This window comes from Carcharodon carcharias, chromosome 19 (genome assembly GCF_017639515.1).
Source record: "Carcharodon carcharias isolate sCarCar2 chromosome 19, sCarCar2.pri, whole genome shotgun sequence".
Taxonomy (NCBI): Eukaryota; Metazoa; Chordata; class Chondrichthyes; order Lamniformes; family Lamnidae; genus Carcharodon; species Carcharodon carcharias.
Window position 1 is genome coordinate 111,152,763 of NC_054485.1, and position 71,870 is coordinate 111,224,632.

Consider the following 71,870-nt stretch of genomic DNA (forward strand, 5'->3'; position numbering starts at 1 on the left):
TTTTGTGTCTATCCGGGGATATAACAAATATAAATAAGATGTTATCAGTCTGACTCGTTGTCATTACTGTTAATGACGGTTTGAAACCGTTAACTCGTTCTTGGATTTGAAAATTCAAGCCACTCTCGGCCCAACGGCACCCGTTGCGGATATTTACATAAAACGGCTCAGCCCGGACTCGGCGGTAACCAATCAGAAGTTGGAATTTCGGCCAATGAGCTGACCCCCCCCCCCCCCCCCCTCAGGGAAAAACCAATCAGCTGTGGAAGTTTTAACCAATGAGCTGGCCTCAGGGATAACCAATCAAAAGCGGGCCTATAGACCAATGAGCTGGTCCCAGGATAACCAATCAGTGGTGGGAATTTTGACCAATGCGCTAACCTCAGAAGACCAATCAGATTTCGGAATTTTGACCAATCAGGGATCTGTTTTTCCCACCAATGAACGCGAAGCCGCCTGATTTCGCGCGGGTCTGAACAAGACACGTGTCGGGAGGGAGGGAAACCAGGGCTCATTAATGTAAGATAATCACAAGTAAAGCCTGATAAGGTTTCATTAAAAAATGTAAAGTATTCAACAAGAGCAAGCCCAGTATTTTAAACAATGGATTTGCATGTTCTCACACTGCTGTTATTATTAGTAGATCTTGTCATCCTCTTCCAGTGGAGGGACCACATTTCTATTTTTTTATCACTCAGGGGCCGCGAGCAAATTTCGGAAAGTTAAGGTTTGGCGCAACATTAAACATGAATTGCAATAAAATGTTGAGGTATGAGGAGAGGCGGCGGCGTAGTGGTCCTATCACTGGAGTGGTAACCCAGTGACCCGGGGTAATGCTCTGGGGACTCCAGTTCCAATCCCCATGGCGGAATTTGAATGGAATAAAATCTGGAATTCAGTCTAATGATGACCATGAACCATTGTCGATTGCGGTGAAAACCCATCAGGTTCACTTAATGTCCTTTAGGGAAGGAAATGTGCCATCCTTACCTGCCTACATGTGACTCCAGAACTGTAATAATGTGGCTGACTCTTAAATGCCCCCTGAACAAGGGGGATTAGGGATGGGCAATAAATACCTAACCAACAGATAAAAAAGATAAAAGCAAAATACTGCGGATGCTGGAAATCTGAAACAAAAATAGCTGGAAAATCTCAGCAGGTCTGACAGCATCTGCGGAGAGAAACACGGTGAACATTTCAAATCTGTAAAAAGCACTTTGCTGGGTGAAAATTACACAATGTCAGAGCAATAAATTGATCATTTTAAAGAATGTGTAATTAATAAAGATGACCATTTGAGTGTGAGAGGGTCAGGTTGTGTTTGTCCAGTTCACTCCCAGTCTCAGGTCGCTTGTTCACCCACCCTCACCACTGTGTGAGTTGGTACAAGTGTGTGAGGGTGGTGCAAACCCTGAGAGTGGGAGTGGGCCACACGCTCTCTCACACTCACTCACAATAAGCTCTCTCATGCGCTCACTCTACACACTCTCTCACTCACTTGCTGCATTTGCTGAATTCAGCGCCTGCATAATGACCAATTTTAACATGACATCATTTTCAAAATACCGCCCCAACCCCCACCTCGCCCACCCTGTGTTGATGCATTTTGTACTATTACATCTCACTCAGATACCAAAGCAGCCTCACTGAAGCAGCTGCTAAACCATTAAGCGGGTTCCAGTACACATACACAGGACATGAAATAACACCCGCATGTTCTTCTTATTATTATGTCCTGATTATTTATTTTTTTGTTAAACGTATGGACATAGACGTCCATGAAGAGAGATCCGACATTAGTTTGAAATGCTCTACACTTTCAATCCTGCACCAAATAAGCACCACTGAAACACACAGTTCTCCACAGAATCGCAGAACCTTGCAGGGCAGAAGGGAGCCATTCCACTCATCATGCCAGTGCTGGCTGTTTGAGAGAACTGTCAAATTAGCCTCGCCCTTTGCTCTTTTCCCCCAAAGTCCTTCAAACTTTCCTACTTCAAATATTTATCCAATTCTCTTTTGAAAGTTATTATTGAATCTGCTTACACCACTCTTTCAGGCAGTGCCTTCCAGATCACAGAAAAGTAGGCTGAATAGTGTTTAGTTTTACTTTATAGTCATTTGGTAGCACAGAACTTGAGTATTGCTGAAAACAGATACATGTTGCACCCAACAGGACACTCACAAGAATACCAATATAAGGGGAAAACAACAATTTATACTGTATGTGAAGAGAGTGATGATTGGTTGGCAAGTGGCATTGCTGTGGATAATGCAGCACGGATGGTGACTGACAGTTAACTGCCAAGCATTGTTTGAAATTTAAGCCAGGCGGCTTGACTAAAATGTTGCCCAGAGAAATGAGTCGGCGAATGGCTGTCGCTGATAAGAGAATATAATGTGGACCATTGCGCACATGCAGATGGGTATCAGTGGCCATCTTGCACAGCCCCATTGAGCTGGCAGGAAACACATGTTGTTAAAATTAGGGATGCCCAAGAGGCTGGCATTATGTGTCAATATATTTGCATAGCCAGTGTAGTGGGCACCTGTTGATCAGTGTTAAGTTGGTTCCTCCCTCAGATCAGGTTAGTCTGCTTCTCCAATTAGGACACTATTCAGATGTTAGCATCTTATATTGAACTAATACCCCTCTTGATTATTTTACGAACAAAAGAAACGGTTACTTTTAAGTGGTGTTTAACATGAGTTATGTCCACCTATAACATATTTGTTCTCAAAACACACGTGTAGAGATTGCAATTCTATTTGAGCTTTCAGGCGATACTTCCATATATTCCAGAGGAAGGGGCGAGGCCAAGGAGGGATTTGGAAACAAGGATGATGAATCTTAAAACTGAGGAAACTTGGAACTAATGTAGGCCCAAGAGCCCAGGAGTGATAGGTGAATGGGCCATGGTGTGAGTTAGGAGAGGGGCAGCAGAGCTTTGGGTAAGTTGCAGTTTATGGAGGGTAGAATATGTGAGGCCACCCAGGAGTGTGCTGGAATAGTCCATTCTGGAGATAATAAAGGCAACAATGAGGATTTCAGTAGCTGATGTTTTTTTTTTTGAAAAAATGCTTTATTCATAAAATATCTGGAAGAACATTACAAAACATTTCAAAATGGCCATCACGCAAAGTACAATCAGGTTCAACTTTTACACATGGATCATGACGTTCTTCAATAGAATTGTGAATATTACAGTCATTTCAATATGGTCATTACAGACAATCAGACAATGGGATTGGAGTTATCAACGTACATCCTGTTGCACTCTGAGGTGCTTCACTGCATTTATAATACAATTGGTATTCACTGCAGACATCCATTGCGAGCTGTACAGCCTGAGGGGTCTATACCTTTCCCAGCTCCTCGGCGCACTATGGCAGAAAGGTTTTAGACAGCGAGTTGAGACAGAGAAGGAATCAGGTGGTAGGAATCCTGAAATAGATGGTTTTTGTGATGTGCAGTTATGAGGCTGGGAGCTCCTCTCAAAGATGTTAGGTGTTTCATCCCTCACTTCCAGTCCCAGACAGGGGGAGTGATGGAGGTGCTGGTCAGCCTATGGCGTTTGATCCCCAAAATGTTTAATTGGAGGAAATTTCTGCACAATCCCATGCCGGATGTCAGAAAAGGAGTCTGATAATCTCACATAAAGTGACAGGTGGTGGTGAGGTGGAGCTGGGCGTCGTCACTGTACATATGGAAGCTGACCCTGTGCTTTCAGATTATGTCAATAAGAGGCAGCAGGGAGATGAGAAATTGGAGGGGACCAAGGATTGATCCTTCGGGGAACGCCAGAGGTAATGGTGCAGGACTTCCAAAGGCAAAAATGGGAGATGGACTCATATACGTATATTCTGATTCCACTCTCTGACTTTGAAATTATTAGAGTTCGTTCCATCAAAAATATGGCAATCATTTGAAAAGTAAAAGAAAGGAGTTGTATTTGAATCTCAGAACATGCCAGTGTTTTACAACCATTGATGTATCGTCACCTGTTGTGATGTGGGAAACACAAGCTTCAGCTTCTGTACCTCAAGCTCCCACAAACAGCAATGTGGTGCTGAGCAGATCTGTTTTTAGCGATGCTGTCTGAGTGCTAAACGTTGGCCAAGGCATTTGGAAGAAGAGCAGACCCCCATAGTATTGTGGGGTCAGTACTGCGCCCCCAACAGTTGCATAGTAAATGGTAGATTGGTGAGGACAACATCTAGTTTTTGTCTCTTGCTGTTTCTCTCACCACCTGCCGCAGACCCAGTTTGCCAGTTGGCATTTAGTACTCGGCCAGCTCGGTCAGATGTGGTGCTACTGAGCCACTCTTGTTGATGGACTTTGAAGTCCCCCACGCAAAGTACATTCTGCACCCTTGCTATTATAAGTGCTTCCACCAAGTGGCGTTCAACATGGAGAAGCACTTGTTCACCAGCTGAGGGGGTGGGGTGAGGGGGTGGTGCACAGTAGGTGGTAACCAGCCTGAGATTTCCTTGACCATGTTTGACCTGATGACATGAGTCTTCATGGGATCCGGAGTATATCCAGAATGGCATTGAGGTCGTTTTGTCATTTATAGAGGGTTCTATTGGATATTCTACATCCTACTCAAAAAATACCTGATCTAAACGACTGTATTTAAAGAGCAGAGATTTTCACCTCTCAAATTTTTGTACTTTTCTAATTTTTTGGGTGCAGTTCTATCTGTGCCTGTGGCCAGACTTACACAGGCCTCTTTTTAACACCTGTCATCCTGGCACCCAGGCCAGAGTTAAACAATGCCTGGCTGCAAAACCAGAGTCAGGTCAAAACTCTAGGGTAGAAACAACATTTGGAATAGTGAAGCTAAAGTCATCAGATGAACTTCGAGACTCGCCAAGCCACAGCAGAACTGGAAGCTTGTGAGCAGAGCTACGTTTAACTGGCTCCATTTGCATTCATGTAGAGCGTCTTGTGGTGCAGTTTGCCACTGAGCCACAAGTTCTGGGTTCAAGTCCCACCTCAGGACTGATAGCCACAGGGAGCATGTTCGTAACAACAGGCTGAAAGTCAATCTGAAAATTCTTCCAACACATGTCAATGACAGGCATTGAGAGCAGGAGAGATTCCTGGTGAGCTGTGTGATGGAAAGAATGTTGAAGTCCCTACCATCAATGCCCATAGCTCCAGGTTACAACAGGCATGTGAAAGTGAATGTTGTCACAGCAACTTGGACCCCCTGAAGGGACTGTAACACCGCCACTTTCATTCACATCCTGACAAAATGAAATTATGACAAGCTATGTGAACCATCACATGGTCTTACATGTTCTCTTATGAACGAGCATCAATTGATCAATCTTTTAGTGTCAAGTGGCTTTTTGTCATCGCAGAATGGTTCAGTGATGGCACTCTGAAAGGTTGTGGGAGTGACCACCGCACAGTCGTTGCGGAGACAGAGTCCCACCTTCCATCGTGTTGTGTGGCACTACCACCGTGCTAAATGGGATAGACTTCGAATAGATCGAGCAACTCAAGACTGGGCATCCATGAGGCTCTGTGGGCCATCAGCAGCAGCAGAATTGTACCTGAACACAATCTGTAACCTCATGGCCCAGAATATCCCTCACTCTACCATTACCATCAAGCCAGGGGATCAACCTCGGTTCAATAAGGAGTGGAGAAGAGCATGCCAGGAGCAGCACCAGGCATACCTAAAAATGAGGTGTCAACCTGGTGAAGCTATAACACAGGTTATAACACTTGTGTGCCAAACAGCATAAGCAGCAAGTGATAGACAGAGCTAAGTGATCCCAAAACCAACGGATCAGATCTAAGTCCTGCAGTCCTGCCACATCCAGTGATGATTGGTGGTGGACAATTAAACAACTCACTGGAGGAGGAGGCTCCACAAGTATCCCCATCCTCAATGATGGGGGAGCCCAGCACATCAGTGCAAAGGATAAGGCTGAAGCATTTACAACGACCTTCAGTAACAAGTGCCAAGTCAATGAACCATCTCGACTTCCTCTGGAGGTGCCCATCGTCACAGATGCCAATCTTCTGCCAATTTGATTCACCTCTTGCCCTACCCCCTTATCCTCTTACACTGCACTCCACGTGATATCAAGAAAAGGCTGAAGGCACTGGATGCTGCAATGGCTATTGACCCTGACAATATTCCAGCAATAGTACTGAAGACTTGTGCTCCAGAACTTGCCGCGCCCTTAGTCAAGCAGTTCCAGTACAGCTACAACACTGGCATCTACCCAGCTATGTGGAAAATTGCCCAGGTATGTCCTGTACACAAAGAGCAACCCAGCCAATTACTGCCGTAGTCTACTCTCAATCATCAGCAAAATAATGAAAGGGGTCATTAACAGTGATATCAAGCAGCACTTACTCAGCAAGTAACCTGCTCACTGGTGCTCAGTTTAGGTTCTGCCAGGGCCAATTGGCTCCTGACCTAATTACAGCCTTGGTTCAAACCTGGACAAAAGAGCTGAACTCCAGAACTGAGGTGAGAGTGACTCCCTTGACATCAAGGCAGCATTTGAGTGCGGCATCAAGGAGCCCCGGCAAAACTGGAGTCAATCATGGGGAAAACTCTCTGATGGTTGGAGTCACATTTATCACAAAGGAAAATGGTTGTGGTTCAAAAACAGAAAATGCTGGAAAAACTCAGCACATCTAACAGTATCTGTGGAGAGAAAAGAAACACAGAGTTAACGCTTCGAGTCCGTATGACTCTTCTTCAGGGCTCATGGCACAGATGTTGTTAGACCTGCTGAGTTTTTCCAGCATTTTCTGTTTTTGTTTCAGATTTCCAGCACTGCAAGTATTTGTTTTATCTTAATGGATGTAGTTGTTAAAGGTCAATCATCTCAGCTCCAGGACATCACTGCAGGAGTTCCTCAGGGTTGTGTCCTCGGCCCAACCATCTTCAGCTGCTTCATCAATGATCTTCCTTCCCTCATAATGTCAGAAGTGGGGATGTTCGCTGATGATTGCACAATGTTCAGCACCATTCACAACTCCTCAGATACTGAAGCAGTCCATGTCCAAACGCAGCAAGACCTGGACAATATCCAGGCTTGGGCTGGCAGGTGGTAATTAACATTCACACCACACAAGTGCCAGGAAATGACCATCTCCAACATCAGAGAATCTAACCATCGCCCCTTGACATTCAATGGTATTTCCATCACTGAATCCCCGACTATCAATATCCTGGGGATTACCATTGACCAGAAACTGAACTGGACCAGCCATATAAAATACTGTGGCTACAAGAGCAGGTCAGAGGCTGGGAATCCTGTGGTGAGTAACTCACCTCCTCTGTCCACCATCTACAAGGCACAAGTCAGGAGTGTGATGGAATACTCCCCACTTGCCTGGATAAGTGCAGCTCCAGCAACACAAGTAGTTTGATACCGTCCAGGACAAAGCAGCCCCATTTGATTGACACCCCATCAACAAACATTCACTCCCTCCATCACCGACGCACAGTGACAGCATTGTGTGTACCATCTACAAGATGCACTGCAGGAATTCACCAAGGGTCCTTCGACAGCACCTTCCAAACCCATGACCACTACCATCTAGAAGGACAAGGGCAGCAGACACATGGGAACACCACCACCTGGAAGTTCCCTCCAAGTCACTCATCATCCTGACTTGAAAATATATCACTGTTCCTTCACTGTCGCTGGGTCAAAATCCTGGAACTCCCTCCCTAACAGCACTGTGGGTGTACCTACACCACATGGACAAAATCCTGGAACTCCCTCCCTAACAGCACTGTGGGTGTACCTACACCACATGGACAAAATCCTGGAACTCCCTCCCTAACAGCACTGTGGGTGTACCTACAACACAGGGACAAAATCCTGGAACTCCCTCCCTAACAGCACTGTGGGTGTACCTACACCACATGGATAAAATCCCGGAACTCCCTCCCTAACAGCACTGTGGGTGTACCTACACCACATGGTCAAAATCCTGGAACTCCCTCCCTAACAGCACTGTGGGTGTACCTACACCACATGGACAAAATCCTGGAACTCCCTCCCTAACAGCACTGTGGGTGTACCTACACCACATGGACAAAATCCTGGAACTCCCTCCCTAACAGCACTGTGGGTGTACCTACACCACACGGACAAAATCCTGGAACTCCCTCCCTAACAGCACTGTGGGTGTACCTACACCACATGGACAAAATCCTGGAACTCCCTCCCTAACAGCACTGTGGGTGTACCTATGCCACATGGATTACAGCGGTTCAAGGAGGCAGCTCACCACTGACTTCCCAAGGGTGTCTAGGGATGGGCAGTAAATTCTGGCCTAGATTGCAGTGCCAACATCCTATAGAACCATAGAAAAGTTACAGCACAGAAGGAGGCCATTCAGCCCATCTGTCCATGGCAGCCCGAGGACACCCAGGTGCCTTTTCTAATCCCTCCTTCCTGCACCCGGCCCATAGCCCTGCAGCTTACAGCACTTAAGGTGCAGATCCAGGTACTTTTAAAAATAATTTAAAGTTTCTGCCTCTACCACCAACTTGGGCAACGAATTCCAGACACCCACTACCCTCTACATAAAAAGGTTCTTCCTCATGTCCCCCCTACACCTTCTGCCACTTATCTTGTATCTATGTCCATCAAAGTATTCTCTATCAAAGGAAACAATTTTATCCTGTCCACTCTATCTATTCCCCTTATAATTTTGTACACCTCAATCAAGTCACCTCTCAGCTTTCTTTGTTCTAAGGAAAATAACCCCAACCTATCCAATCTCTCCTCGTAGCTACACTTTTCTAACCCTGGCAACATTCTTGTAAACCTCCTCTGCACTCTCTCCAGAGCTATTACATCCTTCCTGTAATGTGGTGACCAGAACTGCACACAATACTCCAGTTGTGGCCTCACCAGTGTTTTATACAATTCCAACATTATATCCTTACCTTTATATTCTATACCTCTGTCAATGAAGGAAAGCATTCCATATGCCTTCTTTACAACCTTGTCTACTTGAATTGCCACATAAATACTTTGGCTTCCCGTGAAATAATTTTTTTCAAGTTCATGCTGGCAAATTCAAAGCAATTAATGTACTCAAAGCGGACAGTTAGACTTCCACCTGAAGTCAAAGGCAAGTCATGCGCAGTTTTATACATCTTTGAAGCAGGGCACTAAACCAAGTTTGAGTCTGACCTCTCGGTTAAATGTAAAAGAACACATGGTATTTTCCAAAGAAGATCAAAGATCAAATTTTCAAAGCGCTTACCCCGGTGTCGTGACCAACATTTATCCACAAGCCAACATCATGAAAGACAGATCAGTTGGTCATTTATTACATGGCTGCTTCTGGGATCTTGCTGTGCACAAATTGGCTGCATCATTCCCCGATATTGCAACAGTGACCACATCTCAAAAACACTGCCTAGGACATGAAGCCCTTGGGACACCCGACCTAGAGTCATGGAAGGTGCGTTTTAAATGTTAGCCATTTATTTAACCTGACCATTTAGCAAAGCAAGGTCACATGCATTTTGCAGGGTAAGTTTAAAGGCTTGGTGTCATGGATTTTTCTCGAGCCTGTGTTCGATCCCAGTGTTAGTTGAAATTAAATTAATTGCTGATTGAAGGGGAAACCACAGCAAATAAATGTGGTTCCCAAGAATGATTTGCATTCGTCTCAGGTAATGGCCGATTATTTAAAATAGCTTACTGTTACTGACGCAAACTAACTTGTTTTTACTTTAACTGTGGATATTAGTTCATAGATCGCCCGGAAAATATTAGGCACAAAGGGGTGTGATTCCCTTTATTGTGAAGCCGATTTTAAGCCACAGTCTAAGGCTGGTTTAAAATTGGCGGGCTTTGGAAGCCGAGTCACATGACGTTCACGGCTGAGCCGCCTGTCCCTGGGTTCTTCACCCAGGTCCGCCGGCACTGTATAAAAAGGGGCAGCAAACCGGCCTGTCCGTCAGTGGGTGTACGTCATGTCGGGCAGAGGGAAAGGTGGAAAGGGGTTGGGCAAAGGCGGAGCCAAGCGGCACCGCAAGGTCCTTCGCGATAACATCCAGGGCATCACCAAGCCGGCCATCCGGCGCCTGGCCCGCCGCGGGGGCGTCAAGCGCATCTCCGGCCTCATTTACGAGGAGGTCCGCGGAGTCCTGAAGGTTTTCTTGGAAAACGTGATCAGGGACTCGGTCACCTACACTGAACACGCCAAGCGCAAGACGGTGACGGCCATGGATGTGGTCTACGCCCTGAAGCGCCAGGGGCGGACCCTGTATGGCTTCGGTGGTTGAGGATAGCTTCAGAAAGAGAGTGACTTAGAAACCAAAGGTTCTTTTAAGAACCACCAAATGTCCTTGAAAAGGTTTATAACTGGGTGGATTTAGCAGCATAAATTCAACATATTTTGAAACGCCGAATAGATTCTTGATTCGCCCTCATGAAAAGCACTTTTCCTGCCTTCAGGCTCCAGGTTGGGTTTAGATCATAAACAATTTGGACGGCCGCCTTCCACATGTTGCATCTCCTGACACAGGTTCTTGTCCCTGATTTTGTCGTTTGAATCTCATTGTGTTCCACTGTATCCACGACTCTTCCTCCCGCACTTTCCAGTTGCTTGAAAACTGACCAGTCAAAAGCATCTTGCTAGTTCTGGCGAAAGGTCATTGACCTGAAATGTCAGCAGAGGCCGCCTGACCTGTGTTCCCCCACCTCCCTTTCAAAGGCAATTCTCCAGCTGAGATCTTAACCAGTGTTTTATACAAATCCAACACAACATTGCTCTGTACTCTATGCCCCTATTAATAAAGCCTAGGATACTGTATGATTCTTTTAGCCGCACTCCATCTGTTCTGTCATCTTCAATGGCTCACGAACACACCCAGGTCCCTCTGCTCCTGCACCCTCTTTAGAATTGTGCCCTTTACTTCATATTGTCTCTCCGTGTTCTTCCTCGCGTTTCTCCGCATTGAACTCCGTCTGTTTCGGTAGTTATTGCTGCGAAGTTATTACTGAGAAAGTGAAGATGCCGTACATGTAACAATTTGCATTCGTAGAACACGTCGCACGGTAACAGGTTGCAAGGTGCTACAAACGAGGTTTCAAACACAGTTTAATGGAGCACATACATGGCTTTTGGACAGATAACCAAATCTTCATCAAACAGCTAAATTTTAAGGAGCACCTGAAAAGGCGGAGAGGGGAAAGAGAGTCGAAGAGGTTTAGGGAGGAAGTTCCAAAAGTAAGTGCAAGTTCTTGTTTTGTCTGACTGAAGGCAGTGAAGAAGAAAGAGTCAGCATGGACTGAGTGAGTGAATGGTTTCCTTCTAGTACCTCCTGGGGAGGGTTTACTTACATGTGAGAGATGTGGCAACTAAGAGATAATACTGGAGAGGAGTACCAAGGTGCACAGAATACTGGGAGAGCCAAATAACACTAAAGTTGCAAATAGTAAGGCATTAGGTGGGTTCAGTGTAAGGGAGAAAGTAATAAAGTATTAGTTAGGGTTACTGTGCACGGAATATCATTAATAAAGATTGGTGAGTTACAAGCGCAGATTGCCATATGATGTTATGGCGATAACAGAGAACTGGCTTAAAGAAGGACAGGACTAGGTGTTAAACATCCCTAGGTAGAAGGTGGTCAGGAAAGGTGGGAAAAGAAAGGGTGGCGATATTGATTAAGGAGAGTGCTGCAGAGAGAAAGGATGGCCAGGTGGAGGTGGGGGGTCAAGGACAGATACTATCCGGGGCAAAGAAGCTCATTTGATCAGCACCTCATCCACCACCTTTTAACATTCTCTCCCTCCGCTACTGATGCACAGAGGCAGCAATGTGTACCATCTACAAGGTGCACCGCAGGAATTCACCAAGGATCCTTGACAGCACCTTCCAATCTCTTCTCATACACTTTTATTTGCTTATTTGAGATTGTGGTGGAGACAGTGTCAATGGAGTGGTTAGGATCTGGAATGCACTGTCTGAGAGTGTGGTGGAGACAGGGACAATCGAGTGGTTAGGATTTGGAATGCACTGTCTGAGAGTGTGGTGGAGACAGGGACAATCGAGTGGTTAGGATCTGGAATGCACTGTCTGAGAGTGTGGTGGAGACAGGGTCAATCGAGCGGTTAGGATCTGGAATGCACTGTCTGAGAGTGTGGTGGAGACAGGGTCAATCGAGCAGTTAGGATCTGGAATGCACTGTCTGAGAGTGTGGTGGAGACAGGGTCAATCGAGCGGTTAGGATCTGGAATGCACTGTCTGAGAGTGTGGTGGAGACAGATTAAAATGAGGCTTCCAAAGAAAATTGGATAATTATCTGAAAAAAAACCTTTCAGGGCTATAGGGAAACATAGGCATGTGGGACTTGGTGAGTTGCTTTTGCAGAGAGCCAGCATGGACAATATGGGCTGAATGGCCTACCTCTGTGCTGTAGGTCCAATGACTCTACTTCAACCTTACAATGGAGGGAACCATTTGGACCATCACCTCGAGGTTCTATTGTTAGACACCAAACATATAAGGCCAAATCAGTGGTGTAGTGGTAATATCACTGGACTAATAATCCAGAGACCCAGGCTTATCACCTGGAAGCAAGGGTTCAAATCCCCCCATAGCAGCTGGTGGAATTTAAGTTCAATTAATAACCTGGAGCAGGGAAAAAAATAAGTTAGTAGTCTCAGTAATGGTGACCATGAAAACATGGTAGATTGTTATAAAAACCCATCTGGTTCATTAATGTCCTTTAGGAAAGGAAATCTGGCCTCCATGAGACTCAGATCCATTCCTTACCAGCAACACACACAACCCATGAAATAATTTTTTTTAAATTCAGCCCATAAACCATGTCCTCATTGTGTTTCATTTTTCTTTACTGATTTTTTATTTAATTTCCCTCTTTCCCTTTCCTTTCAGATAACAGCTATACATGGTGCTGCCATTCACCCCTCCTCTGGCCACACCTTTTGTTCCTTCACTTGTTCCGTTACCACTTCCTTTGCACCGTGAAACCTTTAATTTAACCTCTCCTGCCCTCCGCTCTATCACAGAGCTTACCTTTTTTATTCCCTTCCTCTCCCCAGCCTTTGTAAATGTTTAAAACCTATTTGTATTTCTAATCTAATACAAAATTTTTAAAATATGACACTGAGCAGGAAAACAGGAAGTGCTGGCAATAATCAGTAGGTTGGGCAGCACATAATGGAGAGAAAGAGCTAAATGGTTCAAGCCAATGACCCATCACTAGACTTCCAACATCTGCTGTATTTTGTTTTTGTTATTAGTTCTTCAATGTTATATCTCCAGCTTTTCCCAGTTTTGATGAAAGATTATGTCCTGATTATACCAAGCTAGTTGGGAAAGTAAGCCATGCGGGGGACACAGAGAGGCTGCAAATAGATATAAACAGGTTAGGTGGGAAAGTAAGCTGCCTGGAGGACACAGAGAGGCTGCAAAGAGATATAAACAGTTTAAGTGGGAAAGTAAGTTGTGTGGAGGACACAGAGAGGCTGCAAAGAGATATAAACAGGTTAAGTGGGAAAGTAAGTTGTGTGGAGGACACAGAGAGGCTGCAAAGAGATATAAACAGGTTAAGTGGGAAAGTAAGTTGTGTGGAGGACACAGAGAGGCTGCAAAGAGATATAAACAGTTTAAGTGGGAAAGTAAGTTGTGTGGAGGACACAGAGAGGCTGCAAAGAGATATAAACAGGTTTAGTGGGAAAGTAAGTTGTGTGGAGGACACAGAGAGGCTGTAAAGAGATATAAACAGGTTAGGCGAGTGGGCAACAAGATGGAAGGTGGAATCTAATGTAGGGAAGTGTGAAGTTATTAATTTTGGTTGTAAAGATAGAAAAAAAGCAGAATATTCTTTTAAAAGATGAGAGAATTTGCAAGTGTTGATGTTCAAAGGGACTTGGGTGTGCTTGTACAAGTTAGCATGCAGGTGCAGCAAGCAATTAGGAACACAGGTGGCGTGTTGGCCTTTATTGCAAGGGGATGGAGTACAAGAATAAAGAAGTTTTGCTCCAGGGTTTTGGGGAGACCACATCTGGAGTACTTTCTGCAGTTTTGGTCTCCACATTTAAGGAAGGATAGACTTGCACTGGGGGCGGGACAGTGAAGATTCACTAGATTGGCCCCTGGGATGAGGGGCCTGTCCCGATGATGAGGGGCTGAGTAAATTGGGTTTATAATCTCTGGAGTTTAGAAGAATGAGAGACGATCTCATTGAAACCCACAAGATTCTGAAGGGGTTTGACGGGGTGGACGCTGAGAGATTGTTTCCCCTGGTCTGAGAATCTAAAACACGGGGGGGGTGGGGGTGGGGCTCAGTCTCAGGATAAGGGGCCGATCATTTAGGGCTGAGATGGGGAGAAATTACTGCACTCAAAAGGGTTTGTGAATCTTTGGAATTCTCCACCCCAGAGGGTTGTGGATTTCCCATCGCTGGATACATTTAAGGCCGGGGATGGGCAGATGTTCGGTCTGTCAGGGAGTGAAGGAACATGGGGAGTGGAAACCCAAGACCAGCCATGAGGGTGCAGCAGGGCTGGAGGGGCCGAATGGTCTCTCTCTCCGCAGAGGCTGCTGAATATTTGCAGCATTTTGGGGTTTTATTTCCCCCTCAGGACCCCCCACCCCCCCCCACCCCCACCCCATGATTTTAGCTGATTTTTTATGGCCATGTGAGTGGCTCTGAAAAGAGCCTTTGGTGTTTCAGATCTTTCTCCGCTCCTCGTGCCTCTACCTCCTCTTCCCCGCCGCCCGCTTACGCCCCACAGGCCTGCACGTTGCCGGCCGCTTAGCAGCTTTTCTCGGCCTGGCCGCCGTCCCCTTTCGGGGGCCCTTGGCCGCCGCTTTCTTGGCCCGTTTGGCCGCCGCTCTCTTCGGGGCCGCTCTCTTGGCCGTCGGCGCTTTCCTCTTGGCCCCTCCTTTGGTGCCGTCCTCGGCCTCTCCTTCCTCCGGTCCCCCTTCCTCCTCCTCCTCCTCCTTCTCCTGCTGCTGCTCCGGGTGGAGGGAGGCCGAGGAGGTGCCGGCCCCGCTCTCGGCCGGGGATCCCTTGTTGGCCACGGTGCTGAGCGGCGGGTTGGGCCGGGCGCCGCCGCCGCCCTTCTCCAGCTCGTAGCCGGAGGCCGAGATGGTTTTCTTCAGGGGGCCCAGCTTGGCCGCCTGGCGCTCCTTGGTGGCGGCCACCGCCTCCAGGATCTGCTCGGCCACCGCCGCGCCGCCGCTTTTCTGCGGCCGGTAGGCGGCCTTCTTCTTGGCGGCTGGGGCGGCGGCGGCGCAATCGGGAGGAGCAGGTACGGGGACATCGGTTTTGGCGGGGACGCTCTCGGCCATCGGACTGATCCCAATGAGTCCGCAGCCGTCGCGCTTCGACATGTGGCCGGATGGCGCCGCCGATATTTTATATAAGGCGGGAAAGCGGACGGGATGGAGGCAAACCGCCCCTAGGCCCCGCCCCTTCCGCTCGGCCGACACCAAGGGCCCCTCACGACGAGGGGTCCACCGCCGCTAGGCCCCCGCCCCCTGGACCAGACCCCGCCCTGGGGACTGGGCCCCGCCCCTTCCACTTTGGCACGCAGTCGCTACGCTGACTCCAAACACCCCCTCCCCCCCCCCCCCTCAGTCGGCATCGCCCTCGGGCCAAGTGCTGGAAAATACATAGGTGGCCGGCACGGACACGATGGGCCGAAGGGCGAGGACGCCGCGACGAGCCCCGTCCCCTGTCCGCTAGGGCATTGGATTACCCACGTCCGTTATCTCCCCGTCCCACCCGGCTTGGCCTGACCTAGGCTCCGCCCCCTGCCCTCTGGACTAGGCCCCGCCTACTGCCGCTCGGCCCGGCCCTCGACGCCACGCTCCGCCCACTGCCTCCAGGCCACGTGCCTGCTCTACGCCCCGCCCCTCCCCTGTCCCCAGACCCCGCCCCTGATGCTAGTTCCCGCCAACCTGCCCTCGCTGCTGCAGGTTACAGATCCACATACACCTTGACCTGAACAGGAAGAGAGAGACAGTTAATTCACCAGCACCCATTGCTGGAGAAAGACTTGTTTAAAAAAATAACATTTTTCCTGCAAACTGGCAGTCTATGTTAACTTTCTCCAGACCTAAGGGCCTCCCTGTATCATATTTTAAATATGAGGGTCAGTCCTTTCAAAAAAAAGTCCGCGAATGCAAGAACTCTGAAAAATGAGCGGCAAGTGCTGGGTCCAGTTCCTTGGGAGGTTTCATTATGTTACAGGCTCTATATTAATACAAATTGTGTTCAATTTATCAGCAGTTTTCTGGCCACAGCCGTGCAGAAGAAAAAAGTTAACTTTGCAAGTCGGTGCCCTAATGTCGAGTGTTCTGATGAGAAGCCATTGACCTGAAGCATTAACTCGGTTGTCAGATCTGCTGAGAATTTCCAGCATTTCCCGAGATATAATTTTCATAACACCGGGTCTTGGGGAGGGGCTGCGGGATTGGACGGAGGGTTTTGGGGTGGGGCTGCGGGATTGGACGGAGGGTTTTGGGGTGGGGCTGCGGGATTGGACGGAGGGTTTTGGGGTGGGGCTGCGGGATTGGACGGAGGGTTTTGGGGTGGGGCTGCGGGATTGGACGGAGGGTTTTGGGGTGGGGCTGCGGGATTGGACGGAGGGTTTTGGGGTGGGGCTGCGGGATTGGACGGAGGGTTTTGGGGTGGGGCTGCGGAAAGTTGCTGGTGCAGAGAGCGGGAAAAATTAAAACTTGCAACAAAAAAACCCCAGGGGCTCTTTTCAGAACCAGCAATGTTTTCATAAATAAGGGTTAACTTTGCCCCCCCCCCCCCCACCATCCCAGAAAACCGGGTGTGAGAATTGGACTTAAATCGGGGAAGATTTATATAAATGTATATAAATATATACACCACCTTAATTTAAGGGGAATAACCTTCAGACGTCACAAGCCAATCTCTGAATTGAAAAGAAAAAAGCTGCTTATTCGCCTAATTGAGTTTATGGAAAAGTCTCTTGGACCCGAGTTTCGGACAGTGGGGGGGGGGGGGGGTGGGAAACGGCCCCAATTCCGCTTCAATCCCTCCCGGGGCTGGAAGGTCAGAGTCAGGAACGAACTGGGAAACTGTCTGTGTTTCCCCGGATTTCCCGGACTCCTTCCCGCAGCCGCCAAATCAACTCCAAAACCCTCAACAGACACACGGCCAAAGTGCGAGAAAAATATCCCATATCAACCCTTTAGGGAGGGGCCCAATTCTGCCAAGTTTAGTTGCTTATCATTTCTTATCATTTAGTTTATAAATTTTATTTATAATTTAAACCCTCGCATCCTAACAAGTGATTATTTCCGATTGGAGAGAAAAATGATAAACCGCCGAACTCTTGTTCCACATGGTTTATCTTTTCCTTTTTAAATTGAAATTGCCACGTTAATTTTTAGCCCAAACGCACTGACTGAGGTTGCACCAATCCAGCAAATTGACGTGGACCCACTTTACTGGGGTTAAATGACCAAAATAAAACTCCCTCCTTCCAGCATTTGTCTGTTTAAATTCTTTCATGGGTTGTGGGATGTGTTGCCCATCGGGAGTGGCTTAGCTTGGCCCATTTCAGAGGGTTAGTGAAGTGGGCCAGGCCAGGTGAGGAGGGCAGATTTCCTCCCCTAAAGGGGCATTAGTGAACCAGGTGGGGTTTTTAACGACCACGGTCACTATTTACAGAGATTTCAATTCCAGATTCACCTTCAATTCCACCACCTGACGTCTTTTAGGATTTGAACCCATGGCCCCAAGAGCATGACCCCAGGCCTCTGATTTACCAAAACAAAAACAGAATTACCTGGAAAAACTCAGCAGGTCTGGCAGCATCGGCGGAGAAGAAAAGAGTTGATGTTTCGAGTCCTCATGACCCTTCAACAGAACTTGAGTTCAAGTCCAAGAAAGAGTTGAAATATAAGCTGGTTTAAGGTGTGTGTGTGGGGGGTGGAGAGATAGAGAGACAGAGAGGTGGAGGGGGGGGTGTGGTTGTAGGGACAAACAAGCAGTGATAGAAGCAGATCATCAAAAGATGTCAACGACAATAGTACAATAGAACACATAGGTGTTAAAATTAAAGTTGGTGATATTATCTAAACGAATGTGCTAATTAAGAATGGATGGTAGGGCACTCAAGGTATAGCTCTAGTGGGGTTTTTTTTTATAATGGAAATAGGTGGGAAAAGAAAAATCTTTATAATTTATTGGAAAAAAAAGGAAGGGGGAAACAGAAAGGGGGTGGGGATGGGGGAGGGAGCTCACGACCTAAAGTTGTTGAATTCAATATTCAGTCCGGAAGGCTGTAAAGTCCCTAGTCGGAAGATGAGGTGTTGTTCCTCCAGTTTGCGTTGGGCTTCACTGGAACAATGCAGCAAGCCAAGGACAGACATGTGGGCAAGAGAGCAGGGTGGAGTGTTAAAATGGCAAGCGACAGGGAGGTTTGGGTCATTCTTGCGGACAGACCGCAGGTGTTCTGCAAAGCGGTCGCCCAGTTTACGTTTGGTCTCTCCAGTGTAGAGGAGACCACATTGGGAGCAACGAATGCAGTAGACTAAGTTGGGGGAAATGCAAGTGAAATGCTGCTTCACTTGAAAGGAGTGTTTGGGTCCTTGGACGGTGAGGAGAGAGGAAGTGAAGGGGCAGGTGTTGCATCTTTTGCGTGGGCATGGGGTGGTGCCATAGGAGGGGGTTGAGGAGTAAGGGGTGATGGAGGAGTGGACCAGGGTATCCCGGAGGGAGCAATCCCTACGGAATGCCGATAAGGGGGGTGAAGGGAAGATGTGTTTGGTAGTGGCATCATGCTGGAGTTAGCGGAAATGGCGGAGGATGATCCTTTGAATCATCCAAACACTCCTTTCAAGTGAAGCAGCATTTCACTTGCATTTCCCCCAACTTAGTCTACTGCAATCGTTGCTCCCAATGTGGTCTCCTCTACATTGGAGAGACCAAACGTAAACTGGGCGACCGCTTTGCAGAACACCTGCGGTCTGTCCGCAAGAATGACCCAAACCTCCCTGTCGCTTGCCATTTTAACACTCCACCATGCTCTCTTGCCCACATGTCTGTCCTTGGCTTGCTGCATTGTTCCAGTGAAGCCCAACGCAAACTGGAGGAACAACACCTCATCTTCTGACTAGGCACTTTACAGCCTTCCGGACTGAATATTGAATTCAACAACTTTAGGTCTTGAGCTCCCTCCCCCATCCCCACCCCCTTTCTGTTTCCCCCTTCCTTTTTTTTCCAATAAATTATAAAGATTTTTCTTTTCCCACCTATTTCCATTATAAAAAAAAAACCCACTAGAGCTATACCTTGAGTGCCCTACCATCCATTCTTAATTAGCACATTCGTTTGATTAAATCACCAACTTTAACTTTAACACCTATGTGTTCTACTGTACTATTGTCGTTGACATCTTTTGATGATCTGCTTCTATCACTGCATGTTTGTCCCTACAACCACACCCCCCCCCCCCTCCACCTCTCTGTCTCTCTATCTCTCCGCCCCCCACACACACACCTTAAACCAGCTTATATTTCAACTCTTTCTTGGACTTGAACTCAAGTTCTGTCGAAGAGTCATGAGGACTCGAAACGTCAACTCTTTTCTTCTCCGCCGAAGCTGCCAGACCTGCTGAGTTTTTCCAGGTAATTCTGTTTTTGTTTTGGATTTCCAGCATCCGCAGTTTTTTTGTTTTTACCTCTGATTTACCAGCCCAGTGACATTCCAGCTGCGCCAAAGCCTCGCCAAAAACTCTAGGTTATTCCAGGTGTAGCCGAACCACGATGACAAAAATAAAGCGCAGAGAGAAAGAGCAAGGAAAAGGGAAACATTAAGACTATAAACCGGGGGATAGCGCTCAAACTGAAAACAGCAAGCACGGGACCCGATGGGCTGAAGGGTCTCATCTCCCCAGGTCTAAACAGCTGGAACAGCGCTCAAAGAGCTAGCACGGGCGGGAAGGGTCTCACCTCCCCAGGTCTAAACAGCTGGAACAGCGCTCAAAGAGCTGGCACGGGAAAGGTGGGCTGAAGGGTCTCACCTCCCCAGGTCTAAACAGCTGGGAACAGCGCTCAAAGAGCTAGCACGGGCGGGAAGAGCTGAAAGGTCTCACCTCCCCCAGGTCTAAACAGCTGGAACAGCGCTCAAAGAGCTGGCACGGGAAAGGTGGGCTGAAGGGTCTCATCTCCCCCAGGTCTAAACAGCTGGGAACAGCGCTCAAAGAGCTAGCACGGGAAAGGTGGGCTGAAGGGTCTCATCTCCCCCAGGTCTAAACAGCTGGGAACAGCGCTCAAAGAGCTAGCACGGGCGGGAAGAGCTGAAGGGTCTCATCTCCCCCAGGTCTAAACAGCTGGGAACAGCGCTCAAAGAGCTAGCACGGGAAAGGTGGGCTGAAGGGTCTCATCTCCCCCAGGTCTAAACAGCTGGGAACAGCGCTCAAAGAGCTAGCAGGGGCGGGAAGGGCTGAAGGGTCGGTTGCCGCTTTTTGGTTGATGTCGGTGGCTCTGAAAAGAGCCTTTTTGTGTGTGTTTTGAGGGGGAGACGGGCTCTCCCGCGGGTCTAGCGATGATTTATTTTATTTTTATGATGAGATGATTTATTTGCGGCACTTTTTCCGCCGGGGTTTGGGTGCTTTTCGGGCCGGGGCGGCGGCCGCCCTCCTCCGCCCGGGGCCCCGCTTCTTGCTGCCGGCGGCTGCTCGCTCCCGGCCTCTGCGCTTGGCCGGGGCGGCGGAGGCGGGAGGGCGGCGACGGGGGGGAGCCGGGGGCGGGGGGGCCGACGGCGGGAGCGGCGGCGGCGGCTTCTTCCTCTTCCTCTTGGCCCCGAGGCCGGGCCCCCGAGCTCTGCCCCGGGCCCCTCCCGCCCGCTGGGGCGGCGGCGGCGGCGGCGGCTGCTGCTTCTGCCTCCGGCCGGGCCTCAGGCAGCCCCGGCCTCGGCCGCCCGCCCCCCGGGTCCGGGCCCGGGTCCGGGTCTGGGTCCGGACCACGCAGCCGCTGCGAACCAGGCCGCCCACGGCGATGCGGAGCTGGCTCTGATTCTCCTCTACGTCATATCCGCTGGACAGCAGCGCCTCCCGCAGGAAGGTGAGCGACACTCCACCCCGCTGCTTCCGGGCCGACAGCGCCTGCAGCATCAGCTTGTTGATGCCCGGCATGTTACGGCGCCGCCGCTGGGGTGCGCACGACTCCGGCAGCGGCAGGGGCGGCAGCAACTGAGTCCGCGTCCTCCTTTTCCTCGGCTTCTTCTTACTGCCGCCCCCGCCGCAACCCACCCCCCGCTTCTTCTTCTTCTTCTTCTTCCTCTTCCGCTGCTGCGGGCCGCCGGGGGTCACCATGAGGCACCGGAGGGGGAGGTGGTGGGGGGGGGGGGGGGAAACCGGCAGCTCCTCCACCCTCGGCGCAGCCCCCACCCAGCTGCGGGAGCAGCCGCCCCCGGCGCCGCTCTTTAAAGGCGCAAGGCAGACGCCATAGAAACAAGAGAGGGGGCGGGGGCGGGGGCGGGGCCTCGCCACCAGCCAATCGCCTGCTTCGCCCTCCGGCAACATTCCACGCTCGCCCGCCCCTTTCCACGCGCCCCTCTTCTTCCCGCCCCTTTCCACGCGCCCCTCTTCTTCCCCGCCCTGTCCATGCGCCCCTCTTCCTCCCCGCCCCTGTCCACGCGCCCCTTGCCCCGCCCTTTCCACGCGCCCCTCTCTCTCCCCGCCCCTTGCCCCGCCCTTTCCACGCGCCCCTCTCTCTCCCCGCCCCTTGCCCCGCCCTTTCCACGCGCCCCTCTTCCTCCCCGCCCCTTGCCCCGCCCCTGTCCACGCGTCCTTCTCTCTCCCCGCCCCTTGCCCCGCCCTTTCCACGCCCCCCCGTTCCACCCCACCCCTTTCCCTGCCCCATTTCCCCACCCTTGCCACGCTCCCTCTTGCCCTGGCCCTCACTGTGCCATTGCCGCACACCAATTGCCTCTTGCCCCCACCTTGTATCTTTTTACTTGCAGTCTTGTCTACCCCTTTATCTCTTACCCCACCTCCTTACCCGCCCCTTGCCCCACCTCCTTACCCGTCTCTTGCCCCACCTCCTTACCCGCCCCTTGCCCCACCTCCTTACCCGTCTCTTGCCCCACCTCCTTACCCGCCCCTTGCCCCACCTCCTTACCCGTCTCTTGCCCCACCTCCTTACCCACCCCTTGCCCCACCTCCTTATCCACCACTCGCCCTGCCCTTTTTCCTCACACCTTCACTCCTTTGCCCCAACCCTTAACCCACCCCTTGCCCTACCCCCTTGCCTCTAATGACCTAACTGAACAGAACAGCTTTGCGACGTTGAATGACCTCCTCCTTTTCCTATGTTCCGACGGAAAATCATTCCACAGTCTAACCAGATCCGTTATCCATTGAAACCTCAACTACCTGCAACAACTGGTTAAGAGGCAAAGGAAGCCTGTGGTTGTCATTTGCCACAACATGTCGAGATAGTAACATTCACGTTGTGGTGGTAACCAGTCACACCCAAAATCAGACCCGTTCATGCTATCATTTTACCAATACCTACTTAAACCCATTTCCCTCTAATCTCCTTAGCTCATGCTAAGACAAAAACCAGCATAAACGGGCAACAGGAAAGGTATCAAACTCTCACTACATCCCCTTTCTTTGAATGAGATCATTAACGTTTCAAACCATCGAACTATCACTTGTGCATAATTGGCATAGCAGCATTTGACAACATGCAATTGTGGAAGCCTTTTTAATTTTTAACCTGACTTTTTATTAATGTCATGAAAATACATTCAAAGAAGCAGAAAACACAATTCATGCAGATAATATATATTTTTAAATCAAAGAGGCTTAGTTTTACACCCACTTTGAGCCAGCAGTGGATTTGTGGGCACATCTATTTAGCCAGAACGGGTTAGAGCCTTTATAATGGGCCACAATGTATTCCAGCACATGGGGATCTATTGACAAGTATGAAAGGAGGAATTTGTGTGTAATGTAAGACAAATGTGCCTGAGTTTCTTCAATCAGTTTCACATGATACTTGCTTTACATCCTTTGCATTATATCTATCCATGGACATAATCTTGAAGTTACGCCTGTAATTATGCCTATGCATGTGCCTATTTAGCCCATGTCCATAATCACAAGATGATGGCAAGATACATAACGTCAGTAAACAGAGGAGTCAGATTTAAGATAATGGACAAAAAAACTCCCGGGATGGAAATGAAGATCTTTGTTTTGTGCAACAAGTTGACATTATTTGCAATGTGCTGCCTGAAATGGTGGTGGATGCTGATTCAATAGTCTAGGATTCAGTCGGAGCCTACAGTTCCCCATTGCTTTTTAGCAACATCTCAGCCAATCAGAGTCAACTTGCCAACCAAGCAGTACCTTTTCTCCTGTAGGATAAATTGCTGTGATCCTTTGAAATTTGGAATTCTTGTGTTTGTCATGATGAGTGCAAGACAAAAAGCTTCCGCAACATGTCTCTTTTTTCAGCAATATTCAAGTCCTGTACTACCGAGCGACAGATTCAATAGCATTTTTCAACCAAGTTTTGAATATATACTCAAAAAGGAAATAAATGACATGGTTAGTAAAAAGATCAGGAGGAAGTGGGACTGATTGGTAGCTCTTTCAGAGGGCTGGCATAGGCACGATAGAAATGATTTGGATGAAGGATGAACCATTTAGTATGGTTGCTAAATGACACAGAGGTAGGTAGGAAAGTAAATTGTGTAGAGGATATTAGGAGGCTACAAAAGGATATAGATAGGTTAGGTGAGTTGGCAAAGATCTTGGAAATGGAGTATAATGTGGGAAAATATGAGGTTATCCGTTTTGGGAAAATGAATAAAAAAGAAGCATATTATCCAAATGGTGAGAGATTGCAGAGCTCTGAGATTCAGAGGGATCTGGGTGTCCTGGTGCATGAATCACAAAAGGTTAGTGTGCAGGTACAGCAGGTAATTAGCAAAGCTAATAGAATGTTATTATTTATTCTGAGAGAAATTGAATATAAAAGTAGGGAGGTTATGCTTCAGTTGTACAGGGCACTGGTGAGACCACATCTGGAGCACTGCGTGCAGAATTGGTCTCCTTATTTAAGGAAAGATGTAAATGCTTTGGAAGCAGTTCAGAGAAGGTTTACTAAACTAATACCTAGAATGGGTGAGCTGTCTTTTGCGGACAAGCTGGACAGACTAGGTTTGTATCCGCTGGAGTTTAAAAGAGTAAGAGGCAACTTGATTGAAACATATAAGATCCTGAGTGGAAAGGATATTTCCCCTTGTGGGAGAATCTGGGACTAGGGGGTCACTGTTTTAAAATAAGGGTCACCCATTTAAGACAGAGATGAGGAGATTTTTTTTTCTCTCACAGAGTTCTGAGTCTTTGGAACTCTCTTCCTCAAAAAGTGGTGGAGACAGAGTCTTTGAATGTTTTTAAGGCAGAGGTGGATAGATTCTTGATAAACAAGGGGGTCAAAGGTTTTTGGGGGTAGGCAGGAATGTGAAGTTAAGACTAAAATTAGGTCAGCCATGATCTTGTTGAATGGCGGAGCAGGCTCGAGGGGCTGAGTGGCCTACTCCTGCTCCTAATTCGTATGTATGTACGATGGGACGAATGTCTTACCAAGCACTCCCAACCCGTCTGCTGAGACTCTAGCCAAATGATAACCTTGAGATGTTAAATAAGATGACATTAAACATCAATTGAACACATTTCCAGGTCACCTATGACAGAGGACATAACAAAAAAATTGCTCCAGTCTTCCTATTCTGCTCTCCAAACAAAACTGTGTCACCTGCTCCATTCTAAGAAGCTCCAACCCACCCTCTACGTCTGCCCATCGTAGCTGCTAAAGCCAACAACAATTAGCTAGCCTCAGTACCCAGTTAACATGAATGAAATGTGTGCCCTTGCGGGAGAAACAGAATGAAATTGAGATAGATTAAGTGAGACAAAGCTGTTGAGTAGAGGTTGGGGGAGGCCAATTGAAACTTTCAGAGCTGAGCTCGGTGTTTTTTCTGTTTGGCAAGGGTGTTAAGGGTTACTAAAGCGTGGGTAAAGGGGCGGAGGGATGGTAGTTGGAGCTAAGATACAAACTAGCCACAATCTAATGGAATGGGAGAACAAGCTCAAGGGGCTGAATGGCCTCCTTCTATTCCTGTGATTTAACCACGTCCCTACATAAAGGTTCCCATTTCGTTGAGAAAATCAGCCACAAAGAGTTGGAATGTGTTGCAACACTTGCTCAATTGCCAGTGAATCATTCAGGTCGCACAAATTATGGCACTCTCATAAGACGTAGGAGCAGAAGTAGGCCATTCAGCTCATCGAGTCTGTTCCACCATTCAATGAGATAATGGCTGATCTGATAAACTTCAACTCCACTTTCCTCTCTTTAACTTTCGAGTTGAAATGTTTTTTAATATACTTTTACAAATTTTATGAATAAAATCTGATTTTGGGAAAAAAAAATATTCAGGACATTATGGAATGGGTCTGTGTGTGCAAGTTCTCGAAACACATGCTCAGCCTGAGCTAGGTGAGCTGAAGCAACAGAAATCTCTTCTCTGGATGGTTTGGGATGTTAAAGGCACACTAACAATGCAAGGTATTGTTGTTGATTACCAAGACAGTGAAAGGGCCTGTTGCCTCTTGCTTTGCAATGTGTAATTAGTCAGGCCTGTTTGGCATTAGTTGCTCATCATTTGCCTTTATTATGAGGGCTGAGGGGGTCATGCTACTTCAACATCACCAATAGAATTCTCAGCACACAACAGAGACTACACAGACTAGCGTTGCAGAAGCCTGTGGGGCCCATAACCCAGCGATCGATGGATCAAAGCGGTCCTTAGCTGGTTATATTCTAATTGATACCAAAAAGCAACATTTGGAGTGCTTTATAGACCCTTGATCAGATTTTAATTTAATTTAATGTTGGTAAGTTTCCTTTCAATTTTGTCTTTGCTTTTGCAGTTTCCCTTTAAGGGGCTGCTTTTACTTTATCCCTGATTTTGTTAATTTAGTTGAATTGTTTGACTCAAAAGAGTTACAAGGTAAAGCAGCAGGGGGCTGGAATTCATTGTGCCCCACTCCATCTCTGGAATGGAAATTCCTGGACATCAGCCTAACCTGGCACTGACCCTCATCCCACACCCTGGGAACAGGATCGTTACCAAACCGGAGGTGGACGGTGTTGCCAGTAACATAGTTTCTAGGGCCTTACAGGGCTCAAGAAACCGGTGTTGGGTCCTCCCGGTGTTGGCGCTGGGCGTGTGTCTGATTCACGCTCGTGGGATGAGCAGAACTGAGGCGATTTTTTAGCGGTGGACCCGCAAGGCCAGACCCACCTTTTCCAACAGCTTCAAGACAGAAGGAGAACAGCCACAAGAAGCAACCATGTCCATTCCCATCAGGATTCCCCAACTTCACGCAGGTCCTGGGAATCCTGATCCCTGTAACCAGCCCTTGTACCCAACAGGTATTCTTATTCCATTCTGCCAGCCCCAGGGAGTTCATGGCCCTCAACTTTTAACAGTAGGACAGAGAAAACCTTCCCAACTCTTCTTCATTGCCAATTAGGTCAACCCAAAATCAAAATAACTTCACAAAAGTGTCACATTTTTACAGGGGCACAAATAATGAGCACCCAAGTCGTAATGTTTCCTGGATCAACAATGGCACCCAATGCCCACCAGAGCATGCCAGCCTCTGCAGGCCTTACTCAAGTAAAACCCTTTGAGTATCGTCTTGTTCTCACCCCATCAAAGAAGATGACTGCCCCTTTAAGAGAGCTCGTCTCTGACTCCCAACACAAGATGATCAGGTGTGGTGTGTTTGAAGTCAATGAGAACTAAATGAGTTCAGGATAAAGCCAGCAAAATCTACTGGCTTGCTTGTTGAATTGGTTTTGTTATTGGTGATGGTAAGAAGGTTATGGTTAGTAGTTGTGCCTGTCATTGTGGTGAAACGTTTCACCAATTTTGTAAGCAATCAGGTTGTGCTTGTAGAGAGGTGACAACAGCAGCCTCAACAATTGTGGCTGAGTAACTCTTTAAAAATCCTTGTTAGGAACTACTCCAGCAAGCAACACCCCTTAGTTTTACTGGGATTTGATTGGTAATTAAGGTACTGAATCTCTTCTCTTAGTTGTTTCAGGTAATATCCATAATGTTTTCACTCTTGATGTTCCTGTAAATCACTATTGTTTTGCAGCCTGTCACTTTAAACTTCCCTTATGGCTGGACCAGTTGGTTACTTGGGGAGAGATCCTTGATATAATCAGTTGTTGGCTCAGCTGTAGCCTCTGCATCAGGAGATTGTGGATTTAAGGACCATTCCAGAGATTTGAGTGTGCATAATAGAGGCAATTTTTTAAAAAATCCTTCACAGGACGTGGACTTCACTGGCTGGGCCCAGCATTTATTGACCACCCCCAATTGCCCTTGAGAAGGTGGTGGTGAGCTGCCTTCTTGAACCGCTGCAGTCCATGTGGTGTAGGTACACCCACAGTGCTGTTAGGGAGGGAGTTCCAGGAATTTTGACCCAGTGACAGTGAAGGAAGGGTGATATATTTCCAAGTCAGGATGGTGAGTGGCTTGGAGGGGAACTTCCAGGTGGTGATGTTCCCATCTATCTGCTGCCCTTGTCCTGCTAGATGGTAGTGGCTGTGGGTTTGGAAGGTGCTGTCTGAGGAGCCTTGGTGAGTTGCTGCAGCGCATCTTGTAGATGGTACACATTGCTGCTACTGTGTGTCAGTGGTGGAGGGAGTGAATGTTTGTGGATGTGGTGCCAATCAAGCGGGTTTGTCCTGGACGGTGTCGAGCTTCTTGAGTGTTGTGGGAGCTACACTCACCCAGGCGAGTGGGGAGTATTCCATCACACTCCTGACTTGTGCCTCTATTTGGGGAGGGAGAACAAGAAAAGAGAGAAAAATACAAAGAAAAGCGAATGAAGGATAAAGGAAGTCAAGCTGCCCGCTTTGTATAAATTAACAATAGTTAGTGTTAGTCCCGCACGGGTATTTGACAAGATGCCCACCTGTGAAAATCTATAATACTCACCCTTCATCACAGTGATGGACACCTCAGCTGCCCTGGTTTGCGGTGAAGGGTCTTGAACTTCCTCTTGGCAGGAGGAGGGCAGGGTGGGAGGCCATCTCTGACTGCGCTCAAATGGGCATATGGCAGCGAGCTAGTGTCAGTCTAATGTTGCCTGGCCTGCTAAGGATTTCCAGCATTTTCCGTCCCTATGAATCTCTTGTTGGCCTTGTCATCGTGGAAAAGTTGCCAGTTGGACTCAACCAGAATCGTCCAACATGTTGCACTCGTGGGACCTGATCAAGTAACATGGAGGGGCTGAGTTAGGCTTTCCCAGTTCTGTAACGTTTTCCTGAAAATGTCACGTTCAATAAACACTCGAATAGAATTGGAGGATTAGGGAATGCTCATGGGAAGTTACTTTTCTTAAAAAAACCATATAGATAGGGTCAGATTTCTGTTTGAACTGATTTGGCCAATATCTGTTTGTATGGCCCGAGATCTGAACTGGTGTGGGTGCGTGTACTTTAGCAGGCAATCGTTCACCCTGTCAGTGAAATAGTCTCCAATGTGCTACTCTCAAGCTTAATAACTGCCTTCTTTAAAGTATTATTAAAATCTGTAGCAATTTTCGTATTATGAGTATGATCATTTCCCCTGGGGATCTGTTTAAAAAGGGGCCCTTCAGTTTAAACGGTTTTACACGCGCTAATCTAGACCACCATTCAGTGCAGTGTCGAGGGAGTGCTGCACTGCTGAAGGTCTAGTCTGTTGAAATGTTGAACCTAGTTTCCACCTCAAAAGAATGTGAGAGAACCCAGTGTTTTTCTTGAAGAGCAGGGGAGTTATTCCTGATGTTGAGGCCAAACCTTATCTCTCTCTCTCTCTCTCTCTTAAAGCAAATCTGCTCAGGTTAATTGCTGCTTTGTGGGATCTTGCTGTGTGCAAATTGGCAGCCACATTTCCGACAATGACAGCAGCAATTACACTTCAAAAGTAATTTGTTGACTGTAAAGCCCTCTGGGATTTGCCGAGATTATAAGTGGTGCTGTTAAAAAAAAATACAAATTATTTTATCTAAGAATTTTGCTGGTGACCTTTGGAGAGGTTGATTTACATCAAGAATGCAATCCTATTTCAACAATTCCATTCGCAATGAGTGATTGCAGTACAGTGTCTCAAATTCAACTGTCCAAAGACTGGAATTGTCTGAGAATTGGATATTTTTAGAATGTGCCATGAGTCAATTTTAGTTGAGTAAAATAACAAAAAAGACATTATACTATAACTTAACCTGGACAATTCGGCCAGGTGCTGCATTGGTGTGGCACCGGACTAATTAACCCCTTCACCATTTGTGCATTGATCTATTCTCAAACACTGAGTGACCCTAGACCCCACCCAACCCAGCTTGGCCCAAACTGCCTGACCCCAAAATCCAGCAAGATCTGAATTCCGGCACAGCCATCGTCCCGATGTTGCTGGGTTTGAGAGATTGTACCGGTACTGGAATAATCCAGATTCGCAGTCGATGATAGAGCATTGAGGATGGCACTTGCTAACGTTGTGGTGACAGGTTCAATGCTGCCCATTTATAAAGCGCTCATTCTTTTTCCCCCTTTAGTGGCACCCAATCCACAACGTATCCATGATCACAACTGTGAAGTACTCCAAGGTCAACTGGTACCATGCTCTCTTTAAATGGGCCACAGTGGTCCATGATAAAGACTTTCTAGTTTTATTGGTTTCAGTTATCTCTAGTTCCTCTCTCTCGTTACAGGAAAACACAGAGAACAATATTAGTCATGTGGGCGAGCAGCCTGTGAGGTGTCAAGTAGCAGATGCCAATAGTGAATATGAAAATCTCTGTTTTCTGGTAAGTTCCTCTCTGTAATTTCTCTTTGTAGATCAGCCTCAATGGAGGTAGTCATATTGCAATGTAGTTTTATTAATATTTCAGATTCTTTTTTTATTTTTCATTGGATGCAAGCTTCGCTGGCTAGGCCAGCATTTGTTGCCCATCCCTAATTGCCCCTTGAGAAGATGGTGGTGAGCCTCCTTCTCAAACTGCTGCTGTCCGTGTGGTGTAGGTACACCCACAGTGCCGTTAGGCAGGGAGAGAGTTCAGGGTTTTGGCCCAGCGGCAGTGAAGGAACGGCAATTATAGTTCCAAGCCGGGATGGTGTGTGTCTTGGAGAGGAGCTTGCAGGTGTTCCACCTGCCTGCTTCATCTGTTTCCAGATGGTAGGGGCCGCTGGTTTGGAAGGTGCTGTCGAAGGAACATCTGTTCACCGGCAGTGGGAGTAGGGAATGTTCCTGTGTCGTTATGTGGGAATGGAAGACTGACACTTTTATACGGATTTTCCAAGAATTGGAAAGCCAGTGGGGATTTACACAAAATCTGGATTTTGCTCACTGAATTAGGAAGGTCAAGGTATGAATTTGTCTTCGTTACTTTTCAGGTCCCATATCTCATTTTTCTGTCAAAGGTCTAACAACCAAATTTTGGTGCACCTTTCCAAGTGTGTCTCAATTTTTAAAAGGAAAATTTGTTCATTTTAAAAAATTTCTTCTGACTTTATACTGAAGATGATTAACAATATTGATTTTAGTTCCATGTCTATTGACTTCTATTCAGTTCTATGCTCAATCTGTAACTGTGTCCCGTGATGGTGACTGTGGGAAGGTTTTGTGCCTTGGTATATGAAGTAGAAGGTGTTGCACCACTAATATTTCAGCATTTGAGTACCAGACTTGCCAGAAGAAATGTTCCTGACTAATGAAGTGCCTGTCAATATACCTATAACTTCTTTGTCCCAATCTAGGACATCATGGATCATTTTGGAGATGCAAATGGAATCCATGGGGCAGAGGTTGATGATGATGAGGAGGTATTTATTCAATGTAGAAAAGTTCAATCTGTATCTTTGTTGCTTGGCAGCCATTGATCCATATATCTATGTCACCAATTCAAAAAAATAGTATATAATAAATAGAATCAGGAGTAGACCATTCATTCGCTCGAGTCTGCTCACCATTCAATACACACTGGCTGATCTTCTACTTCAACTCTACTTTCCTGCCCATTCCCTTGATGCCCTATCCCAGCCTTAAATGTCTTCAACAATGGTGCGTCCACAAACTTCTGGAGTAGACAATTCCAATTCACAACCCTCTGAGTGAAGACATTTTTCCTCTTCTTAGTCCGAAATGATTGACCTCTGAAACTATGCCTCTGTGTCCTAGATCCCCCAGCCAGTGGAAGCGACATCTGTGTCTACCCTGTTAAGCCATTTCAGAGTCCTGTATGTTTCAATGCAATTGCCTCTCATTCTTCTAAACTCCAGTGAGTATAGACCCAATTTACTCATCATAGGGCAACTCTCTCATCCCAGGAACCAACATAGGAACATCCAAAATAGGAGCAGGAGTAGGCCATTTGGCCCCTCAAGCCTGCCCTGCCATTCAAGAAGATCATGGCTGATCTGACCCAGGCCTCAACTCTTCTTTCATGCCAGCTCCTCATAGCCCTCAACTCCCTGATATTTCAAAAATCCATCTACCTCTTCTTTAAATGCTTTCAGTGATCTAGCCTCCACAACTCTCTGGGGTAGGTAATCCCAAACATTCACTACCCCCTAAGAGGAGGAATTCCTTCGCATCTCAGTTTTAAATAAGTGTTCCCTTATTGTGTAACTATGTCCCCAAATTTGAGATTCTCCCACTAGTGGAAATACCTTCTCAGCATCTACTCTGTCAAGCGCCCTCAGAATCCTGGATGTTTCAATAAGATCACCACTCATTCTTCTAAATTCTAATGAATAAAGGCAGTGACTACTAGAAGGTTCCCTCCACTGATAACCTGCGATGGGGGTGGGAGGAAATACCTTATGGGCCTGTATCCATTGGAGTTTAGAAGAATGAGAGGTGACCTTATTGAAACATACAAGATCCTGAGGGGTCTTGACAGGGTGGATGGGGAGAGGATGTTTCCTCTTGTGGGAGAGACTGGAACTAGAGAACACAGTATTAAAAAAAAAGGGTCTCCCATTATGACAGAGATAAGGAATGTTTTCTCTCCGAGGGTTGAGTCTTTGGAACTCTTTCCCCAAAGTGCAGTGGAGGCAGAGTCAATGACTGTTTTCTTAAGGCAGAGGAATCTAACAAGGGAGTCAAAGGTTATCGAGGGTTAGCGGGAAAGTGGAATTGAGGCCACAATCAGATCAGCCTTGATCTTATTGAACGGGGGAGCAGATATGAGGGGCTGAATGGCCTACTCTTGCTCCTAATTCGTATGTTCAAGATCCGATGTACCTTTCTGTTTAATTCCCTGCAGAGGGAGCTAGACCCAAGGAGACATAACTGGGATATGATCCCTGTTCGACCTCTGATTGGAGGATAGAAATCAACCGGAATTATTACCTTCTCCTTGCAACTATTTCTCGAATCGATTGTAATTTCCCACATATTATAAGGGTGAAACTCCTCAGTAAACTTTCTCACGCCGTAGGGGAACTGGATGGGAGTTTATGAGGCTTTGATACAGAAATCTAAATGAGCTAATTAAAGCTTTAAGCACACACAATTTATTATAATTAGCTGATAACATGAGGAACAGGAGTAGACCATTTGGCCCCTCGAGCCTGCTCCACCATTCAATAAGATGTCAGCTGATCTTGTGTTTCAAATTCCACATTCCCATCCAACCCCAATAACCTCTGATTCCCCTGCCTATAAGGAAGCTTGCAATTGTAGTGTTTATGCAAAAGATATAAATCATAAACTAGATAAATCCCGAAAAGATAGCTGGTTCTTATTTCTATAAGAGAATCCTAGGTTTAGACTCCACTTGTTACAGATATTGAATTGCAAAAGGAAATAAAGATACCCATCAAATATTACCTTAATGACGAGTATGTGAGATTTCCTAGGTTCAGGACAGGTCAGAAGTCACTCTGAGAATCTAACTAAACTGAAAATTTTGAGTTTGCGCTGAGATGTTTATAATGAATTTTGGGATGGTTTTGTTCATTTGATCTATAATAGACCGGCCCTAATTAGTATCCTACATTTGGCGAATTGACCACCTATTATAACGACGGTGTCTGTTCAATTTCTAGGAAATGTTATTTTGGATTTATTCCTGGAAACTGGACTTTATTTAGCAGTCGAGGTGGCCAATGTTGCTTAGTTGGGGGGACATTGTCCAGCAAGATAATAGGACTTGAAGCCGAGCATTCTTCCATCTGATTGTGGTTTCAATTATCGGAGTAGAATTGGATGCATACATACTCGTGTAAAGGCAGGAACTGGAGAATACCATTTGTATTTTTAGGTGTGTGTGTGTTTCTTGGCGTACTGTTGCGAAGGGAGTTAACCTTGCTGTTTTTGCAAGCTAGTTTCAACCCCTGTTTAAAATACCCCTGTGAGTTTACCCAAAGTAACTTTGTTTTAACCTAATGTTCCTGTTTTAATTCCATATTATTTGAGCCTTATTCCTTCACAAATCTTCCTCACTCGCTCTCTGTGGCAATGATTTATAAGCCACCCTGGCTATGTGTGTGGCTGTTGTACAGGTGGGCATGACTTCCCCTCTGTCCACCAAGTACACGTGCCCTTATGGTGTAAGTATTAATATCTGTTAAAATGACTCGCTGTCCCCTCAGGTCTCTGCTACCAAGGCAAATCACGCCAGACTGGGTGAAGACTGCCTCGATGATACCCTTGAATATTTACCGGATAACACAGAGGATCCCCACGTATAGTCTGTCAAAGTGAGAACCTGTTACTGAGCCAAAGTTGGCGAGTCCTGGATTACATGAATAATTTTCATTAAATTATATCCAAGTCTTGGATAAATATTAAAAAAATCAGAAAATCTGTTTTTGTTTGAATTCTTTTTTTAGTTTCTATCTGAATTGAGCATCTCGCTCCATTCCTCTCTGTCCCTATAGATGAGTTCTCTCTCTCTCTCTCTCTCTCTCTTTCTGGGTTCTCTCGTTCTCGGTCTCTCTCTCTCTTGCTATCGTTCTCTCTCTCAACATTTTTAAAAAAAAACACATGCCCATGAAGTGCTGTAACCTACAGCCAAGAGGTGAAAAGTGGAGTTAGGGTGAATGGCCTCATGAGTCAGCCAGCATTGACATGATGGGCTGAATAGTCTCCTTTCATGCTGTAAATATCAATGATTTTGACTGCAGATTTCCAGTAATATGTATTTGCAAATCGAGGGACCTTGGATTTTTCAGGAGATCTTCAAGATTATCAGATTTCTGAATTATTACCGAACAGCTGACTGATGCACTGGTTGGTTTTATTGCTACTTAAAAAGCATGGGTTGCAATGGCACTATCCTTGGCTTTGAGTGTTGGAAAGCAGCTGAGGGAGTGCATCAACATTTTACAGGGGCTCCCCATACATCAATTCAAAAATGAGCACTCCCTGTTGCAGAAGGGAAATAAGTTTCTGTGCTCTGAACCTCACGAGGACAGTTTCTGATAGGTCCTTGGAGCATTTCAAGTTGTCTATACCTTACCTCTGTGAAGCTTCTCACTGGTTCACCCCACTACTGAAGCTCTAGCCTGCCCATTCATAAAATGCTCTGGTGGGCAAAGATTTGAATCCCATAATGTTGTAAAGAGTACAAGAGGAGGATTGGATTGGGGGACTTCAGTCATGAAATGATGTTGGGAAAATCTGGACTGTTCTCCTTGGTGGGGGGTGTGGGGAAGTTGAGGTTTGGAGGTTACCAAGTGAAGGATTTCAGGATAAGCGGTTTGGATAGAGTAAAAAGAGGACAAATCTATTTGGAATAACAAGTGAATCAATAACCAAAGGCCCAAGATTTAAAATCGTAATGTAAATAAAAGGAACAGGAGTATTTGTTATCATTGCTGTGGGTGTTAGATGAGGTTGTCCTTGGTTAGGGTCAATAGAGACTGCTGGAGGCAAGGCTCTTGGTAAACTTTACCTTTTACTGAGCATTCTTCTGACTATGTACAGGACAAGGCTTCTTATAGAACTATCTCTCAGCATACCCTGTTGTCGTGTGATCTTGTATCACCAATGATGTAGACTGTCTGTTTACGTTAACACTTTATACTCCATCTTCCCCCCTCCCCCCAAGTTTCTGACTCTATTAAGTACATTATTTACATTATCCTACATCTCCCCCAAGTCTCTGATTCCAATAAATACATTATTTACATTATACTACACCTCCCCTTGAAGTCTCTGCTTTCATCCCTGGTTTACTGAGATAAATGTTGTGGTGCTTTCACCAATCTCCTGACCTTGTTCTCAGCTTTCTTGGAGGATGTATAGGATTCAACTTCTCCCTGTTCTCTCTCGGACTCAGTAGAGTAGTATGCGAATCATCAGCAGCTACCAGCTTACAGTTCCAGTCATCTTCCTAACCTTCTGGGTAACCGATCCATTCCATTGATGGTCTTCTTGTAGGCACGAGTGAGCTCCTATTTCTTCTCACTATTCCATTTTCAGTCTCCACAAGACAAGATTGTGAACGTAGTGTGTTTTTTCCCCCCAAAACCTGGCTTTCGAGATTTTGGTTGTGAATCCATACTGTTTCCCCTGGCTGGAATTCTGGTAAGTTATGTACTTCATGGCATTGATTATAGTTTTGGGTTTTATTTGCAGTATACTTGCCCTCTTCCCTCACCCTCTCTCTACCTGCTGCCTTGAGGCAATAGGCATGTGCAGAAGAGCAGTAAGCTGAGTCCGCCGGCATCTTCCCATCAGAAGTTCGGATGGAGCTAGACAATTCTGGAATGATGTGGAATGGTAGCTTAACAGTGCCAAGTTGGCATCGTCACTTTTCTTCAACAAAGCCTTAACCATCCTGGCTCCTCACTTGGCCTCTCCATCAGCTTGCGGGTATCTGGTGAACTAGTCATGTGGATAAATCCACAGGCTTACGTGAGCTGCTTAAAACAGTTGCTGGCACACTGTGGGCCATTGTCTGAAATGACAAGGTCTGGAATGCTGTGCGTGGCACGAGTTTCTTTTAGTAACGTAATGGCAGCTCCCGAGGTGGGACCATGTCAATGGTTAATCTCAATCTATCTGTAAGTAATAGTCAACAACTCTGAAGATGTCTTTGCTTTGAGCTCAAAAAGATCTATTCTGAGATGCTCCCACCATTTGAATGGAAATGAGGAAACCACCAGTGGTTCTCTTTGCTCCTGGTGATATATCGTGCAGCTGATGCAATTTGAAATCATTTCCTCCAATGATTTTGAGATCCCTGGCCACCAAGACACTTTGTAATGCCCAGGTCCCCCGGTGGATTCTCTGAAGGATCCCGAGTCTAAGCACTCTGGATATGACCAATCTCTCATCGTAAATCAGCAGGTCTTTCACGACACTGAGATATCTTTGCTCACAGTATTGCTTCAGGATGAGATTATTTGGAACATATTCTGGCCATCCTTTGCAGTATTCCTGAATTTGGGAACATTCTACATCTGCTTTTTGTGCCTTTTGAATTTCTTGTGTTGCTGGTAGGAATGTTGTGGTCAACAAGGTATAGGACTCCACATCTTCAACAAAATTCATGTCCTTTTTGTTCAGGATTTTCAACAGGAATGGGTGACAATGTGTCCGCTGTGGTTTGTTGATTTCCTCAGACATACTCCGTTGTAGCATCGAATCTCATCAATGTCAAGTGAACAATGGTTTGTGGTCTGTCTCAATGGTAAACTTTAGGCCTAAGACGTAGTCTGCAAACTTCACACAGGCCCATCTAGCTGCTAATGCGTCTTTTTCAATTATAGGATCTTCGTTCCATTTCAGTCAATGATTGCGATGTGCGGTATCTGCATTTACCGCCTCTCTGGGTTTGAAGGAGCACTGCTTCTAAATGATGCAGGGAGGCAACTTTGGTGGACAGTTCTGGATCATAATGAGCCAATATGTCTGGTGAAATGAGCACCTCCTTTATCCTTTAGAATAAAATTTGTTGATTTTTCTTTTCAACACCATGCTTGGTCTTGCCTAAGTGATTGTGGCAGTGGTTTATTTACATGTCCCAGATTAGATAGGAGCTTTCCTACTTGATTGACCATCCCCATGAATGCACTGAAGCCCCATGACATTGCGGGATGGTGGAAAATCTTGATTGCCTCGGTTTTCTTTGAGGACCAGCCCTGATGTATGAATGATGTCTCCCAGAAATTTAATGATTGGTTTTGAGATCTCACATTCGTTGTTAAGAGTTAGTCCTGCTTCTTGCAAGCGTCACAACACTGGTCTCACTCTGGCATCATGCTCCGATGTAGTGAACCTGTGGATCAGGGTGTCATCCATGTGATGGATGAATCCTTCTAGAATGCTTGTCATCATCCTCTGAAAAGTCTCTAGCGTGGATGTAATGCCAAAGGGTAGTTGATTGAAGCAATATCTCCTAAACGGTGCGATGAATTGTCAATAGTTTGGATTCCTCGTCCAGAGGTAATTTCCAAAAGCCACTGCTTGCATCTAGTTTGGTAAAAATTGTACTTTTTTTGTCAGACCCTCATCCACAGATGCCATTGTGTGGATCTCCCTTTCCACAGCTTTGTTTAACGGTGTGAGCAGTGGCTGATTTACAGTTAGTGGGGCCCTGCACTCAGCTTCGTTTTTTCGAGCCTACTCCCCACCTCCCCTCCCCCCAAATCCCACCCTACCACCACCACCACCACCCGACCCCTCCCTCCCCACACCATTCCCCCCAGGATCCAGAAGGCAAAGCCAAGAAATTAATCAGTGCTTCTTCACTTGTAAAAACATGATTGTATGAATAATTGCCTTGTTGAAATCCTAGCTTACCTCTTGTGCGAACGATGGGAAAGATGGTAAATATTGTGTCACAAGGTGAGCAAACCTGCAGAGAAAAGCCAAATACCAAGGACAGATTATACATAGAGGGAGGGAGAGGAGATAGAGTGTCTGCAGATAGGAGAGGGAAGCTGACTATGCCTACTTGAACATCGATACGTCAGTCTGTTGGTATAATTTTGTGCAGAGACGGAGATAGCAAACTGGAGCCCTGCTCTGGTGCCAACAGTTTACTGGTTGGTGGGAGGCTAGCAGAAAAGTGAAGTTAGGATCACTGTGGTAAAGTCCCTTTAAGAGAATGCAAGTGTACTGTGACAACATTGACGAATCACTGTGCAGTGCGGGCAACTGGGAAGTGTAAGCCTCCTTCTGGAGGTTCCTGAGTGAGCACATATGACCCAGTGCTCTGCCCTTTGTCTCAATAAACCACCATTATTTATTCTTACATCAGTCTCTCCCCATTATTGATTGCAAGCGACAACTGAGGAGAACATAGGAAGTTAGAGTTCGGTTGACAAGCAAACTCACCGACCCAAGACATAAAAGTGATGACGAGGATAAAGAACAAAAATAAATAAATTTCAACACAGGTGAGCAAAGCATTGGAAAGAGCACCTGTACTTACCTGTAAAATAGGTGACAGCCGGCAATCGGAGCAGAAATCAGTGCTGCAGCTTAAAGATTTTTAAATCCCTGTAGAATTGTGATCGCGGGGATCACACCAAAACTCAAAAAGAGCGCAAAACCCAGCAGAGAAAAGCCGACAGCTGCAGAGACAGAGTTTTTAAAAAGGTGGCCGCTCTTAAAGTTTAAATTTACATTTAAACTGGTAAATACATGACAAATGGCAAATGGGCAGAAAATTATATGAGACCCCAGAGAGAGGGCAACTCTGCAGTAATCCAAACAACTAAATTCATCATGATCCGGAAGTGCAATCCCTCGCAGTCATTCGCGATACCGAAGTTCGGCCACATTCAACCCCATTGTAGGTGATTTGTCTCAGTATGTCAAACGCTTGGTGTTCTTTTTTACCGCTAACAACGTCACGGGGGGGGAGGAGAAGGAAAGGGCAGTTCATTTGTCCTCGTGTGGGAGCAAAACGTACAGGCTGATCTGAACCCTTACGTCACCTAGTGCCCCAGACTCGAAGACTTTCAGTGAGCTAATAAAAATTGTACCGAGCCACCTGAGACCAAAGCCCTCAGTTACTCTGCAGCGCTTCAAGTTCAATTCAAGGAACAGGCTTCCACAGGAGACAATAGCTGACTATGTGGCTGTTTTAAAGGCATTAACTGAGCATTGTGAATTCGGAACATCCATTAGTGATATGTTGAGTGACCAGCTAATGTGTAGGAATGGAGATGATACTATGCAAGGGCGTTTGCTAGCTGAACCTAGTCTAGACTTCAATAAGGCGTTAGAATTAGCTGCCACGATGGAGAGTGCTGTTAGAAATTCTGAAGTTATAAAAGGTACACAAAGTGGTAGCGTCCACCTGGTCAAGCAGGACAATCCGGCAACAAAAGGTACAAAAACTTCGGACTCCATGGGAAACACTCTCTAGCTCTAGGCTATTGGAAAACAACGTACGACAGTGAAAACCCATAAAATGAGAGAAATACATCCAGACCCTCAGTGAGCAAACAACAAATCAAACAATTCGAGTGCTTTTTCTACCACCATTATGGTCACATAAGACGGCACTGCAGAGAAAGGCTAAAACAACACTGTAAAGGCAGAAGGAAAAAATCGTGAAATATGGCTCATGGAAGAGCCGGAAGAAATAGAATCAGACATCCATTCGTTATATGACCTCAAAGTGGGTAGAACTGAGCCAATCCAAGTAGTCATTACAGTTAACGGACAACCCATTAAGATGGAAGTTGATACGGGACCGTGGATGTCCATCATTGGAGAACACATATTTGGATATCTGAGTAAAGGAACCCACCCTTTGAAGTTAGAAGTTTCATGTACAAAGCTGAGGACATACAAGGACAAAGAAATAAACGTGAAAGGGGTATGTCACGTCAAGGTGCAGTATGAGAAACAGTCTGCAAAATTACCCCTATTTGTAATGTCAGGCAGGGGACAGAGTCTCCTCGGAAGGGACTGGCTGGGAGAGATAAATCTTGAGGGCCAGCTAAGTTTCCAATTCAAAACCAGGGGAGATGCTGCAAGAAAAAATGAGTACACAACGACCCAACGGAAGAAGGCCATAGAAGTGTTACACTGGGACAGAGTTCATGCTGAAGTCAGCATCTTTCAAAAGGACATGGAAAACCTATTAAAGGGTTTTCATGCGCTACAAAATTCAATCAGCTCCCAATTTGTGCCATGAAAAAGATATGAAGAAGAAAAGGAAGAGTTAAGCCTGTCTCTGGCCAAGTTAAGGAACAAATTAGCTGAGAAGGGGCAACAAAGGTGATTCTCCAGGAAACTATTTATGAGAATAGGAAAGAATAGGAAGAGCTGAAGCAGCAGCTGCGTAAAAGCCCTGAGGTTTTAAAGCTAGACAAGCCCTGAAAACTCAGAAGAGCTGTTGGAAAACCCAACTACTGAGGTCATTCACATTCAGCTCGTGCCTGAGTCTAGTCCAGCCAACAACGAAACTAAAGAGATGTCAGACATATGGGTCAGTGCTACCAAGGAAAGGACCCACAGGAAGGAAAAGAGTAATTATTGACAGTCCTCGGAAAGAAAGACAAAAGGAATTATTTTTCCTTTTCCTCTTTCTCCTCACACATCACGTAGCTCATTGCTGTATTGCTTTGTGCTTGTTGCCCTTTATCTGTTTCAGTTTGGAGGGGAGAGACAGCAGGAGTGAACATGACTTCACCCAGAAGATGGTGAAATCATTCACTAAGGGACACAGTGGGCAACTGTCCCCGAAAAGGAGGTCTCGGAAACACCAGCCAAGGTTGTTGAACTGAGACGCTCAACACTTCAAAGAAAGCCTCCTGAGAGACTTGACTTATAAATAGTTATTGTGTAAATGGTTAATGTGCTTTAAGCTTGTTAGCTGTACTTTTAAGCAAAGGGGGAGGGATGTGGTAAAGTGAGGTACCCTGTCCCTTTAAGAGAATGCACATGTACTCATCATGTGACAGTACTGAGGAATCAGCGTACAGTACGAGCAACTGGGAATTGTAAAAGTCTAGTATTGGAGGGTTCTGAGTGAGCACATATGATCTGCTGCTCTGCCCTATGTCTCATTAAAAACCATCATTGTTCATATTTAAATCAGCTTCTCCCTATTATTGATTGCAAGCAGCAACTGATGAGAACATAGGAAGGTGTGCAGTTAGAGTCCGATTGACAAGCGAAGACATAAAAGACACAATCAGATATTACTGAATGGCCGTGGAATGCAGGGGTGGGGGCAGAAGGCCTTATTGTTACGATCCCGCCAGGGGATTTAAAGAGAAACTTGAACACAGAATGATTAAGTGAAAGAAATCATGCTTCAAGGTTTTACATTTTCAAACAAAAACAAACTTTATTGTATATGTAAAAAAGATTAAAGTAAGCAAAGGAACATACTAAGTAGGAGCAGGAGAAGGCCATTCAACCTGTCAAGCCTGCTCTGCCATTCAACCATGTCATGGTTAATCATCTACCGGTATGCCATTTTCCCCCACTAACCCCATATCCCTTGATGTCATTAGCAGGCAAGCATCCCGAACTTAACACTAGAGTTTTATAACCACAAATTGTATTTAAACTGATTACTTCCAGAACTCCAACTACAACAAGCTTAACTGCCTTTCACTGGGAGGATTACTATAGATTTCTTCCTATAGTTTCCAGATGAACAAATCTCCCTGTTGTTTTTTTTACCCCTTGTCAAATTTCATCTTATACTGAATCGCAGGCTGCAACCTGGATAATAGATTTAGCATTTACTCCTCCTCTAGTGTAAGCCTGACTTTATCTCTCAACTCCCATGGAGCTACAAGCTGCAAAAGACCCCAAAGCATCCAGTCTCTCAGTTGCCTTTCCAAACATTAACCGGTCTTGCCTGCCGGCTGTGCCTGAATGGAATCCACAGAGATAAACTCAAAACAAAGAATTTCCATCTCCGTGGCAATGTGACACACACAGCCTGTTCCCAAGTAAAGATACAAATTAACTACCTTTTAATTCCAAACCTGTCCTTAATTCTGGGAAACCACATGAATAATTTATCCATTACTGGAATAAGGGCAGACGTCATGTCTCCAGTTCTTTAGCTAAGTAAGAACACCTGCCATTTTATGATCTTACCTTTCTAGCCATTTATTATGGCCCCACCCTTATAAGTGTAATAACGCCAAGCTTGTTTGGATTGCATTTAGTTCAGGATTATTACAAGTTTCTCAGCCAAGATTTTCCATTTATCATACATTCAACTCTCTAACTTCCAAGCTAAAAGTTATATTCTTAAACATATGAAACACAAACTAGATATTTGCAACACTGTCACAAGACTAACTGTCCTTCACTGTAAGGACCATTGTAGGTTTATTCTCTAGCTTCAAGTTAGGCCTCGTTTCCTGACACATGAATTCCAAACTGAACCTGATCTCTACTCACATTCTGGACAATGAACTGTAAAGTTACTGTTTTCTTTGTTTAAGTTACAGGCTTGCCTGACATTTATCTCCTTTTGCTCCCTCAACTTAGTGAGCTGCTACCTGCACCAGAACAGAAGTACAGCTGCCTTCTGTGAGGAACAACCATCTCAATTAAACAAAGGAGCCTTCTAACGCCATCAGCTCATCTTTATTTTTATTCTTTCATGAGATGTGGCCATCATTGGCTGGGCCAGCATTTATTTCCCATCCCTAACTGCCCTTGAGAAGGTGGTGGTGAGCTGCCTTCTTGAACCGCTGCAGTCCATGTGCTGTAGGTAAACCCACAGTGCTGTTAGGGAGGGAGTTCCAGGATTTTGTCCGTGTGGTGTAGGTACACCCACAGCGCTGTTAGGGAGGGAGTTCCAGGATTTTGTCCATGTGGTGTAGGTACACCCACAGTGCTGTTAGGGAGGGAGTTCCAGGATTTTGTTCATGTGGTGTAGGTACACCCACAGTGCTGTTAGGGACGGAGTTCCAGGATTTTGTCCATGTGGTGTAGGTACACCCACAGTGCTGTTAGTGAGGGAGTTCCAGGATTTTGTCCATGTGCTGTAGGTACACCCACAGTGCTGTTAGGGAGGGAGTTCCAGGATTTTGTCCATGTGGTGTAGGTACACCCACAGTGCTGTTAGGGAGGGAGTTCCAGGATTTTCTCTGTGTGGTGTAGGTACACCCACAGTGCTGTTAGGGAGGGAGTTCCAGGATTTTGTCTGTGTGGTGTAGGTACACCCACAGTGCTGTTAGGGAGGGAGTTCCAGGATTTTGTCCATGTGGTGTAGGTACACCCACAGTGCTGTTAGGGAGAGAGTTCCAGGATTTTGTCCATGTGGTGTAGGTACACCCACAGTGCTGTTAGGGAGGGAGTTCCAGGATTTTGTCCATATGGTGTAGGTACACCCACAGTGCTGTTAGGGAGGGAGTTCCAGGATTTTGTCCATGTGGTGTAGGTATACCCACAGTGCTGTTAGGGAGGGAGTTCCAGGATTTTGTCCATATGGTGTAGGTACACCCACAGTGCTGTTAGGGAGGGAGTTCCAGGATTTTCTCTGTGTGGTGTAGGTACACCCACAGTGCTGTTAGGGAGCGATTTCCAGGATTTTGTCCATGTGGTGTAGGTACACCCACAGTGCTGTTAGGGAGGGAGTTCCAGGATTTTGTCCGTGTGGTGTAGGTACACCCACAGTGCTGTTAGGGAGGGAGTTCCAGGATTTTGTCCATGTGGTGTAGGTACACCCACAGTGCTGTTAGGGAGGGAGTTCCAGGATTTTGTCCATGTGGTGTAGGTACACCCACAGTGCTGTTAGGGAGGGAGTTCCAGGATTTTGTCCATGTGGTGTAGGTATACCCACAGTGCTGTTAGGGAGGGAGTTCCAGGATTCTGATCCAGTGACAGTGAAGGAACGGTGATGTATTTCCAAGTCAGGATGGTGAGTGACTTGGAGGGGAACTTCCAGGTGACGGTATTTCCATATATCTACTCCTCTCATCCTTCTAGATGGTAGTGGTTCTGGGTTTGGAAGGTGCTGTCAAAGGATCCTTGGTGAATTCCTGTAGTGCATCTTGTAGATGGTACACACACTGCCACTACTGTACGTTGGTGGTGGAGTGAGTGAATGTTTATGGATGTGGTGCCAATCAACTAGGGCTGCTTTGTCCTGGACAGTGTTGAGCTTGAGTGCTGTGGGAGCTGCACTCATCCAGCCAACATACTTCTGACTCGTGCCTTGTAGGAGGTGGACAGGCTTTGGGGCATCAGGAGGTGAGTTACGCACCACAGGATTCCCAGACTCTGACCTGCTCTTGTAGCCAAAATATTCATATGGGTGGCCCAGTTCATTTGCTGGTTAATGGGGGTCCCTAGGATGTTGATAGTGGGGGATTCAGTGATGGTGATACCAATGAATGTCAAAGGGTGATGGTTAGATTATCTCTTGTTGGAGATGGTCATTGCCTGGCACTTGTGTGGTGTGAATGTTACTTGCCATTTGTCAGCCTAAGATGGGTATTGTCTAGGACTTGCCGCATTTGGACATGGACTGCACTTCTGACCTTATAAAGATATAGGGAAGTCCATGTTTAAAAATTTTAACAGTTTTAGTTTAGTTATGTGTAATTGATGGGGAGAAGGTAATTGTTGAAATAGCTGAAGATGGCTGGGCCGAGGACACTACCCTGAGGAACTCCTGCAGTGATGTGCTGGAGCTGAGATGACTGACCTCCAACAACACAATCATTTTCCTTTGTGCTGGGTATGGCTCCAACCAACGGAGAGTTTTCTCCCTGATTCCCATTGACTCCAGTTTTGCTGGGGCTCCTTGATGCCACACTCGGTCAAATGCTGCCTTGATGTCAAGGGCAGTCACTCTCACCTCACCTCAGGAGTTCAGCTCTTTTGTCCATGTTTGAACCAAGGCTGTAAGGAGGTCAGGAGCTGAGTGGCGTTTATGACTATAAGAGAAGTTAAGTAAACCAAGAGTAGAAAAACTGGACTGTTGCCTAAGAACAGGGGTCCATAGAGGCAGGTCCCTCCCACAGACACACACACAAAAAACTAGAAACAGCAGTTTTGAAGACAACTGCCAAGCAGAAGCAACCTAGAAGGCGCAGACAGCCAGTACCAAGCTAAAGTTAGTTGGAAAGTAGCTGCCAGGAAGAGACTGCAGCAAAAAGGACAGATAGCAAGTCCCAAGGTAAAGAAGAAAATCCCCAAGAATCCAGGGGAGAGGAGCAGGAGAAAGTCCCAAGCTGACCTTCTAGTCAAAGGGAGGACAGGAAGTTGGAAAAGGTCCTGTTAATTGGAGTTAAGAGTGGTGGGCAGAGAAAGGCTCCAAGCTTCAAGTTAAAGCTCCAAGCTGCAGGAAGCAAAGTCAAAGTGATATAAAGATTTGTCAGAAGTCAAGGAGTCCAAAGAGACAACTGAAGGTCTGTAACTCTTTGCTATGGGCATGTGAAGCACTGGTGTACTGTTGATAGCTGAGTCAGTGAGAGTGAGTTCTTGGAAGAAAGCTTGAATGCATGTGGTGATCCAGGGGAGAGGAACATCAGAAGGAGAGTCTGAAACCCTGGAGAAAGACCCTTACGGAAGGTGCCTGAGATAAAGCTTCGGTTTGGGAGAAGATTCCAAGGCAAGTTCTTGAAGAGTGGAGATTGGAAACCCTTGTGTGAAAGGCAGAGTGCAGTGAGACTGGTTAGCTCACGGTGTGACAAACATCTGGGGGGAGCTGATGAGAAATCTATAGCATCTGGTTGAGGTAGCATCTGTCATTTGGTTTCAGAGTGTGATGTGTGACACAATTCACCTACTGGCACTTGGACTGTGTACTTATTGTGAACTTTAAGAGTATAAGATAGCTTTTGTAACTTGTGTCATCCTTATAAATCTGTAAAGGTATAGTTGTGGGTGAAGGAGTGTTATAGGTGGTTCATCTTTTCTTGTTTAATAAATGTTTTATGCTTTTGTTAGAAGTTCATTAGCTGACTTTGGTGACTCTGTTCAGTAGCTGCTCTCCAAGTATCTAAACAAACAAATAGTTAGTATCAATCAAGCTGGGTTCCACCCGGCTTGTCCAGTTGTAACCTCAGCTGGGGTTCATAACACTCATAGAAAACATTTCTCCTCATCTCTGTCTTAAATGGGTGAGCCCTTATTTTTAAACAGTGACACCTAGTTCTAGATTCTCCCCCAAGAGGAAACATCCTTTCCACATTCACCCCATCAGGATCTTAAAGGTGTCAATTAGTCTTACTCTTCTAAATTCCATTGGATACAAGCCTAACCTGTCCAACCTTACCTCATAAGATAACCCGCCCATTCCAGTATTAGCTTAGTAAACCTTCCCTGTGCTGCTTCCAATGCACTTACACCTGAGCAATTTTCCACTTAGCTGGGTAGATGCCAGTGTTGTAGCTGTGCTGGAACAGCTTGGCTAGGGGTGCGGCAAGTTCTGGAGCACATGTTTTCAGTAAAACTGCCAGGATATTGTCAGGGCCCATATCCTTTACAGTATCCAGTGCCTTCAGTCGTTTCTTGATATCATGTGGAGTGAACCAAATTGGCTGAAGACTGGCATCTGTGATGCAGGGTACCTCCGGAGGAGGCCAAGATGGATCATCCACTCAGCACTTCTGGCTGAAGATTGTAGATATTTCCCACCTTGTCTTTTGCATTAATGTGCTTGGATCCTCCATCACTGAGGATGGGGTTATTTGTGAAGTCTCCTCCTCCAGTGAGCTGTTTAATTATCCACCACCATTCATGACTGGAAGTGGCAGGACTACAGAGCTTAAAGATCTCATCCATTGGTTGTGGAACTGCTTAACTCTGTCTATCACTTGCTGCTTATGCTATTTGGCACGCAAGTAATCCTATGTTGTAGCTTCACCAGTTGACAACTCGTTTTTAGGTGCTGCTTTTGGCATGCCCTCCTAATCTTCATTGAACCAGGGTTGATCCCCTGGCTTGATAGTTATGGTATAGTGGGGGATATACCAGGCCATGAGGTTATAGATTATCTTCAAATATAATTCTGCTGCGGCTGCTGATGGCCCACGGCGCCTCATGAATGCCCAGTTTCACCTCCATGACAATTGTGATGTTCCAAACAGGAATGTAAATTAACTATCTTTTACATTCAAAACACCCTTTGATTTTGTACCCCATATAAATAATTACCTTTTAACTACAGTTAATTCTGGCTGGTTTGATTTGCATTTATATCAGGGTTATTATTTTTCCTGTATTCTTTCATGGGATGTGGGCATCGCTGGCAAGGCCAGCATTTTCTGCCCATCCCTAATTGCCCTTGAACTGAGTGACTCGCTCGGCCGCTGCTGAGGGCAGTTAAAGAGTCAACCCCATGGCTGTGGGTCTGGAGTCACATGTAGACCGGACCAGGTAAGGACGACAGATTTCCTTCCCTAAAGGGCATCAGTGAACCAGATGGGTTTTTATGACAATCGATGATGGTTGTCATGGTCACTGTTACTGAGACTAGCTTTCAATTTATTGACTGAATTTAAATTCCGTGGTGGGATTTGAACCCGTGTCCCCAGAGCATTAGCCTGGGACTCTGGATTACTAGTCCAGTGACAATACCACCGCACCACCCTCTCCTCTAATACCAGATTTTCTATCAGATTTTTTTCCATTTATCCACATTTTTTTTTAAATCCAATTCGGAATTCCAAAAGTTGTATTCTTTCACCAAATGAGTTATGAATCTAGATTTTCACATGATTTTCTCACCTTAAAGCCATTGGGTGGCTTGAAAACAAAGATAAGAATGCTAAACTAATGTGGCTTCGAGATTTAATGTGGCTCAGTGTGCCCTGGTTTTCAGATCAGATAGTCGGGTGGGGGGTGGGGGGGGTGGGGGGGGGGGGGCGCTAAATATTGAAGGGGGTCACATAAAATGGAAGCAACATGACATTCGATCATAGACAAGAAACACTCGGTAAATGAAAAGAGAAACCAAGCGATGAACTTTATTCACAAACACCTGAATATCCGCTGAGGTTTCGTATTTAAGTTTATGCAGTGACACCAATAAATAACAGGTTAAAATAAATACATCTGGCAACATGGAAGCATGCCTGCAAAGCATGCTGGGATTAAATTAACAAACATCTGTAACTCGGAGTAGCCATGGTTACTTACGGTAGTTCAAACACTAACAGCCACAGAAACAAATAGCCCATGAAAGATTTCCTCACTCCTCAAGAGGGTTCCCAATCATTGGAATTCTCCAGCCCAGAGAGATGTGGATTCACAGTCATCGAGTGTGTTCAAGGCCGGGATCAACCAAGTTTTGGACTCTGAGGGAATTGAGCAATATCGGAGCAGTGTGGGGAAAGTGGAACTGATGTAGGAAATCAGCCATGATCTTATTGAGGCACCATGTGAACTATTACTTGTGTGTCCTTGTGTAAAAATAACTTTTTTTTTAAGATAGCCCCGTCCAACAACCAGAATTAATCCTCTCTCACACTGAAGGGTCACAGAAACAAAATAGGCCATTCGGCCCATCCGCTCCATGGCAGTATTTTTCTCTACATGTCTAATCCCGCTCTCCGGCTCGCTTCCAATGTCCATCTTTCTCAATCAACGGCCATTGTTCCCTTTCCAAAATCTACTAAGGGGCTGATTTGTCAAAAATGGATGGGATCATTGGGCCCAAAGAGCTTCTTCTGTTTTAAGTACCTCTCACATTCTTAATCTGGTTGTCACAATTTTAGAGCAAGCTGATCTACCTGAAGTGTTCAATGGTGCCCTGCCTATTTGTTGTGAAGGGTGACTGTGTTATAAAGTGCTTAATTACGTGGCCGTAAAGCAGGAAAACATGTTAATGTTTCCCTCTTTGCATAGTTTTTTCTTCTATTTCTATAAAATAATTGTTTTCACAGATTTAAATAAAACAAGGCTCTGGCCATGTTGAGGGTGACTCAACAGGCCACAAGCAACCTACATTGCCCAGTGTATGTTACCAGCCAACATCGAGCTAACGTTCACGTTCAAGAAATTAGTTGAAGGGGGGGGTCAAGGTTAAAAGGACAGCATCTGACCCACTGTCCCACCCAGTGCCAGAGGGGGTAAGGTCTGACCCACTGCTCCACCCAGTGCCAGAGGGGGTAAGGTCTGACCCACTGCTCCACCCAGTCCCAGAGGGGGTAAGGTCTGACCCTCTGCCCCTCTCAATCCCCCACACCAGTTAAAACTTCTTAATGGATGGCTCAAGGGATCAGTTAACTCAGTTGGTTGGGTGGCTAGAGTGTGGCTCAGGATACCGCCAAAAAATGAGCGGTTATTCCCTGAGGCAGCTAAGGTATTTCTTGGGGCTCGTCTCCTCACCTTGCCCTACGCTGAAATCACAGCACAAGCAACAATGACCACAAAGAGGAACGATAGCTCAACCTTATCCATTGGAAACATCTACGAATAAGTGACAACAAAACAACATATGTTTAAACAAATAGAAACCGGTCTTTCAGGTACCACACGTTAGAGTCACTGGCCCTGAAGGAACAACGACCACCCGTTCGGAGGGTCCGGTACTGTCAAAACTGATCGTTCACAACGCAAGACCCGAGGTGTCGACAACAACTTTGAGAAAGATGGTATCGTTCTGGAGGTAAGGGTTTGGTGGGTTTAGCAGGAGGTCCTGCTTCACAAACCTGGGGCATCCGCTGGCAACATTCATGTGCGTCTTGGGCTTCTGGAAAGAGGCACTGAGGGCATCGGGCAGGAAGGATTCCTTGAGGTGGTTCTGCTCCTCCTGGTCCAGGAGGGCAAAGGTGACCTTCTGCTTGAAGGGCCAGGGGAGCACGTCATCGTACTCGCCCCTGACGATGGCCAGGAAGAGGGAGATGTGCGTCCCCTTCCCGCTGCCATCTCCATAGGGGTAGATCCTGCAGCAGAGCTTGTAGCCAAACGGTTCAGTGCAGAAGGACGAGGAGTAGAAGGAGGTCCTCTGCTGGGACTTGGCTGCCAAGAGGTGGGAGGAAAAGTTGTCGATCTTCCACACGAGGACCCCATAGCAGCTCATGGGCAGTGGAGAGCCGAACGGGTGGCTCGTGCCCTCTGAAGCTTTGCCCTTCCTCTGGAGGTCCTGGATCACCTGCTCGTTCTGTAGGCACCTCTGCTGCAGAAGTTCGATGATGCTTTCGTACTTGTTCAGCTCCCTGTTGAGGACGCACAGTGCCTTCTCCAAAATCTCCGTCTTCCTGGTCAACTTGGAAAGGCCAGAGTCCTGGCCTCCGGAGTCGATGCCCACTAGCAAAGCTTCATCCGTCACTCCTGGCCTCACTGGCCGACCCAGCAGGGCCGTCAGGGCCAAGACTTTGCTCATCACAAGTTGCTTGAAGCACGAGTTTACATCCTCGGCACTGGACATCTTCGTCTGCAGGCTGAGAATGAGGGAGAGCAACTGCGTCATATGCTGCTGCTGGGCATCTTGCAAGTGCTCACCGAGAACTCCTCGCTCCGGCTGTTGAACACAATGTCCAAGAATGTTTAGCAAAGCCTTCAAATGGTAGTTGCTAAGCGCAGCTAGAGAAAAGAAGCTCTTGCATTTGGATAGCGCCATTCACTGCGTCAGGATATCCCAGGGCATTTTATAGCCAGATAAATCCGTTGTCTTTTTTGTAACGTGAGAAATGCAGCAGTCAACTTGTGCACAGCAAGCTCCCACAAACAGCACTGCCACTAGAGCCAGACCCACTCCTTTTAATGATGTTGGTCCGGGACACCAGGTGAGAACTTTCCTGCTCAATTAATGCCATGGGATATTTTATATCTACCTGAAAGAGATGGGAAATTCTTCTCGCACTTCTAGCCAACAACCTTGGCTTCTCGTATCTCCCCAATTTGCTGCCCTGAATTTCCCTCCTTAACGCTCTCGGAATACGTTAACCCACTCACTCTCCCCCTCCCCGGCTATTTACCATGTTGACACCAAAGCCCCTCTCCCCAGTTCCCACTCTCGCTCATTCCCTCCCAGGATGTCAAAACTGGGGAGCTCTTTGGCTGATCTTCCCAAGCTCCTCCTATCTGTGGACTTTTAAACTTCAAACTTAGCATCGCCTAATCATGACTGAGTAGTTTGCTCAGGTCTTCAATGTTCTATAGGATTTCATTTATCACCTACACTTCTGAAGGGCAAGTTAAGAAGGAACACCATCACCACCTTCTCAAGGGGCAGCTATTAACATCCTGAGGGTTACCATTGACCAGAAACTGAACTGGACCAGCCATATAAATATTGTGGCTACAAGAGCAGGTCAGAGGCTGGGAATCCTGAGGTGAATAACTCACCTCCTGACTCCCCAAAGCCTGTCCACCATCTACAAGGCACAAGTCAGGAGTGTGATGGAATACTCCCCACTTGCCTGGATGAATGCAGCTCCCGCAACACTCAAGAAGCTCAACACCATCCAGGACAACGCAGCCCCCTTGATTGGCACCACATCCACAAACATTCACTCCCTCCACCACCGACACACAGTAGTAGCAGTGTGTGTACCATCTACAAGATGCACTGCAGGAATTCACCAAGCCTCTTTAAGCAGTGCCTTCCAAACCCATAACCACTACCACCTAGAAGGACAAGGGCAGCAGACACATGGGAACACCACCACCTGGGAAGTTCCCCTCCAAGTCACTCATCATCCTGACTTGGAAATATATCACTGTTCCTTCACTGTCGCTGGGTCAAAATCCTGGAACTCCCTCCCTAACAGCACTGTGGGTGTACCTACACCACATGGACAAAAGCCTGGAACTCCCTCCCTAACAGCACTGTGGGTGTACCTACACCACATGGACAAAATCCTGGAACTCCCTCTAACAGCACTGTGGGTGTACCTACACCACATGGACAAAATCCTGGAACTCCCTCCCTAACAGCACTGTGGGTGTACCTACACCACATGAACAAAATCCTGGAACTCCCTCTCTAACAGCACTGTGGGTGTACCTACACCACATGGACAAAATCCTGGAACTCCCTCCCTAACAGCACTGTGGATGTACCTACACCACATGGACAAAATCCTGGAACTCCCTCCCTCACAGCACTGTGGGTGTACCTACTCCACATGAACTGCAGCGGTTCAAGAAGGCAGCTCACCACCACCTACTCAAGGGCAATTAGTGATGGGTAATAAGTGCTGGCCTCACCAGCGATGCCCACATCCCATGAACAAATAAAAAAATAGGAAGGGAGATAAATGCCATCTTTCTCAGTGACAACGTCATCCCAAAGAATTAATAATATAAAACAGCTGTAGTATAGCGCAAAAAAAGGTACCTTTTCTTGACAACCAGCCCTCTCAAATGGACAAGGCACCTTCACTCGAGGACAATCTCCTAGTTCAACATCAGAGTGGTTGATTAGCTGCAAGAAAGGGAAATGTAGATAATTATACTGGTAACCATATGTTCATTCTTAACATTGGAATTTACTGCAATTATCCACCATCTACAAGGAGTGAGATGGAATACTCCCCACTTGCCTGGATGAGTGCAGCTCCCACAACACTCAAGAAACTCAACACCATCCAGGACAAAGCAGCCCCGCTTGATTGGCAGCACATCCACAAACATTCACTCCCCCCACCACCGACACACAGTAGCAGTGTGTGTACCATCTACAAGATGCACTGCAAGAACTCACCAAGGCTCCTCAGACAGCACTTAACAAACCCATAACCTCTACCATCTAGAAGGCCAAGGGCAACAGATACATGGGAACACCACCACCTGGAAGTTCCCAAGTCACTCACCATCCTGACTTGGAAATATATCACCATTCCTTCACTGTCGCTGGGTCAAAATCCTGGAACTCCCTCCCTAACAGCACTGTGGGTGTACCTACATCACATGGACAAAATCCTGGAACTCCCTCCCTAACAGCACTGTGGGTGTACCTACACCACACGGACAAAATCCTGGAACTCCCTCCCTAACAGCACTGTGGGTGTACCTACACCACATGGACAAAATCCTGGAACTCCCTCCCTAACAGCACTGTGGGTGTACCTACACCACACGGACAAAATCCTGGAACTCCCTCTAACAGCACTGTGGGTGTACCTACACCACATGGACAAAATCCTGGAACTCCCTCCCTAACAGCACTGTGGGTGTACCTACGCCACATGGACAAAATCCTGGAACTCCCTCCCCAACAGCACCGTGGGTGTACCTACACCACATGGACAAAATCCTGGAACTCCCTCCCTAACAGCACTGTGGGTGTACCTACACCACACGGACAAAATCCTGGAACTCCCTCCCTAACAGCACTGTGGGTGTACCTACACCACACGGACAAAATCCTGGAACTCCCTCCCTAACAGCACTGTGGGTGTACCTACACCACACAGAGAAAATCCTGGAACTCCCTCCCTAACAGCACTGTGGGTGTACCTACACCACATGGACAAAATCCTGGAACTCCCTCCCTAACAGCACTGTGGGTGTACCTACACGACACGGACAAAATCCTGGAACTCCCTCCCTAACAGCACTGTGGGTGTACCTACACAACATGGACTGCAGTGGTTCAAGAAGGCAGCTCACCACCATCTTCTCAAGGGGCAATTAGGGATGGGCAATAAATGCTGGCTATATCAGTGATATCATGTCCCATGGGTGAATAAATGAAGATATAAACACAACAGTACCCAATTGCAGAGCACAGCATCTAACTGGTCCCAGAAGTCCCTGATGCACAACCAAATCATTGGCATTGCACATAGGGAATAATAGGAGCTTCATAGTACAAAAACAGGCCATTCGGCCCAACAGCTCCATGCTGTGCCATTTATGCCCCACACCAGCCTCCCCCCATCTTAGTCCATCTCACCTTCCCAACAAACCATGTTGAAGGTTGGATGGTTTTAATGAGGTGGCATTTAAAAGATGGGGATAATTGAGACAGGATATGAAGGTGTAGGATTTTCACTAATCAGGACAGATTCACAAGAAACCAATTGTTCCCTTTATGGGTACGAGACTAAAATCTTCGACATCATGGCTGGAGTTTTACATCCCTCTGTGGTGGGGGCAGGGCGGTAAAATTGGTGAGCTGTTCCATTCGCCGTTGCCTTCAGCGGGAACACAAAATCCTGCTGATATAAAATTCCGCTCCATGTCTCTTATTTTCAGCAATACTCAAGTTCCGAACTTCCAAAGGACTATCTTCAACAATATAAAATCCGTCCTCATTCTAAAACCACCCAATTTCATAATTAAATAGCAACACAAAAGGTGATTGGGAATAGAGAGGAAAGGAAACAGCATTTATATAGCGCCTTTCATAGCCACAGGGCATCTCAGCCAATGAGGTCCTTCTGAAGCAGAGTCACTGTTGTAGTTTCTTTTTCCCTTTATTCTTTCATGGGATGTTGGTTTTGTTGGCTAGGCCAGCACTTATTGTCCATCCCCAATTGTCCTTGAACTGAGTGGCTTGCTAGACCATTTCAGAGAGCAGTTAAGAGTCAACCACATTGCTGTGGATCTAGAGTCACATGTGGGCCAGAAGGGTTTTTGTGACAATCGATGATAGTTTCATGGTCACCATTGCTGAGACAAATGTAAGGAACACAGCAACCAATTTGCGCACAGCAAGTTCCCACAAACAGCAAAGTGATAATGGCCAGGTAATTTTTTTTGTGATGCTGACTGAGGAATAATTTGCCAAGGTTGTTGGTAATAACTCCCCTTCTTTTCCTCGAAATAGTGCCAAGGGGATCTTTTACATCCACTTGGGAGGGCAGGCAGGGCCTTGTTATATGATGTGTGTGCCTGCATGCCGTTATAATGTAGAGGTGTCAGCAGAGCAAGGGTTAACATGGGACTGGAGTATAGCACCACCCACGGTATGATGTATGGACACATATGGTAATAGACTGAGAGAACACTCTAGGACCAGCCTGTATGGAGGCAGCACCATGTATGACAGCAACTGGGATCTGTACCTAGTTAAAAATTAACAATAAATGGTTCATGTTTAAACACATAAGTCAAAATCTCATCATCAAGACATCAAACAAGCACATAGCACTCAGCTTAATGTCCCATCCAAAAACAAAAGGGCATCTTTGGTTTTTAGTTGTATGTTCCAGTCCTGGGTTTTCTTTAAGTATATTTGTTCATGGGATGTGGGCATCACTGGCTAGGCCAGGATTTGTTTGCTCATCCCTAATTGCCCTTGTTCAGAGGGCATTTAAAGAGTCAACTACATTGCTGTGGGTCTGGAGTCACATGTAGGCCAGATTGGGTAAGGATGGCAGATTTCCTTCCCTAGAGGGCATTAGTGAACCAGATGGGTTTTTAAAACAATCGACAATGGGTTCAGGTAGAAGTCATTGGACTTTTAATTCCAGATTTTTATTGAATTCAAATTTCATTTTTATGGAGGGATTCGAACTTCGGCCCCCCCAGAGCATCGCTAGTCCAGTGACAATACCACTCTGCCACCGCCTCCACTCACTGGGCAGGACTTGAGGCTTCTGCTTTTGAATTGGGGACAAGAGTGCTACCAAATGAGCCACAACTGACATCAGAATGTAGCAGGTTCCCTGTAGCACAGATTGAGGAGCTGATTGGTGTAAAAATGAGGCACAACAGCGCCACTATTGGCAGTGAGGTGCATTACAAGCCTGACAAGTTTACACAGGGAGCTCCCAATACAAATGCGGACGTGAGAATTTATAACAAAAGTAGTTCAGCCAATAAGCTGCATTTATATAACGCCTTTAGCATTATAAAGGATCCCAAGGCACCTCACAGGAGCACTATCAAACAAAATTTGACTCCGAGCCACATACAGAGATACTAGGGCAGAGAAAGGGGCTTCTTAAAGGACATGAGGGAGGTAGAGAGCTGGAAAGGCTTGAGGGGGTTTGTTGGGGTGGGGAGAGATCAAGAGCTTTGGACCTTGGCAGCTGAAAGCACAGTCAGCAGTGGTGGAACGACTAAAATCAGGGATTCACAAGAGGCCAAGTTCGAGTACGCACATATCCTGGAAGGTTGTCGGGCAGGATGAGGTTACACAAAGTATCTCACACCAGATTCTGTTCACCCATCACTCCCGTGCTCAGTGACCCACACTGGGTCCCAGTTACACAGAGCCTCGATCTTACCATTCCCCTGCCGGCTTTCGAATCTGTCGACAACTTCAGCCCCCTCCCCCACACCCCCCAAATCCGTCCGTAGCTTTGCGACACCTCTCCCCCAACCCCCGATCTCTGTAATCTCCTCTAACCTCTCAACCCTCCGAGGTGAGCGCAGTCCTCCAATTCCGGTCTCTTGACCACCCACAATTTTAATGGCTCCACCACTCAGAGGGCAGTGAGTCTTTAGAATTCTCTGCCCCAGAGAATTGTAGAAGTTCAGTCATTGAGTATGTTCAAGACAGAAATCAATAGATTTCTGGATACTACTGACACTAAGGGATATGGAGATAGTGGGGAAAAGGGACGTAAGAGGTAGCTGATCAGCCATGATCTGTTTGAATGGTGGAACGGACACAATGGGCTAAATGGCCTACTCCTAGTTCACATTTACCTTATGCAGGGCACACAATGTTACACATTGTCCACTGCCCATGAATAGATATGCTAATCGTCTAGGATGGTAAATAAGTTCCTTACCTCGTCCTTACTCAGTCCTTTCCTGCCACACAAGGAGCATTCCTCTTTGCATTGAGAGCACAGGACAACGTGTTCCTGAGGGAAGAAGCAAAATAATCCATTAGAGTAGAGCCAGTGGCTCAGCAACCTGATTTCAGTAGTTCAAGTCTTGCACCTTTTTTTGAATTACCCAGAAGGATGGAGGGCCTATAGTTCCCCACCTCTTTCTCCATGGCAACACCTCAATCAGAGTTAACTTGCCAACCAATTAGTGCCCTTTTTCTCTTTAGTATAAGTGGTTGTGATCGTCTGAAGTTTGGAATTCTTGCTTTTGTCCTGATGGGGACAATAAATGGGAGGATACTGAGAGCTGTAGAGGAAGTGAGGGACCTTGGATTGAATGTCCACAGATCCCTGAAGATAGCAGGACTGGTCAATAAGGTGGTTAAGAAGGCATATGGAATCCTGTCATTTATTAGCCGAGGTATGGAATATAAGAGCAGGGAGGTTATGTTGGAACTATATAAAACTTTAGTTAGGCCACAACTTGAGTACTGCGTGCAGTTCTGGTCACCTCATTAGAGAAAGGATGTAATTGCATTCGAGAGGGTGCAGGGGAGATTTACAAGGATGTCTCCAGGACTGGAAAATTGCAGCTATGAGGAAAGATTGGAGAGGCTGGGGGTTGTTCTCCTTGGAACAGAGGAGGCTGAGGGGAGATTTGATTGAGATGCACAAAATTGTGAGGGGCCTGGATAGAGTGGATGGGAAGGGCCTATTTACCCTAGCAGAGAGGTAGGGGGAGCGTATAGATTGTGACACAAAAGGCATAGCAGCTACGTAAGGTGGGTTGATTGCCCAGGGGATCTTTATCTGTCCGTCATCTTCTGTCTTTTATTGAAGTCCCAAGGACTCTTTTTAAGCGTGGTCACTATTGTGATGTCACATAGTTGCGCAGGCCATTCAGCCCAACAGATCCATACTGGCATTTACGCTCCACACAAACCTCCTCCCAGCCCCCTTTATCTCACCTCACTGGCATTTCCTTCTGTTCCTTTCTGACTCGGCTGTTTAATCGAGCTTCCCCGGGTCGACATGGCATCTATTGGAAGGGGAATGGAGCATAAAAGTAGGGAAGTGTTGCTGCAACTGGACAGGGCCTTAGTTAGACTGCGTCTGGAGTACTGTGTACAGTGTTGGTCTCCCTACTTAAAGGGGGATATAACTGCATTAGAAGCAGTTCAGTGAAGGTTCACTCGACTGAGTCCTGGGATGAAGGGGTTTGTCTTATGAGGAAAGGTTGGTCAGGTTGGGCCTGCACTCATTGGAGTTTGGAAGAATGAGAGGTGATCTTATTGAAACTTATAAGATCCTGAGAGGGTTTGACAGGGTGGACACTGAGAGGATGGTTCCCCTTGTGGAGGGAACTAGTGCGAGGGGCACAGTTTAAAAAAATTAGGCGTCTTCTCATTGACGATGGAGATGAAGAGAAGTCTTTTTTCTCGGAGGGTCATTAGAGTGTGGAATTCTCTCCCCCGGCGAGCAATAGAGGGTGGGGCGTTGAATATATTCAAGGCTGAGATAGGCAGATTCTTGATCAACACAGGGGTGGGTGGGTGGGGGGTGGTGGTCAAGGTTTATGGGGGGGTGGTGGGGAGCGCAGACAGGAAAGTGGAGTTGAGGCCACAATCAAACCAGCCATGATCTTATTGAATGGCAGAGCAGACTTGAAGGGCTGAATGGCCTACTCCTGCCCCTATTCCTTGTGCCCTTGTCAGAGTACAACAGCAGTGCGGTTAATTAAAAACAGGCTGGTCTCACACGTCCCCTAAGAAAAACGTGCCCCATTCCTTTAAGCCCAGCATCTGTCTCTTCCACAATGCCCAGAGGTCATTGTTGCATGTCCCTCATTCCTGGCATCATCTGCTAATTTGAGAAGGGCTATAGGCAAGGCCGCGGTGTACTCCACCTTGATCAGAGTGCAGGCACACGGAGTGTCACAGTAAGGGCAGTTCTGCATCCTCCACTCACACTCCTCCGCCTCATGACTCCTTATTTCCTTCCTGGGTCCGACAGCTCTGCAGCCAATCAGGGCGTTGACGCAAGGCTCCACCTGGACGTCACACTGAGCACGGTGGCAGTTCTGTGGGTGAGGAGAGAAGGTGCAAAGGCTAAGCGTTTGTTCAGCATTGCCCTTCACCTGCCCGCTCAACCTGTTTTCTGTCCCTCCTGGGCGAGCACCTGACCAACGACTCCAAACGCACGGCCATCAGCGCTGCAAAACGCTAGATTTCTTTCTTTTAAAATAAGAGTCACTGCCACACACTTAGCTCCTTCGGCCGGTCAGCGCAGTGGAAAGCACTCTTGCCCGGGTCAGAGGGTCACGGCTCAAACCCCCATTCCACAGGCTCGAGCCAATAATGCAGGGCAGCACCCCCCAGTGCAGTACCGAGGGAAAGCTGCAATGTCAGAGGTGCCATCTTTTTGGATGAGGCATTAAACTGAGGAATGTCATGCCTCTCAAGTGGAATACTCCCCACTTGCCTGGATGAGTGCAGCTCCCACAACACTCAAGAAGCTCAACACCGTCCAGGACAAAGCAGCCCCGCTTGATTGGCACCCCATCCACAAACATTCACTCCATCCACCACCGACGCGCAGGAGCAGCAGTGTGCTTACCATCTAAAAGATGCACAGCAGCAACTCACCAAGGCTCCTTAGACAGCATCTTCCAAACCCACGACCACTACCACCTAGAAGGACAAGGGCAGCAGACACATGGGAACACCACCGCTTGGAAGTTCCCCTCCAAGCCACTCACCATCCTCACTTGGAAATATATCACCGTTCCTTCACTGTCGCTGGGTCAAAATCCTGGAACTCCCTCCCTAACAGCACTGTGGGTGTACCTACACCAGAGGGACAAAATCCTGGAACTCCCTCCCTAACAGCACTGTGGGTGTACCTACACCACATGGACAAAATCCTGGAACTCCCTCCCTAACAGCACTGTGGGTGTACCTACACCACACGGACAAAATCCTGGAACACCATCCCTAACAGCGCTGTGGGTGTACCTACACCGCATGGACAAAATCCTGGAACTCCTCCCTAACAGCACTGTGGGTGTACCTACACCACACGACAAAATCCTGGAACTCTCTCCCTAACAGCACCTGTGGGTGTACCTACACAACACGGACATAATCCTGGAACTCCCTCCCTAACAGCACTCTGGGTGTACCTACACCACATGGACAAAATCCTGGAACTCCCTCCCTAACAGCACTGTGGGTGTACCTACACCACATGGACAAAATCCTGGAACTCCCTCCCTAACAGCACTGTGGGTGTACCTACACCACATGGACAAAATCCTGGAACTCCCTCCCTAACAGCACTGTGGGTGTACCTACACCGCATGGACAAAATCCTGGAACACTCTCCCTAACAGCACTGTGGGTGTACCTACACCACACCGACAAAATCCTGGAACTCTCTCCCTAACAGCACTGTGGGTGTACCTACACCACATGGACAAAATCCTGGAACTCCCTCCCTAACAGCACTGTAGGTGTACCTACACCACATGGACTGCAGCAGTTCAAGAAGGCAGCTCACCCCCACCTTCTCAAGGGGCAACTAGGGATGGGCAATAAATGCTGGCCCAGCCAGCCAGGCCCACATCCCGTGAATGAATAAAGAAAAAAATGTGAAGGGGGCTACCCACTTATTAGCCGAGACTAATAAGGTTCACCATTTTCAAAAAAAAACACAGATGGAATTCCTGGACGATGGGTTAGGGGCGAGTGCGGAGTGGGGGAGCAGTGGTGGACGTTTGAAGATTAAACCCAACCAGCAACTCAAGGCCGATACAGGTTTATCATAAATATCACAAAAACCAAGCTATTCAACCATCCACAGCATCACAGAATTGTTACAGTGCAGAAGGAGGCCATTCAGCCCATCGTGTCAGCTGAACAACTCCATGCTGCAGCCTCCTATCCCACTTCATCTCACCCCATCAACGTATCCTTCTATTCCTTTCTCCCTCATGTGCTTGTCTAGTTTCCCCTTGAGGGCATTCATGCTGTTCTCCCCAACCCCCACTCCCTCTGCTAGCGAATTCCACGTGCTCAACACTTTCTGGGTTCAGGAGTTTCTCCTGAATCCCTGTTGGATTTATTAGCAACCATCTGATATTTCTAGCCCTTGGTTCTGGTCTTGCCCGCAAGTGGACTCATCTGCTCTGTATCTACCCTATAAAGACCCTTTCATGTTCTTACCACCTCCATCTGGTCGCCCCTCAATCCTCTCTTTTCAAGAGATAGGAGTTCCAGCCTGTTCAATCTTTCCTGGTGGGCGTAAATAACCTGTCAGTTCTGGGAGAACTCTACTAAAATCATTTCTGCGCTTTCTCCAGGCTTGTATCATATTGGGCTTAGGGCCAGAATGGTTCAAAGGACCATTAACCCCCAATAAACCTTCAAGAATGTGTAACCCATCTCAAAGCAGCAAGGACAGAAAGAGGCCAGGGCCAGCATGGCTGAGGAGTAGACACAGGCCTCAGTCTCCAACAAGGATACTAACCAGGTAGCTGCGGAGGGAACCCTTCCAGTCACAGCCAGCCTTCCGCTCTGAACACTCAACCACTGTGGCAAAGGCATCATTCTCAGCCGCTCGGTCCGCATATACCTGCACAAGGGAACGAGAGGAGAGGTTACAAAGGTCCGGCGCTTGCTTGAGCTGCTGGCTCAGAGGGTGGCGAGGTGTACAATGACTCGCCACAACTTACATTTATATAGCGCCTTTGATGCAATAAAATTTCCCAAGGGCGCTTCACAGGAGCGATGGTCAAACGCTTGACCTCAGGGCACAGAGGGGGATTGTGGGGCAGGTGATTCAAAAGCTTGGTCAAAATGGTCAGTTTTAAGGAGCATTTTAAGACGACGAGAGAGGGAGGGAGAGAGGGAAGCAAGCAGGGTTTTAAGGGGATTCTAGAGAGAGAGAGAGAGAGAGCGGGGGAAGCGGGGGGGGGGGTTTAACGGGGATTCTAGAGAGAGCGCGGGGAAGAGGGGGTTTAAAGGGAGAGAAGCAGAGAAGTTTGGAACCAACATGGTTGAAGGTACAGCCAACCATAGTGGAGCATAATCATTGAACATAAGGACATAAGAAATAGGAACAGGAGTAGACCATTCGGCCCCTCGAGCCTGCTCCGCCATTCAATAAAACCATGGCTGATCTTCTTGTGTTTCGATTTCCACATCCCCATCTAGCCCCGATAACCTTTGACCCCCTTGCCTAACAAGAATCTATCTACCTCCGCCTTCAAAATATGCAATGACCCCCGCCTCCACCACCTTCTGAGTCAAGTGAGGATGCACAAGAAGAGGCTGGGGTTGGAAGCCTTCGGAGATTGCTGAGGTCACGCTTTCCGATCCCACAGAACCCGACAAAACATCAGGCTTCAAAGCTACAAACTACACATTACGCTGTCTGACATGAGAACATAAACACTGAACGCTGCTTCAAGAATTATTGGAGCCTGCAGCCCAATTTGGTTTGAACAGGTTTAAGCATCTGTTCCGATTGCAAACAAAGGGATTTGGCATGAACAGGTTAGGCATTTTGCACATTATGATCCTCGACCTTTCAGCACATCACTCTCCCGAGCCTCAGTATTGAGCCCTAATGGATAATGCAGCAGTCAACTTGCCTAGCATCATTCTTGGAGGGGTCACAGTGACACTGTTCTCAATCTTCTCTGCCTAGCTGCACATGAAGCTACCAATTTCTTCCCCTGCTTTCCATCACCTGAGCCTTTTTATAATAAAGACGATTTTTTTCTGTGGTTATGTTGTTAGACTAGCTCTTAACCAGAAGAAGCGGCTTGGTCTCAACAACAATTTGCATTTACGTAGCACCCTTAATGGAGCAAAACGTCCCAAGGCGTCTCACCAATGGGTGTTACCAGCCAGATTCAGAGAATTGTTAGAGTGCAGAGGGAGATTATTCGGCCCATCGTGCCTGCACCTACTGTCCAAATGAGCATTATGACCTAGTGCCATTGTCCTGCCTTTTCCCCATACCTCTGCACATTGTTTCTATTCAAATAATCATCTTATGCCCTCTTGAATGCCTCGATGAACCTGCCTCCAACACACCACTAGACAGTGCATTCCAGACTCGACCCACTCACTGTGTGAACAAGTTTTATCTCACATTGCATTTGCTTCTTTATATCTGTGCCCTCTCGTTCTCGATCCTTTTACTAGCAGGAACAGTTTCTCCCTATCTAAAACAAAAGCAGAATTACCTGGAAAAACTCAGCAGGTCTGGCAGCATCGGCGGAGAAGAAAAGAGTTGACGTTTCGAGTCCTCATGACCCTTCGACAGAACCGTTTGATCAGTAAGTTTGCAGATGACTTGAAAATTGGTGGTGTGGTAAATAGTGAGGAGGAAATCCTTGGATTACAGGACGATATAGATGGGCTGGTAAGATGGGCAGAGCAGTGGCAAATGGAATTTAACCCTGAGAAGTGTGAGGTGATGCATTTTAGGAGAACCGTTCTGTCGAAGGGTCACGAGGACTCGAAACGTCAACTCTTTTCTTCTCCGCCGATGCTGCCACACCTGCAGAGTTTTTCCAGGTAATTCTGTTTTTGTTTTGGATTTCCAGCATCCGCAGTTTTTTGTTTTTATTTTTTTTCTCCCTATCTACTCAGTCCAGCCCCCTCATGATTTTGAACATCTCTATCAAATCTCCTCTTAGCCTTCTTCTCTCCAAGGAGAACATTCCCAACTTTTCCAATCCTCATAGCTGAAGTTTCTCATCCCTGGGACCATTCTTGTAAACCTCTTCTGCACTCTCTCCAATGTGCTCACATCCTTCCTATAATGTGGTGTCCAGAACTGTACACAATACTTCCGCTGAGGTCTAATTATTGTCTTATATAAGCTCAGCATAACCTCCCTGCTCTTGTACTCTATGCCCCTATTAATAAGCCCAGCATACTATATGCTTTATTAACTGCTCTCTCCACTTGCCCTGCCACCCTCAGTGGTCAATGTATATATACATCCAGGTCTCTCTGCTCCTGCACCTCTTTAAGAATTGTACCTCTTATTTTATGCTGTACTCTCCATGTTCTTCCTACCAAAATAAATCATCTCACACTTCTCTACAATGAACTTCATCTGTCCCTATCTGCCCACTCTACCAACCTGTCTATGTCCTTTAGAAATTCTACACTATCCTCCTCACAGTTTACAATGCTTCTAAATTTCGTATCATCCACAAACTTTGAAATTGTCCCCTGCACCCCAAAATCTAGATCATTAATATATATCAGGAAAAGCAAGGGTCCCAATACTGACCCCTGGGGAACTCCACTACAAACCTTCCTCCAGCCCAAAAAATATATTCATTGACTATTACCCTCTGTTTCCTACTACTCAACACATTCTGTATTCACGTTGCTACTGTCTCTTTGACATTGAACACAAAACAATATCAAGACAGGCAACCAAAAGCTTAGTCAAAGATGTTTCAAGAAACAGCCTAAGAGGAGGAAAGTAAAGTAGAGTAATGGAGAGATCACAGGAGGAAATTCCAGATGGAGGGATGAAGGAAATCGGGGATGGAGGAAGTTAGCGTTGGAGGAGCACAGAAATCCTAGAAGGTTTAGGGCTGCAGAGATTACAGGGATAGTAAAGGGAGAAGCCAAGGAGGGATTTGAACACACAAGTATGAGAAGTTAAAGGTGGAATTTAAAGGTTACAAATAGAAAAGCAGTACATTATTTAAATGGAGAGAGATTGCAGAGCTCTGAGGTGCAGAGGGATCTGGGTGTCCTGGTCCAACCAGTGATTAGGAAGGCAAATGGAATGCTGGTGTTTATTGTGAGGGGAATCGAATATAGAAGCAGGGATGTTTTGCTCCAGTTGTACAGGGTGTTGGTGAGACCACATCTGGAGAACTGGGTACAGTATTGGTCTCCTTACTTAAGAAAGGATTGAATAGCATGAGAGTCAGCTCAAGGGAAGTTCACTCAACTGATACCTGGGATGTTGGGGGGAGGGGGTGGTGTGGGGGTGTAATCCTATAAGGAAAGGTTGGACCCACATCCATTGGAGTTTAGAAGATTGAGGGGTGACTTTATTGAAACATATAAGATTCTGAGGGGACTTGACAGAGTGGATGCTGATAAGATGTTTCCCCTTATGATGGGGACTAGAACCAGAGGATGCAGTTTAAAAATAAGGGGCCTCCCATTTAAGACAGAGATGAGGAGAATTTTTTTCTCTCTGAGGACCATGGTCTATTGAATTCTCTTCCCTGGAGAGCAGTGGAGTCAGGGTAATTGAACATTTTTTAAGGCTGAGTAAGGTAGATTCTTGACTGACAAAGGAGTCAAAGGTTATAGAGGGGAGGCAGGAAGGTGGAGATGAAGCCACAATCAGATCAGCTTTGATCTTATTGAATAGCGGAGCAGGTTCAAATAGTTTTCTCCTGCTCCTAATTCACATGCTTGTATGAACCTTTTGCCTTTGGTCAGCAGGGAATGTTTGGAGTGAGGTTTGAACCCACAACTTTCCAATTCGAGGGGTCCAAATGCTGCCGCTGAAGACCCACTCCTTCCAGCTCATCGTTAATGGGACCAAACAACCACCTTGGGGTTTACATATATGAGGAGATCATCCTTCAGGCCAGCCTTTAACTCGAATCAGTCCAGGTGGCTTCTCGTAGCCAAGGATATCCAGGAGTTACTGACCGAGAGTCTATTTATACACCGAGGTGCCCATGTCAGATGAGTCACTGGAAACCATTCTGCGGTGATTCCAATATGTGTGGTACACTACACCACCAGTAGATGGCAATGTCACAGTGAATTCGCACTGGGATGTACGTCATGTGCAGGATAACACAAGTCTCCATGTTTATAAACCTCAAGCCTTAGCACAAATGATGCCAGCTTCTTACGCTAACCCTTTGATCCTTCTTAGACTGCACGCGGAGTAGCGGGTGCAGTTTTGTTCCCCTTACCTCAGAAAGGATATTATTGTCAAAGAGGGAGTACAATGAAGGTTCACCAGACTTGTTCTGGGGATGGTGGGACTGCCCTATAGAGAGAGATTGGGGAAACTGGGTCTGTATTCTCTGGAGTTCTGAAGAAGGAGAGGTGACCTCATTGAAACCCACAAAATACGTAAAGGGACTGACAGGGTAGATGCAGGTAAGATGCTTCCTCAGGTCAAGGAGTCTGGAACCAGGGGACACAATTTCTAAGTAAGAGGGAAGCCACTAAGGGCCGAGATGAGGAGAATTGTTTTTTACTCAGAGGGTGGTGAATTTTTGAAATTCTCTACCCCAGAGGACTGCAGAAGCTCAGTCATCGAGTATGTTTAAAGCAGAGGTTGACAGATTTCTAAATACCAATAACATAAAGGGATATGGAGATAGTGTGGGGGAAAGAGGCATTGAAGTGGCTGGCCAGCCATGGTCATATTGAATGACGGAGCAGGCTCGATGGGCTGAATGGCCTACACTTGCTCCTCTGTTTCTGTTCTTAAACTGCTTTAGCCTGCCCCTCCTTAGCTAGTATTCATCCCCCATCCAGAAACCCAACAAACCAAAACTACACCATGTGTTAGCCTCTGTCGTATTCTCTTCATACACAATAGTTGAATATGGGATGCCATATTGTTAAGCTGTTTTCTGATTATGTTAGTCACCATCCTGCACTTAGCCCTGCTAAACCCACTAAAGAATTCAGCCACCTAGAATCCACTAGCTTGAATTCATTGCCTAAGCCCTCCCTGCTACCCCCTGCTCATTTTTTGACACTTATTTTATTGGCTGAGCATTCAGTCGATCTCCCCCCCTCATGCCTAATTGCCACCCCTCCCCGGCCTAACCTCAACATTCCCAGTGTCAGCTGTGAGTAGTACTCTTCCCTCCGAGTCAGAATGGTGTGAGGTTAGCCCCAGAGACAGGAGCACATCAATCTAGGCCGATAACCCCAGTCCAGCAGCATCCAGAGATGCAGCAAATAATTAGAAAGGGTAATGGAACGTTATCCTTTATCACCAGAGGATTTGATTGAATTGAATGGTAGAACAGGCTCAATAGGCTGAATGACTGACTCCTGCTCCTATGTTCCTAAGATGGAGGACTAATGGTAATGTCACTGGACAAATGATCCAGAATCCCAGGCTAATGCTCTGGGGACATGGGTTCAAATCCCACCACAGCAGCTGGTGGAATTTAAATTCAATTAGGTAATAAATCTGGAATTGAAAGCTAGTCTCAGGAATGAAAGTATCATCAATTGTTGTAAAAACCCACCTGGTTCACTAATGTCCCTTCTGGGAGGAAATTTGCCATTCTCACCTGGTCTGGCCTACATCTGACTGGAGGAGGAGGCTCCACAAATATCCCCATCCTCAATGATGGGGGAACCCAGCACATCAGTGCAAAAGATAAGTTTGAAGCATTTGCTACAATCTTCAGCCAGATGTACCGAGTAGATGATCCATCTCGGCCTCCTCCAGAGGTCCCCAGCATCACAGATTCCAGTCTTCAGCTCATTCAATTCACTCCGTGTGACATCATGAAACGGCTGAAGGCACTGGATACTGCAAAGGCTATGGTCCCTGACAATATTCTGGCAATAGTACTAAAGACTTGTGGTCCAGAACTTGCCATGCCCCTAGCCAAGCTGTTCTAGTACAGCTACAACACTGGCATCTACCCAGCAAGGTAGAAAATTACCCAGATTTGTCTTGTACACAAAAAGCAGGATAAATCCAACCCAGCCAATTACCACTCCATCAGTCTGCTCTCGATCATCAGTCAAGCGATGGAAGGGGTCATCAACAGTGCAATCAAGCAGCACTTGCTTAGCAATAACTTACTCACTGTTGTCCAGTTTGGGTTCCGCCAAGGCCACTCAGCTCCTGACTCATTACAGCCTTGGTTCAAACATGGACAATAGAGCTGAATTCCTGAGATGAGGTGAGAGTGACTGCTCTTGACATCAAGGCAGCATTTGACCGAGTGTGGCATCAAGGAGCCCGAGCAAAACTGGAGTCAATGGGAATCAGGGGTAAAGCTCTCCACAGGTTGGAGTCATGCCTAGCACAAAGGAAAATGGTTGTGGTTGTTGGAGGTCCGTCATCTCAGCTCCAGGACATCACTGCAGGAGTTCCTCAGGGTAGTGTCCTCGGCCCAACCATCTTCAGCTACTTCATCAATGACCTTCCCTCCATCATAAGGTCAGAAGTGGGGATGTTCGCTGATGATTGCACAATGTTCAGCACCACTCACGACTCCTCAGATACTGAAGCAGTCCATGTCCAAATGCAGCAAGACCTGGACAATATCCAGGCTTGGGCTGGCAAGCAGTAAGTGACATTTGCAAGTAATATTCACAAGTGCCAGGCAATAACCATCTCCAACAAGAGAGAATCTAAACATCACCCCTTAATGTTCAATGGCATTACCATCACTGAATCCCCCGCTATCAACATCCTGGGGGTTACCATTGATCAGGAACTGAACTGGACTAGCCATATAAATACTGTGGTTACAAGAGCAGGTCAGAGGCTGGGAACCCTGTGGCAAGTAACCCACCCCCATGACTCCCCAAATCCTGTTCACAATCTACAAGGAGTGGGATGGAATACTCCCCACTTGCCTGACTGAGTGCAGCTCCAACAACCTTCAAGCAATTTGACACCATCCAGGATGATTGGCACCCCACCCACAAACATTCACTCCCTCCACCACCGATGCACAGTAGCAGCAGTGTGTACCTTCTACAAGATGCACTGCAGGAATTCACCAAGGTTCTTCAGACAACACCTTCCAAACCCACAACCACTACCATCTAGAAGGACAAGGGCAGCAGATAGATGGGAACACCACCACCTGGAAGATCCCCTCCAAGTCACTTCCCATCCTGACTGTTCCTTCACTGTCGTTGGGTCAAAATCCTGGCACTCCCTCCCTAACAGCACTGTGGGTGTACCTACACCACATGGACTGCAGCGGCTCAAGAAGGCAGCTCACCACTACATCCTCAAGGGCAACTAAGGATGGGCAATAAATGCTGGCACAGCCAGCAAAGCCCACATCCCATGAAAGAATTTAAAAAGCCACAGCAAGGTGGTTAACTCTTAACTGCCCTCTGAAATAGCCTAGCAAGCCACTCAGTTCAAGGGCAATTAAGGATGGGCAACAAATATTGGCCTTGACAGCGACACCCAGACCCCATTAAAACAGAATTGGGACCTTGTACGCTCTTGCAGATGGATGCAAAAGATCCCAAAGCTGCTATTTCAAAGAAGCCACAGGAGGTATGTCTTTCACCAATATTTAGCCCTCAGCCAATAGCACTTCAAAAAAGATGAGTTTATATTATTTAAATAACCCCTTTCATTGCCTCAGGAAATCCCAAAGTGCTTTAGAGTGATCCCGCTGAGTGCTGATTGGCTGCTGAGTTCTCAACATTACAACACGTGACTTCAAAAATAAATCATTGGCTGTAAACTCAGTCATTTACAGCACAGGAGGAGTCCGCTCCAGTCAACAAAGATCTGACTCCACTAATGCCATTGTCCAGCACTTGGCCCATAGCCCTGGAGGCTATGGCAACACAAGTGAATATCTAAATACTTCTTAAATGTTACAAGAGTTTCTGACTCAACTACCCTTTCAGGCAGTGAGTTCCAGACTCCCACCGCCCTCTGGGTGAAAAACTTTCTCCTCAACTCCCCTCTTCGCCTTCTACCTCTTACCTTAAATCTACACCCCCTGGTTATTGACCCCTCTACTAATAGAAAAAAGTGCCTTCCTATCTGCCCTATCTATGCCCCTCATAATCTTATACACCTCTATCAGGTCCCCCTCTCAACCTTCGCTGCTCCAAGGAAAACAACCCCAGCCTCTCCAATCTTTCCTCATAGCTCCGACCCTCCACTCCAGGCAGCATCCTGGTAAATCTCCTCTGCACCCCCTCCAGTGCAATCACATCCTTCCTATGATGTGATGACCAGAACTGCATGCAGTACTCCAGTTATGGCCTAACCAGCTTTTTATACAGTTCCTGCATAACCTCACTGTGCTTGTATTCTATGCCTCGGCTAATAAAGGCAAGTATCCCAAATGCCTTCTTAACCACCTTACCTACCTGCCCTGGTACCTTCAGTGATCTGTGGATGTACACACCAGGGTCCCTCTGATCTTCAGTATTTTCCAGGGTCCTACCATTCATAGTGTAATCCTTTGCCTTGTTAGCCCTCCCCAAGTGCATTGCCTCACCCTTTTCCGGGTTGAATTCTATTTGCCACTGCTCTGCCCACCTGACCAGTCCATTGATATTCTCCCGCAGTTTATGTCTATCCTCCTCACTATTTACCATCCTACCGATTCTCGTATCATCCATGAACTTCTTGTGCTTTGGGATGTCCTGAGGCCGTGAAAGGGGCTATATAAATGCATATCTTTCTTTCCTTCTTTTGACGTTTTGTTCCAGTATAAAAAAGAAGAGGAGTTTGTCCCACTGACCTGCGAACGATTAAACCTTTCTTGACAAATGCAGCAAACTGCCTCATCGGAGGTCCTGGAATAAAATGGAATAAAATGAGCCCATGTGAGTCTTTTTGGACAAAGCCAACAAACAGCAGAACACAAAGAGAAGACAAAAATAACTGCGCTTGCCAGAAACCTGAAATTTAAAAAATAACACAGAAAATGCTGGAAACGCTCAGTGGGTCTGGAGAGAGAATCAGAGTTAACGTTTCAGCCCTGAGACCCTTCATCAAAATGGGACACGTTAACTATGGAGCAGGTTCTTAGAAGAAACCCAGAGACATGGATAAGGTGGGAGCAGGGTAGGGGGAGCGTGAGAACAAAAGGGAAGGTCTGTGATGGGCTGGAAACAGGAACCATCAAATGACTTGCGCCCCCTAGATGTAGCGAACAGGCTTTCGGCAGTCAAGAGGGGAGTTACTCGTGTGTCAGTCAGATCGAGCGAGAAACAGCAGATTTCCTCCCTAAACGACAAGCAGTGAATCAGATGGGTTTTTATGACAATGCGGACTGATCGAGGCCACAGCTCTCAAATTGCAGAAGCGGGGCGAGGAGGGGGGGTTGGAAACGAGAATCAGAGAAGCTGAAAGCACACAGGATGGCTTTTATGTTTGAGATTATCAGGTTGGCTTTGTCCAGCGAACGCGAGCTGTGCCCTTGATATTAACACATTAGCTGGTGCTTGAAATAATATAGGCAGAGAGCGCGATTAACTAAACAAACACTGGTGGTTTAAGAACAGGACACTAACACCATGTGTGCTTCTTCAATCACCCCCCAGCTCTAGACTCTCAGTTACCCAAGAAGCCCACGCTGTGTAGCGATTGGTCAATACAGTCACAACATCAGTTAACTACATTCTCTTAAAAGGTACATAGCACTCCACTTTACCACACTCGATCAGCAGGGCTGGGGGAACCAGAGTTGACGATGGAGGGAGAGTCCAGGAGAGTAGTTTTCAGGCTGTAACTGCATGACTACAGCATTTTCTCAAAGCAAAAAAGAGAGAAAGACACCGAGCACCATTTCCAAAGCTCCAGGAAACAGTTGAGAGAGAAAGAAGCCCAGTCTGCTGTAAGTGTTGCCAACCCCTCCAGGGTTGCCCTGGAGACTCCAGGAATTGAAGTTGAATTTTCAGGACTCCGCTGTGCACCAAGACCCAGGAGAAAATCCATCGAGGCATTGAAAAGTACTTTCCTTTTCCATTTTTATTGGACGCTTTTACTAGTTATAAAAGTATTGGAAACTGTGGGGGTGGTAGGGAGTTTGGAGAAGCTGTTTGACTGGGGCAGCATGATTAGATTTCAGAGTTGATGTGATAGAACCTCAAGGAATATGTCCAGACAGAGTTGGGAACTTTATTTTACATATGCTTACACACACAAAAAAAAGAGAGATGGTTGTAGTTCTTTATTTTAAACGTGTTTTTGTAATATGCACTACCCCTCCCATCTTCTCCCACCAGTAATGGATTGGAGGGCCTGGTGGATGCTAGAGAAACAACTTTGAGGGGGAAGGCAGTCATTCAGGCCAATTCTCCAGGATTTCCCCTGCAGTCTCCAGTCAAAGTTACAGAGGGAGACCTGGGGTGGGGGGGAAACTCCCACTGAATTTCTAACCTTTTCCACAAGGGCTCCTCAT

The 71,870-nt window shown here is 46.7% G+C and overlaps 3 protein-coding genes and 1 long non-coding RNA gene across 4 annotated transcripts in view; 2 read left to right on the top strand and 2 right to left on the bottom strand.

Annotated features, from left to right (window-relative positions):
* Window positions 1–9,986: 9,986 nt before the first annotated feature.
* LOC121291384 (histone H4-like) lies at window positions 9,987–10,298 on the top strand. Its single transcript, XM_041212472.1, has one exon. The coding sequence runs from the start codon at window positions 9,987–9,989 to the stop codon at window positions 10,296–10,298; it is 312 nt and encodes a 103-aa protein (XP_041068406.1).
* A 4,445-nt stretch (window positions 10,299–14,743) lies between these two features.
* On the bottom strand, window positions 14,744–15,382 carry LOC121291349 (histone H1-like). The gene has a single exon (XM_041212418.1). It carries the CDS (start codon window positions 15,380–15,382, stop codon window positions 14,744–14,746), a length of 639 nt encoding a protein of 212 aa, XP_041068352.1.
* A 5,564-nt stretch (window positions 15,383–20,946) lies between these two features.
* On the top strand, window positions 20,947–33,858 carry LOC121291090. Its single transcript, XR_005945955.1, has 4 exons — window positions 20,947–21,097; window positions 29,830–29,925; window positions 30,875–30,940; window positions 33,716–33,858. It is a non-coding gene; the product is annotated as an uncharacterized LOC121291090 (long non-coding RNA).
* A 14,161-nt stretch (window positions 33,859–48,019) lies between these two features.
* Window positions 48,020–71,870, bottom strand: part of LOC121291721 (TNF receptor-associated factor 2-like) — a 41,159-nt gene continuing 17,308 nt past the window's right edge. The window contains exons 2-7 of the mRNA XM_041213217.1: window positions 70,206–70,260; window positions 61,226–61,330; window positions 58,605–58,778; window positions 56,657–56,731; window positions 52,306–52,392; window positions 48,020–50,484 (exon numbers count right to left, since the gene is read on the bottom strand). Coding sequence (XP_041069151.1) covers window positions 49,570–50,484; window positions 52,306–52,392; window positions 56,657–56,731; window positions 58,605–58,778; window positions 61,226–61,330; window positions 70,206–70,260 — 1,411 coding nt within the window. The 3' untranslated portion in view covers window positions 48,020–49,569. The remainder of the gene's footprint in view (window positions 50,485–52,305; window positions 52,393–56,656; window positions 56,732–58,604; window positions 58,779–61,225; window positions 61,331–70,205; window positions 70,261–71,870) is intronic.

What these genes read in the sequence shown, in the direction of transcription:
- LOC121291384 (XM_041212472.1), top strand. Translation starts at nt 9,987, where the DNA reads ATGTCGGGCAGAGGGAAAGGTGGAAAGGGGTTGGGCAAAGGCGGAGCC.
- LOC121291349 (XM_041212418.1), bottom strand. Translation starts at nt 15,382, where the DNA reads ATGTCGAAGCGCGACGGCTGCGGACTCATTGGGATCAGTCCGATGGCC.